The sequence below is a fragment of the Mustelus asterias genome, chromosome 13, assembly GCF_964213995.1.
Source record: "Mustelus asterias chromosome 13, sMusAst1.hap1.1, whole genome shotgun sequence".
Classification (NCBI taxonomy): domain Eukaryota; kingdom Metazoa; phylum Chordata; class Chondrichthyes; order Carcharhiniformes; family Triakidae; genus Mustelus; species Mustelus asterias.
In genome coordinates this window covers 56258028-56312363 of record NC_135813.1, presented here as the reverse complement: position 1 = coordinate 56312363, position 54336 = coordinate 56258028, and the positions used below count along the sequence as shown (strand labels likewise).

Below are 54336 nucleotides of genomic sequence, written 5' to 3'. Positions count from 1 at the left end.
TGGGTCACTGTCTGTGTGGAGTTTGCACATTCTCCTCGTGTCTGCGTGGGTTTCCTCCGGGTGCTCCGGTTTCCTCCCACAGTCCAAAGATGTGCGGGTTAGGTTGATTGGCCATGCTAAAATTGCCCTTAGTGTCCTGAGATGCGTAGGTTAGAGGGATTAGTGGGTAAATATGTAGGGATATGGGGGTAGGGCCTGGGTGGGATTGTGGTCGGTGCAGACTCGATGGGCCAAATGACCTCTTTCTGTACTGTAGGGTTTCTATGATTCTATCCTTTGTGTAATATGGAGACCAAACCGATTTAACTTGACTTTCTGCTTTGCAATTCTGTTGTTCTTCTAGAAATTCTTCTGATTGGAGCTTGTGTTTCTAATCTTTGGAAATGTATCTGGAACTGTCTAGAGCCCATTGTCCAGCACTGCTGGAGAAGCTCAGCTTGGTTCCATGTAGTCCAATTGCAGAACTGAAGCCTGGACCTTTGATTTTGTTCAATGGGGACATTATCTGTCAGGTAGCGCTATTGAGGAAGAAGCAGTGGTGTGTGCACAGGTTCAGTGGGTAGCTCTGAGTCCCACTCCAGAGATTTAAACACCGAGGCTACCGCTGCAGTGCACAGGGGGTTCTGCACTTCGGCTGGGTTGTCTTTTAAATGAGGTGTTGAGGTGTCTGCTCACTAAGGCAGATGTAAAGCTGCCATGATGGGAAGTGATTGCATTATAACTTACGCCATTTCCCAGTCAACACTACTCTAACAGATCAGCCATTATCACATTGCTGTTTGTGGGAGCTTGCTGTGTGCAAATTGGCTGCTGCATTTCCTATATTACAACAGTGACTACTGTTGAAAAGTACTTCAGTGGCTATAAAGAATATCTTGACATCATGAGAAACATGATATAAATGCACGTCTTTCTTTCAGCCCTACAATATCAGTTGAATAGTTTGTTCCCCAAGGAACCCAGTGGCCCAAATATCCAGGGATGATGCAGCATTTAAACTAACCAAAAAGAGCCTCTGATGGTTTTGTTGGTAAGGACCCCACCTGGCCCTGTATTGAGTTGCACAGACTGGAGAGGTTCATGATTAATTCCTGATAATTATTGATCTGAGGAGGATCAAAAATCAACTTCGGCTTGTGATTATTACCCACTCATTGACTGCTCCCAGAAACTATAAGCATAGATGAGGACTGGATCATGCTTGGCAGCAATGATAATCTTCCCTGTGGTTGAGTAGCACTCACTTATACTTCAACGTAAAGAATGAAGACTTGAGCAAGATCTAGAAAGGCTGTAGGGCCCCCTTGACATTTGGGGAGGGGGGTGGTGGCGAGGAATAACTAAATATAAATCGTGTTTTCTTCCTCCTCACAAAATCTTTGAAGAAGGATCAGGCAATAGGCAACTGTTCATATTAATGGGACTGGATGTTGTAGGCCTCATGATTCTGACCTCACTCGTTCTGCAACACCATCTAGTGGCTGCCTGAATACTAGCAGCCAACTGGCAGCAAAGCACCAAGAACAGACCAAACCCCACATGCAACCTCGATAAAGCTTCAGTGAGATCCTAGTTGTCTACTCATTGCCACATTTGGAGTTGATGTTTGCAGTTTCTCTAAGTAATAGTTAGGTGGAGGCGGAAATGCTGCAGGAAGTGGGTATGGAAAAATTATTTTCCACATTTACACCAGTTGTGGACTTGTCCTCTGCACAATTTGTGCAGTTAGATTGTAGAGCAAAGTTGCAACCTAAATACAAGTTGAGACACTTGTACTTCGACAAGAGTTTTAAGTGACAGTCCTGGCTCTTTACCATTATTCTATGTAAAATGTAAATATGTTCTTTAGTGAGCGACTTTGTTGGATCATAGAATAAAATGGCACAGAAGGAGCACGTTCAGCCCATCGTCCCTGTGCCAGCTCTTTGGTAGATCCGCTCTTTCCTCATAGCCAGGTAAATCCCTTAAATTTATGTACTCATCTCTTAAATGTTAGTATTGAATCTCACTTTTTAAAAAAAGTTTCCGCATGTTACTTCTGGTTCTTTTGGTGATCATTTAATCCTGTGTCATCTAGTTACCAACCCTCCTACCACCTTCACTCCTTCATTTTATCAAAGCTATTCATGATTTTGAACCCCCCTAGTAAATCTTCTCTTAACCCTCTTGTTCTAAGAACAACCACAGCTTCTTTAGTCTCTCCACATAATTGAAGTATTTTGCATCTCTCCAAAGCCTTGACAACTATGTCTCTCTAAGGCCTTGATTCAGTGCAGGGAAAACCAAGAGTGAATGCTAGCCAAAGTTCAGGTTGGGATATTCTTCACTGCTGGTGTTTCTTTTCACCATTTAATGCATCACAGCCGAACTCAACCCTGTCACCACCTCAACATCCAGTCCTGTGAAGTCTGTGTGACTAGTAATCAGGAGCGATGCTGGAGCCCATTCTAATGCTCAGCCGACATGTCCTAACATTACAGATGTGGAATCTGATATTTACAATGCTACATTTACTCACTAGAATACCAGGGCAGCTTGGTTTTTAAAATTAATCTATTAAATTGCAGTTCCTTTGCATTGCTTTGAAGCATTTAACTGAACCATTTGAGAGTAAACCTCCCTGGTGTTCTTGGTCACAGCCTGCAGCATGAAAGCTGCTATCGGTTCTTAGAATATTTCAACACAGTTAATGCTATTCGATTGCCCCCTCCCAATGGCCCACATTGTCTTCTGTGTACCCTTTCCAGCTTCTGCACACCTGTTCATGGTCACTTTTACTGATGCAAACTCTTGTTTCCAGATTTTCTAAACTGAATTTAATTCTCAAATTTCCCAGATGTATTGTGAACACTCATCCTCTGGGTTACCAGTCCAGTAACATAACCACTAATCCAACTATTTGATCAATGTACAACTGTTTGTGGTTATACAATGGACTTAATCTGGGATTGAGCGAGTTACACTTATTCTTGGTGTCTTGTGTGAAAATGAGCATTGGGGTCGACAAAACTGCTGTGAGCACGCACATTCTTGTTTGTTCATGCTTGATGAAGAATTTTAACTACCAATATAAACTAACCTAGGAATGCTGTCACTAGGGTTTGTCTGCTGTGTAAAGGTTGTTTGAAAGCATTGTGCTGAATCAACTTGGACTGTGATGTAATAAATCCAGTTCCAGCTTTTGCCCTGCCTTGGAGAGTACATTCTGAACCATATTGATACTGGCGTTATGTACTCATCACCAATGCTGCAAGAGTTTGATGGGATGAATTGAAAGTATTGCAACATAACTGGCTTAGTGCCTGTTTTATTTCCAAGTGAAATTGACATTATACCTCTAAAGTTTTCAAGATTATGGATCTTTTCCATCAAGAGGGACAGTAACAAAGTACATGAGGTACATGGTAAATCGAGCACGTTTCTGCAGGTGCAAAGTTTAGCGTGCTTTGCAATTTCCAGTGATAATGTTGCACTTTCCTAGCCAATGACTTGCCCTTCTGATCGGATAAAACTCCAGCAAAGCCAATTTTAAATGTTGTGTTTCTGAAATGGCCAACATTTGTATTGCAGCACCCTGCCCAGAGGGTTAGAGAACAGTTGAGTATTGATGGGACGTAATACACTGGAATGCTTCCCTTACTGTGATTATATTCTGACACATTATAATAATTGAATATTTAACAAACTCTTTTTAAATGTAGAATTTCCTGGTGCTTTAATTAGCCAGGCCCAAGCTATTGCTGGTGAAGGTTACTTCCTCAAGTTGAATGGGTTCTCCGAGGTCATCTCATCATTCCCAATTGCCTTTTTGATAGATTTGTTCATCAGTGGTGAATATGATCAAAAATGTATCAAACATTGATGCATTCACATCATATTCTGCAAAAACTAACGACCTGTATGTTGGCCTTGTGAATGGACCATTCTTTTGTGTCCATTCGGTCTGCAATCATTTCCACCTCTCCTTGGTCATTCTACCCCATGTTCCCCCTCTCCCTCATTAACTGTCTCCTCTCTAATGTTTAGCATCTGTGAATTCATTGGTTGGTACTACATTATCAGCCTGATTCAGGTGATAACTTATAAGGAAGAAAATGAAAAAAAGAATTCATCCAGGAGTTTAGGGCAGTTTGGACTAGGCAGGTTTTGCAAGTTAACTTCAGTGATACGATGGGCGAGTGTGTACTTCAGTCATAGCATGAAATGTAAACTCTGCTCTGTTGGCTCATGATGTGGAGATGTCGGCGTTGGACTGGGGTAGGCACAGTAAGAAGTCTCATAACACCAGGTTAAAATCCAACAGGTTTATTTGGTAGCACAAGCCACCATTTGTGCTATTTAGTTGTGTTGGGACAGCTCCACAGGTGCAGAACTTGTGCAGTTTTACTCTGGCCTGCAGATCTCTTGTCGGGGGGAGGAATCTGTGCTCTTGAGCTCTGTCACAGTATTATGCTGATTCAGTATGGATAGCTGATCTCTGCATACTAGTGGAAATTAAATGCGAAAATTCCTCCCTCATTCCCCCAAACCCTTTCCCAAGAAGGGTTTGGTACCTGTCCTCTGTAACACTGCTGGCAAATCACTGAAAATGCCTCTGATGACCGGTGTGTCAAGGGAGACAGAACCATACAGGTCTCGCCTGCTGCAGTATCAGAGTATTCACTCCCCATAGCCAAAGCAATAAGGTATATGTCCAGTGTAGTTGTTTTTTTTCCCCCTTTTGACTAACCCTCTTCCACCCCAGCCACTCTCACCCCATCACTTGACAGCATGTGCATCGCTGCTGTTAACACTGTGTATTTTGCCATCAGATAGGAGCAACAGTTTAGAGGCACAAAGTCAGGAGCTTGCTTTTTATATCCATCTCTTTAAGAACTCCAAGAATGAGCAGCCTTGGCTGAGAGCAAGCTATAAGTATACACCAGGAGAGAGTATACATGTAAGGAATTAAACCAGCATTTCAAGGCTGGTGCAAAGGAGAGTGCGCAGAGCACCAGCACATAAGGTAACCTCACAAGTGGTGGGAGTGTTTCACTCTTGATTTATTAGTGGAGGGGGGGATTGTACATTAGATTAAGTCCTTTTATTCTTAACATGTACAATAATGGATAGATGGATGGAAAATCAGAGATTTGAATGCTAAATATTTGAGCCATTTTGTATGCTATATCTGAATCCTTCATTCTGTTAATACCTATAGCTGCTTGCTATCTGTTCTATTTGTAACGTGTACAGATTTGGTAGACCTTGATAAATTTTCCGAGTGCGTGTTACAAAGCCTCCGTGATGCAAACAAATGTTATATTGATCATGTAATTGTTTCAGAAATTTTTTTTTTCCTTTCAGTGGGTTGTTCAGTACAATGTACAAGCCCTGACTTGTTGGAAAGCTACTTGAGAGAAGAGCCTTTGTTCTGGTCTATGATGGCTTGTAAACTGTAGAAAGCTAAAGTAGATGATGTAATGTAATCTGTTCAATATTTTTATACTGTGGATGTCGGGGAGAAGGAGAGTAACGCTTTATGAAGTCAGATTAGCGTATTCATGACCTCCTAAATAACTACCTTTAGTTTGTGTTTCCATGTAATTAAAAGCAACTTTTTAAATACAGTATGTTTAATAGTAGTCTGTGTGTCTTGATTATTTTAACTGTTTTAAATCATTAGAGTAGTGGGATATTGAGTTTATCTCACAGGAGAGACCAATCCTATTAATCCCTATTCATGGCTCCTATCCATGGATTGAAGAGTTTTGGCACTCAGATCTGTATTCCACTATTCCCATTTATATGGGTGGATTTTAATTAACTTGAAAAGTAGTAACTACTGTATTGCTTTCAGTTTGTTAGGTTGACTACTGAGAAATTAGTGTTTCAGATTCACTGGCACCTGCTGCTGTTCTGAGCTGAATTCTATGTCAGCACAGTTTTGTCACTAGAATTTCAATGAATTGTGAAGGTGGGCATTTGGAAGTTCCTCATTTTAACTGCAGTACAATTGTAGATATTGTCCTTCCTGTCTTGGGCTGCATCTAGAGAGAATATTTCAAGTAGAATATGCTAGGGTAGTCTTTTGGGTCCAAATGAATCGCAGAGCTAGAACTTTCAGTCAATTCACATATTTCAGAGGAGCAAATTCTTAAATTTGGGTCAATCTAATGTAGTCAGCTGGGTGGAGCATTATTTGCTGGGGATGGAGAAGGCACAGTAATTGCCGTAATGGGAATGGAAGTAGTTTGAGGGAGGATGCCTTTTGCAAGATACCTTACATGTCTGGTCCAGTTAAATCACAGTGAAGTCAACTCACAACAACTCAGCAGTCAGCTGGTTTGGAGAATAACCTGCACAGCCACTCTATGGGCCTCAAGGGAGTGTATCTTAAAGCATGTAGAATGGTGCCACTTGTTTTCTATTTCTGCCATCTCCTTAAATCCAAGACATACAATGTTCTCTCCGGCAACATGACTGAGATCTGGCTAAACTGTCTCTTAAATAGGATGCATGTAGTGTGCTTGGCATAGAAGATGATCAGAAATTTCAAACACCATTTCCATTGCAGAAGACAATGCATCTGAACTCAAATCTCCAGCCTTTTCCTGTGTTAAGTAGGCTGTGCTTTCCAGCCCAGTAAACCAGATTTTACTGTAACCATGCAGTATTTTCAACTACACAGTATGCAACTCCTCCTTGTCCTCTGTAAATACTCCACGAGCAGCCACGTAGAAGATGACAAAAACAGGGGACCAGTAAGGGTACCTTAAAAGGAGTCAAATCAATCAGTTGGAGAAGGGATTGTCCCACTCATTTATCCTGGTTTGTAGATGTGACATAGTGGATTGCTGAAAGTCTGAGAGAATTGTTGGAACAAACTTCTTGCTCTAGCAAAACTCTCCTGAGACTTTTAACTAAGATTCAATATAATCAGCGACCACCAAATGAGACGGCTCACTTGAGAACTTAAGGGACAGAGGAAAGAGTTCAAATGGCAAATGCAATGTTAATATGCCAATGAGTCAGCAACACAGTCCCAATCAATGCTCGAATGGCTTCGGTACTAAGTAGCTGTGTCTCATCAGCCATGTTATGTTGGCAATCTGATCATGCATTATGTTTATTTTGTGTAAACTGTTGCTTTGTTACAGCGATACTATTCATCTATAGGCTTAACCATGACAAATAGGGAGAGAGAACCAATGAATTTTTAATGGTGTCTTCATAATGATATGTTTTCCTAACCACCCACTTCCACCCTCATCTTCCTGCTCTGGTAAATGAGTGGGTATTCAAACCTTTTACCTTTTGTGAGTCACTGTGATATGTATCATGGAGCCTCAGGTGCCCGATTAACCTACATATAACCCAGCCTAACTAGCCATGGCATCCTGGTTCACCCACCATGGGGAGACAGGACTAAAGAACATCCCTTTCACACCCAGAGCCACAATACTCAAACGCACAAAACTGCAAGTATGAAAAGTGCAGAAATGGGAGTCTAAGCTTCATGGGACTGGATTGATGGGGTCTTTGGGCTGCATGTGATCTGGACGCCCCAGTGATAAGTGATCAAACAGATGGTGGTAGATGGACTTGTCTGATGGAATTTCCTTTCTCCTCCTTACCCCCACTTCCCTCCACAACCTTTGGTCTTGTCTGGTAATATAAAAGAAAATACTGAAATAAAGCTAGCTGCGAGAAGTTTTAGCCATATTTATGTATATAAGATAATTAAAATAAAATCTGACCACTGTAGTTCTACATAAGAAAAATGCACCTGCTTTATCTTATTTTGTTAAATTTGGATATTAATTGTGAAGTACATGCAGACTATACATGCGTGCTGCAGACCTGTTACTATGTGCCTTCAACGGGATATAATATATATATATAAAATATATATATATATATATTATACTAACATACTCACTGTATAATACTGTTGATTGGAGTACAGTTTATATGCAAGAATTCTGTTCTTAGTCTATGATATTTGTATCATTTATCCCAGTCATTCTGAATCAGATTTTAAAACTGTAGCAATGTTATCTGATGGTCTGTAACTAAAATAGAAGTGTTTATTTTCCGTTTGGTAAAGTGACTGAGCACATGCCTCTCCCACAGGTATGTATAGCTTTTTGTACTAGCTTGCAAGTTATATTCTCTGTATCATGTACTTACAGAGATGGATGTAATCATAAGACTTATTAATAAATGTCTAGAGTTAACATGGAGTGTTTCTTTCTTCATCCAGTGGGTCTTCTCTACAGCTCCTCGCAATGAGTCATTGCATTGTATCTTGTCTGTCCTCTTGGTCTTGCTCATGTTCATGGCCTCTCTGTGTTCCCTCTTCTCCTTCCCTCTTCTAAGTACTGTTCCGCTCTGTGTGATTTCTTCTCATTCTCAGGTGGGTTGTTGGGAAGGTGATGCAATGAAATGAGAGGTGACCCAAACCACCTCTGCACTTTCGTGCATTTAATCACCACTGTGCAATCTCTCCTGCCCTCCTCTCAACCTGCAGCCTTTCACCTCACTCCTTTGCCTTGCCTCCTACCTCAACCAACCCAGCCCCCCTCCGACCATTCATTGCCCCTACAAATACTTAATCCTGATACCTCATCCTACTTTGTACCCACCCCTTGCCAGTCCCAGTATAATCACCATGCACTCCCCAGGTCCCCTTCTTCCTCTCTCCTATAGCATCTCTATCTTTACAAACCCCTTCTCTCCATCAACCATCTACAGCCCCACTGCACACTTTCTGCCTCCTTTCCCCTGCTTCTCATCTCTCCCTCCCCCCTAAATTTCCTAACACTGAGCTGGGAAACAGGCTTGTAGTTTTTTTAAGAAATGGTATTTCTATGGTTCTACTATAGAAGCCAGGTAAAGTTGTCATAGTCCCAGATGACCCTTTTGAGGTGGAGAGCTGACTGGTGGTGATTTAACCTGAGGATCACCACACCTCAGGTGAGGGGCAAGGTAGAGAAGGTAAGGCATTCACGAATAACTATAGAAACACTGAACTGCTGAGGTGATGGGCCCTATCATGTTGGATGTGATGATTCAAGATGGCAGGGAGCAGGTGACTGGCACAGAGGAGAAATGACACAACAGTTGGTGTCAAGAATACCTTGGGCAGGTGAGAGCAGCTTGCCTCAAGATAGGGCCTCAGAGACATCAGTGAGTGGGAATGAGTACATTCTGGAGATGAAGAACAAGTGAGATGAATAGTGCTACATAATACCCAGCACGATGGCACAGTGGTTAGCACTGCTGCCTCACGGCGCCAGGGACCTGGGTTCAATTCCTGGCTTGGGTCACTCTGTGTGGAGTCTGCACGTTTTCCCCGTCTGGGTTTCCTCTGGGTGCTCTGGTTTCCTCCCACAGTCTGAAAGATGTGCTGGTTAGATGTGTTGCATGCTAAATTCTTCAGTGTACCCGAACAGGTGCCGGTGTGTGGCGACTGGGGGATTTTCAAAATAATTTCATTGCAGTGTTAATGTAAGCCTACTTGTGACAAATAAACTTTAAAACTTTTTCCTGAAGGACAGAAAGTTAAGCCTAACTGAAAGTATAAATACTGTGCAGTTTGCAAGTACCTCCACATGTAACAGCCAGGCTCAATGGACATAACAAATTGTGACACAGTGGAAGACATTTTAAATGAAGACATATTGGTACTTATTAAAAAGTTTGAGAAGTCCTATTTGTATAGCTGGTTTAATCTGTCTTGAAGATGATTTGTCGCCTTTGTTCTTCAGTAACTTGTGTTGAATTCAGTGGACACATTGTGGTTTATCTCATGGCAACTTTCACTCCTGGGATTTCTCCAGATCCTTTACAATCTGGAATATATCTGGGTGTGACAGAGCAATGGTTACACAGAATCAGACAGCATGAATGAGGCCGTGAGGGGGATCAGGAGACCGTATCGCTCAGAGAGGACACGAATGAGGAGAAAGAGAAGTGAACTGATGTTGGTGGAATGATGCTGCTACTTGGGGCTGGAGGAGTCTATGGAGTAGAGTTGGGTGGGGTGGCATAGATGATTCTCAACTGAGCTTGATAAGATCAAGCTAATGGAGGTGAGAACAAAAGAATTAGGAGCAAGAGTAGGCCATTTGGCTCCTTGAGCCTGTTCTGCCATTCAATAAGATCATGGCTGCTTGTGGTCTTAAATCCACTTAAACTTGACACTGCTGTACAAAAGCTAGAAGTATCCCAACATTTTTCAGAACAATCAACCTGGCTTGATTTCTATGGGAAATGTCATGCCAACGCCATTTTGAAATTTGGGTAAGGGAAGTGAGCCTCCATTTTAAGTCTAGCAGTTTTGAAATATGAAGAAAATACATTCAGAAATATCCCTATTTGATCAAACCTCTTTCAGAGAAAGATAACATAGACCTACAGACCAATAGGGTCCAGGTCTGATTCTCTGTCTATCTTGAGCTACTTGACCCCAACCCAGATCAAGGCCGGGAGCTTCAGTTAGGAGTAACAACGTTGCTGGCTGGATAGTGTGTGCTCTGGGAATTGTAGAAGCTGGAGATAGTTGGGAGTTAGAACAATGAGGTGAGAAACACATGGCTGTGTGTTATAGCAGCTAGCATAAGTAAAAGGTGGAGGGAACTTTGGGAAGAATCAGGGAAATGATGGAGAAAATGTTGGGAAGGGCTGGGGAAGAGGCAGAGCTGTGGGAAAGACCATTGAGTGACAGAGAATTTCAGGAGCAGCAACTAATGTTGCAGAGGTGAAAGAAAGTGGATTTTGTCTTGGCACGTGTCTCTAAAATGGGGCCTGAACCCACAGTATTTTGCCCCAGAGGCGGTTACAACTCAACCATGGCCCACTCAAATCTTCCAAGGACAACAAGAGGTGGGCAACAAATAATGCCCACAATAGTGATGCCTATGCTTGAGAAAATATTTTTTTAAATAGGCCCTTAAATCTATAACTTAAAAAGCAGTAGCCAAATGGAGTGAGCTTTAATATTTGTTCAGTAATGTGTACAGTTGTATAATTTTTCTGGCACGGGATGGCGAAATGAATGGTGCCTGCGAAAGAGCAATCTGAAAAAGGAAAATGGATTACCAGACAATTGCACAACACCCATGCATTTAACAATGGATGTTTTCAAGCTAGAGGTTTTGGACATTTTCCCTTTCCCCACCGCTATCCTTTTATAATTGTTGTTTGCTGAGGTCTAATTTTAGACTTGTCAAATGTTAATGTTCTGACTGAGCACTGGACCAATAGTTAGGCTGTTCCACTTGCTGTGTTCTGCTGGGCCAGGTACAAAGGTCCAGTTTAAAAAAATACTAAATATCCCAAACATGTCATCTGTTGGATGTGAATTTTGAACTGCAAATAAAATATTAGCCGCCAGTGACGCAGGTCGATAACGTAACTTGCATGAGTTGCCAGTTAACTTGGGGTTAGAAATAAAAGATGCCAGTTATTTTGTTTCTGATGTCAGGGACTGTCCCATCACACCTTTGTCTCCTATGTAAACAGGACATTTTCTGCAGTATCTGAATTGAAAATAAAATTGTTCACCTCCCAATTCCTACAAACTGAAGTTCAATTTGATCTAAGCACAATTCACGAAAGATAAAAGTGTAGCTTTAGAAGAATGTTGTATCAGATTTAGAATCCACGGAAAAGCAAATTTTCCAAGTATCGTCCAAACGATATTTCAAGCAGTTTGTGAATTTGAATCACTGATTGTTGATTTCCTTCTCCCGGCGACATTTTGTATGAACATTTTCCCCAGTGATGTGGAAAGATTTACTCATATTAATGAATTTTCATTATCAACCACACCATTGAAAAAAGTGCAGAACATCAGAAAATCCCAAAGCGCTACAGGCCCAGTGAGTTATTTCTGGTGTATAGATGTGCAAGCAAGCAAGGCAACAACTTACACACAGTGCAGCTTCATCACAAAATAACAAAATGACTAGTTATCCATATTTGGTGATGTTGCTTGAGGGTGATTAATGACCATGACAACACGAGAACTCTAACAAAATACTGACGAGGCAAGAAATCGGAAACAAAAACAGAAAATGCTGGAAGTACTCAGCAAGTCTGGCAGATAAGTGCAGCAAGAAACAAAGATAACATTTCAGGTCAATAACCTTTAATCAAAAACTAATTTCCATTATTAATGCTGGGTTCTGTTGTGTCCCTACGAATAACACTTAATTGAATCGATATTCTCCATTGTGAAAACAATGGTATTTGACATGTACAGGAAGGGTAGTATAGTGGAAATATAACTGGACTGATAATCCAGAGGTCCGGGCTTTTGTTCTGGTGGCAGGAGTTCAAATCCCACCATGGCAGTTGGTGGAATTTAAATTCAATTAATAAAATCCAGAATTGACCATGAAACTACGAGGTTGTTTGAAAATCCAATTTAGCTCACTAAAGCCCTTTAGGAAGGAAATCTGCCATCTTTACCTACCCCCACCTCACACCCCCGGCCCAGTCTAGACTACACATGAGTTCAGATCCACAGCTATGTGTTTGACTGTTAACTACCCTCTGAAAGTCACTCAGTTGCATCAAACCACAACAGCAGCTCAAGAAGGCAACTCGTCATCATTTTCTCAAATGCAATTAGGGATGGGCAACAAATGATGGCTTTGCCAATGATGTTCACCTCTTATGAACAAATTCAAAAATATTTATATATGGCAGTTCTTGTATATTGGAAATAAAGAATGTCACACTCATTCCTACTGGATGTCCTAATATACATTCTACAAAAAGTTGGTAGTTATTAATACTCATTAAACTTTAACTCAATAGGATATAGTTGCTATTTATAGTATTGCTGTAGGAAGTCTGGATATCCATTTAAGTATTGGGACAATTACTGCTCCAGATATATCTTAATCTAATCTTAACTCCGAATCAGTCACCAATCCTCTGATGCTCACTGACCTACTCTGCCTTCAATTTAACATTCTCATCCTCCTGTATAAATCTGCATGGCCTCACCACTCTCTCTCTAATCTCCTTCAATTCTATGACCCTTCCCCACAACATTCTTTCTTCCGACTTTGGCTTCTTCATCCTTCACTCTTTTCACCCAACTATTGGTATCTATGCCTTCGGCAGCCTAGGCCCTAAACTCTGGAATTAACTCCATAAATGTCCATGCCTTTCCACATCTCTCTCCTTCTTTCAGACTCTCCTTGAAATCACTATTGACGGAGCCTTTACTCATATATTCCTAGTCTCATTATGTTTGACTCCAGTTTTCTCTGATTCAGCTTCTGTGAAGCGCCTTGGGACATTTTTCTATGTTGCTTAACTAACTACAATCCAGTCGGATTTTTGATACCAGATCCTCTTTCCACCCTAACCAAGATTCAGACTGATCATTCGCTTGGATGCGGCCAGTCCAACACCTTGTTGCTGGGCTTATGAGCAACATATGGCAATCAGCCATTTAAGCCAAAGCTGACTTGTGTCCATCCGCTATCCTGTTTGAATGAAGGATGATATGATTTGGGAATATAAACAGAGAGCTGGTAAATGTGGAAAGGGGACGTTTTGAAGATAGCTGTTTAGGTATCTAACATGTAGGTTTGTTTAATGATTGACTGGCAGCTTCATCAGTGTTATTCTGCTCAGGACCAGCAATAAGATGACGGAGGCTCCTGCTGATGCGTGTTAAAGGTTATCACCATGCCAACAAGGATATCAATGTAAATATTTAACTCTTATCAATAACCAATCTAGTTGGAAATTAAGGTGAGAAAGGAAAATGCTAAAATGGCAATTCTGAAGGGAAAGTTTTTTTTTAACCAAAAGCTAACAAATCCTTCTCAATGAGAGAACCACCATTGTGGATCCATAGATGAAAATATGATCCTACACATTCTTCAGAATGCCCAACTCACTTCAAGTCATTATGATCAATGCAACAACTTCTACTTAGTGACAATAGACTCACCATAGAAAATAAATACATTCACCATAGACAATAGACTGGCCATAGACAATAGACTCACCATAGACCGCATGGTAGGTTGTTGCATGAGGTTAAATCTCACGGGATCCAGGATGAGGGAACCAAATGGATAGAAAATTGGCTTGATGACAGAAGACAGAGTGGTTGTAGAGGGTTGTTTTTCAAACTGGAGGCCTGTGACCAGCGGTGTGCCTCAGGGATCAGTGCTGGGTCCACTGTTATTTGTCATTTATATTAATGATCTGGATGAGAATTTAGGAGACAAGTTTGCAAATGGCACCAAGATTGGTGGCATAGTGGACAGTGAAGAAGGTTATCTCCAATTGCAGCGGGATCTTGATCAATTGGGCCAGTGGGCTGATGAATGGCAGATGGAGTTTAATTTAGATAAATGTGAGGTGATGCATTTTGGTAGATCGAACAAGGGCAAGACTTACTCAGTTAATGGTAGGGTGTTGGGGAGAGTTACAGAACAAAGAGATCTAGGGGTACAGGTTTATAGCTCCTTGAAAGTGGAGGCACAGGTGGACAGAATGGTGAAGAAGGCATTCGGCATGCTTGGTTTCATTGGTCACAACATTGAATACAGGAGTTGGGACGTCTTGTTGAAGTTGTACAAGACATTGGTAAGGTCACACTTGGAATACTGTGCACGGTTCTAGTCACCCTATTATAAAAAGGATATTATTAAACTAGAAAGAGTGCAGAAAAGATTTACTAAGATGCCAGCGGGACTTGATGGTTTGAGTTATAAGGAGAGGCTGGATAGACTGGGACTTTTTTCCCAGGAGTGTAGGAGACAGGGGCGATCTTAAAAAGGTCTATAAAATAATGAGGGCCATATATCAGCTAGATAGTCAACATCTTTTCCCAAAGGTAGGGGAGTCTAAAACTAAAGGGCATATGTTTAAGGTGAGAGATACAAAAGGGTCTAGAAGGGCAATCTTTTCCACACAGAGGGTTGTGAGTGTCTGGAACAAGCAGCCAGAGGTAGTAGCAGAGGTGGTACAATTGGGTCTTTTAAAAAGCATTTAGACAGTTACATGGGTAAGATGGGTATAGAGGGATATGGGCCAAACACGGGCAATTGGGACTAGCTTAGTGGTTAAAAAAAGAGTGACATGGACAAGTTGGGCCGAAGGGCCTGTTTCCATGCTGTAAAGTTCTATGTAACTTCATTGCAGTGTTAATGTAAGCCTACTTGTGACTCTATAGACAATAGACTCACCATTGATAATAGATTCACCATTGACAATAAAATCATCATAGACAATACACTCACCATTGACATTAAACTCACCATAGACAAAAGACTCACCACAGACAATAGACTCACCATTGACAATAAGCTCACCATAGACAATACACTCACCATAGACAATACACTCACCATTGACAATAGACTCACCATGGACAATACACTCACCATAGACAATAGACTCACCATGGACAATACACTCACCATAGACAACAGACTCACCATTGACAACAGATTTACCATAGACAATAGACTCACCACAGGCAATACACTCACCATAGACAACAGACTCACCATTGACAATAGATTCACCATAGACAATAGACTCACCACAGACAATACACTCACCATAGACAACAGACTCACCATTGACAATAGATTCACCATGGACAACAGACTCACCATAGACAATGGATACATCATAGACAATAGATACACCATAGACAATACACTCACCATAGACAATAGATTCACCATAGACAATACACTCACCATTGACAACAGACTCACCATTGACGACAGACTCACCATTGACGACAGACTCACCATTGACAACAGATTCACCATGGACAATAGACCCACCATTGACAACAGACTCACCATTGACAACAGATTCACCATAGACAATAGATTCACCATAGACAATACACTCACCATAGACAATCGACTCACCATAGACAATCAACTCACCATAGACAATACACTCACCATAGACAACAGACTCACCATTGACAATAGATTCACCATGGACAACAGACTCACCATAGACAATGGATACATCATAGACAATAGATACACCATAGACAATACACTCACCATAGACAATAGATTCACCATAGACAATACACTCACCATTGACAACAGACTCACCATTGACGACAGACTCACCATTGACGACAGACTCACCATTGACAACAGATTCACCATGGACAATAGACCCACCATTGACAACAGACTCACCATTGACAACAGATTCACCATAGACAATAGATTCACCATAGACAATACACTCACCATAGACAATCGACTCACCATAGACAATCGACTCACCATAGACAATAGACTCACCATAGACAATAGACTCACCATTGACAACAGATTCACCATTGACAACAGATTCACCATTGACAACAGATTCACCATTGACAACAGATTCACCATAGACAACAGACTCACCATAGACAATAGACTCACCATTGACAACAGACTCAACATTGACAACAGACTCACCATAGACAGTAGACTCACCATAGACAATAGACTCACCATAGACAATAGACTCACCATAGACAATAGACTCACCATAGACAGTAGACTCACCATAGACAGTAGATTCACCATTGGCAATACACTTACCATAGACGACACACCATAGAGAATAGACTCACCATAGACAGTAGATTCATCATTGACAATGCACTTACCACAGACAATACACTCACCATAGACAATAGATTCACCATAGACAATAGACTCACCATAGACAATAGACTCACCATAGACAAAAGACTCACCACAGACAATAGACTCACCATGGACATTAGACTCGCCAAAGACAATAGACTCACCATTGACAACAGACTCACCACAGACAATACACTCACCATAGACAATACACTCACCATAGACAATACACTCACCATAGACAATAGATGATCACTATCTTTCAGACTGGAAATGACTAGAGGATTGTTATGATGACACAATTGGCCAATCAAGAATGAAAACTGGAAATGTAACTCATGAGAATTAATCACTTGGCATTTCATCGTTTTTTTTTTAAATTGCTGACATTCTGGGGCAAGTGGCCTTGAAATTTTAAATGGATATGTCCAACAGTGTTGAATTTGGCTACAAGCAGAAGATGGAAGATGTTATCACCAGATAATTGGAGAATCCCATCCCAGCTGCCTGACTCCTCACTCTGAGCACCAGCCATTGTGGATGACAATTGAAGATAGCATAGGGCAATCTCTGAGGCCGTCGATGGACATTGAGGAAGTGGGATTATGTGTACCAGCGTAATAGACCTACTGAGCCCACCCCATAAATGAGTGATTCAGCAGCAGAAGATAAGGGAAAGTGAAAAGAGTGAAGTCTTGCATTTATATAGCACCTTTCATCAGCACCAAAGGACCTAAAATGCTTTAGAGACAGTCATGTACTTTGGTAGCACTGTCACTATTGTGGGAAAAGTGGCAGCCAGTTTGCATAAAGCAAGATCCTACAAATGGCAATGTTATAATGAGCAGATCATCTGTTTTTGTGCTGCGGATTGAGAACAATCAGGACACTGGGACTAACCAGCCCGTTCAAGATAGTGCCATGGGATCTGTTGCTTCCAGTAGAGTCCCATTTTAACACTGCATCTGATAGATGTGTTTCTGAAAGTGCTTCTCTCCCTCAGTACTACATTGGAGAATCAACTTAGATTTTACCCTGCAGTCTCTGGAGTGGGACTTGAAGCCAGAACCTTTGGATGCTAATACACTGAGCCACAGAATGAAGGGTTCATTTCAACAAGGGGAAACAATGCAGATGTCCAGAAAATTGATATTCCAGTTTGCTAATCCTACTCCTCATGTTAATTGGTGAAAGCTGATCCTTTACCATAATAAGTATTCATTTTCAGAACACGAGACCACAAATACTATTAGTGTCTTTTGAATGTGTAACTCAGAAGGTAAGTAAAGGGGGACCAGTAGATGTGGTATATTTAGATTTTCAAAAGATGTTCAATAAAGATGCCTCTCAGGAAGTTGGTACAGAAGTTCATGGGGTTGGGAGTAATATATTACCATCAATTCAGGATTGATTAATGGACTGAAAACTGAGATTGGGATTAACGTGACAATTTTTGGGATAGCAAGGTGTAACTACTGGAGTGTCATAAGGATCAATGTTGGGGTCTCAGCTATATATATTCTTTATTAATGACTTAGATTAGGGGAAGAGTGTAATGCATCAAAGCTTACTGATGATACAAAGCTGGGAAACAAAACTGTGAGGAGGACACAAAGCAGTTGCAAAGAGGTATAAATGTTTTACCTTAAGTGATTGGACCAATAGATGGCAGATGGAGTATAATGTGGAGCTGACGAAGGGTCATCCAGACTCGAAACATTGGCTCTATTCTCTCTCCACAGATGTTGTCAGAACTGCTGAGATTTTCCAGCATTTGCTGCTTTTGTTGTATATGAAAGAGGAATTTGTTCAGATGCCAATAAATATGTACTCAATAAACAGCACTGTGGCAAAGTCATATTGGGGAGGCAGTGATGTTATCGCTGGACTAGTAATCTAGAGACCTAGGATAATGCTTTGGGTACCCAGGTTCAGGTCCCACTATGGAAGATAGTGGAATTCGAATTCCACTATTATCGAATTATGTCCAAGGAAGACCATGAAATAATTGTCAATTATCGTAAAAACTCATCTGATTCACTAATTTCCTTTAGGGAAGGAAATCTGCCGTGCTTACCTGGTCTAGCCTATATGTGACTCCAGATCCACAGCAATGGTTGACTCTTAACTGCCCTCTAAAATGGCCAAGCAAGGGCAATTAGGGATGGGCAAGTGATGTCCATATCACATGAAAGAATAAAAAAAGTACCTGGATAGAAGCAACTTCTGGAACAGGTTCAAGATTGAGTATAATGTGGAGCGGACAAAGGGTCATCCAGACTCGAAATGTTGGCTCTATTCTCTCTCCACAAATGTTGTCAGAACTGCTGAGATTTTCCAGCATTTTCTAATAAAAGATCAGCAGATTTCCTTCCCTAAAGGACATTTGTGAACCAGGTGGATTTTTATGATAAAAGGGAAAAGGAATGACATATTCTGGCATTTCCACTGCAGAGGCAAAGAACATAAGAACTAGGAGCAGGAATAGGCTATCTGGCCCTTTGAGCCTGTTCCGCCATTCAATAAGATCATGGCTGATCTTTTTGTGGACTCAGCAAGCCCAGGAGCCAGTTGTTTGTTTGGATGCAGTAAGAGAGTTGGTGGGGTGCAGGGGAGAGTTGATTTCACCCCCTTGGAGAATAAGGTGTCGACTTGTCCAACCACATAATCACTATAATATTGGACCACCTTAACTTTGTCACTCGTGTTCTTAATTCATAGATCATCATAGAAACCCTACAGTGCAGAAGGAGGCCATTCGGCCCATCGAGTCTGCACCGACCACAATCCCACCTAGGCCCTACCCCCACATATTTACCCGCTAATCCCTCTAACCTACGCATTTTAGGACTCTAAGGGGCAATTTTTAACCTGGCCAATCAACCTAACCCGCACATCTTTGGACTGTGGGAGGAAACCGGAGCACCCGGAGGAAACCCACGCAGACACGAGGAGAACGTGCAAACTCCACACAGACAGTGACCCGAGCCGGGAATCGAACCCGGGGCCCTGGAGCTGTGAAGCAGCAGTGCTAACCACTGAGCTACCGTGCTGCCCTGTTGGGTCTTGCTGTGCAAAAATTGACTGCTGTGATTGTTGATTTAACAAAGGTGACTGCATGGTCAAAAATAATTCATTGGCCGTGAAGCCCTTATTGATTCCAAAAGAGTTGAAGGATGCCAGGGAATTTACTTGTGTGGAGGATAAACACAGGCAAGGACCTAATGGGCTGCACTTTTCCCTGGATTGCGAATACTTTGTCATAAATACAAGCACACTGATTGGATCCTCTTCTTTTAAAACAGAAAGTTGATTTTAATTCAAGATAAAAGGGAAAAGGGATGACATATTCTGGCATTTCCATGGTACTCAAACACGGGCACCGCCTGAAAGATGATTGATTTCTCAAGTTACACGAATGTCATGAGCAATTCCTGGCTGCCAACTCTTATTAAGTTTAAAGTTTAATTGTACCTTGATTTCATGACGCAGGGATTCCAATGAAAAAGTAATTGCAGCTGAGATAATTAATGGTCCGTGAAAACACAGGCTTTGGGTATTTTACTGTTGGCAAGAGATAGTTAATAAATTAGGTTCAGGTTAAAAAACAACAATGGACGTGTGAAGTCCAATTGCTTCATCTTTGTGACCACCTTTAAATAGCTCACTACCATCTAAAGACAAGCAAACACCACAGGAATTACAGAGGACAGGGATTGGACACAGCGTCAGGGCATCATGCTGAAGAAACTGGTATGTTCAATAAATGGATTCCTCCTGCTTATTATTGTATCTGTGTATTCCCATCTACCTGCCGGCTCTGCTAATACAGATGTGTTTGGGTGCAAAAAGCCAAAATCTGATCGCACAAGGTTGGAATAGTCACTCAGAGAAACCATGATGGACGGCTACTGAAATGGAGATGTCACACTGGTGCAGTAAGGCTGCCATTCTGAGGCCATGGCACACTGTTGGCACAATTAAGGGAGCTTTACTTTGTATCTAACCCTGGGCTGTACCTGTCCTGGGAGTGTTTGATGGAGACAGTATAGAGGGAGCTTTACTTTGTATCTAACCCTGGGCTGTACCTGTCCTGGGAGTGTTTGATGGAGACAGTGTAGAAGAAGCTTTACTTTGTATCTAACCCTGGGCTGTACCTGTCCTGGGAGTGTTTGATGGAGATAGTGTAGAGGGAGCAAATCTTTGATTTGATTTGATTTATTATTGTCACATGTATTAACATACAGTGAAAAGTATTGTTTCTTGCACGCTATACAGACAAAAATACCATTCATAGAGAAGGAAACGAGAGAGTGCAGAATGTAATGTTACAGTCAAAGCTAAGGTGTAGAGAAAGATCAACTTAATGCAAGGTAAGTCCATTCAAAAGTCTGACAGCAGCAGGGAAGAAGCTGTTCTTGAGTCGGTTGGTACGTGACCTCAGATTTTTGTATCCTTTTCCTGAAGGAAGAAGGTGGAAGAGAGAATGTCCGGGGTGCGTGGGGTCCTTAATTATGCCGGTTGCTTTGCCAAAGCAGCGGGAAGTTTAGACAGAGTCAATGGATGGGAGGCTGGTGTGTGTGTTGGATTAGGCTACATTCACGACCTTTTGTAGTTCCTTGCAGTCTTGGGCAGAGCAGGAGCCGTACCAAGCTGTGATACAACCAGAAAGAATGCTTTCTATGGTGCATCTGTAAAAGTTGGTGAGAGTTGTAGCTGACATACCAAATTTCCTTAGTCTTCTGAGAAAGTAGAGGCGTTGGTGGGCTTTCTTAACTATAGTTCAGCATGGGAGGACCAGGACAGGTAAGACATCTAATCCCGTGCTGTACCTGTCCTGGGAGTGTTCGATGGGGATATAGTAAAGAGAGAGCTTGACTCTGTGTGGAAAAAGGGTGAGAAATGGTTGAGCCAACTCATCGTCAATGTCACCTGGCAGAGAAAGGCAAGCACCAGAAACTTGTGAGGAAGGCTCAGTTATGAAATATTAGTCGTTATTATCTGGACACCCTGGGGGTGATTCTCCCAAAAGTATTGAATTGATGGGAAAACTGTTCTAGATCACGACTGTTTTCTCAGTTTAACTTCACACTCGAATCTCCCCACTCTGCCCTGTAGTGGTCACAATCGTGAATCTCATTAAAAACCCAGTGGTGTGCGGGGCTGATTTGCGCCAGAGTCGACAGCTCTGGAACTCTGCACATCTGCAGTGGTCCCGATCTGTCAGACTCCCCATTTGCTGGCCAGTTCAATCACTGGCCAGCCCGGAACCCCCGCAGTGCTGCCCCTCCAACACCCCCCCCCCCCCCCCCCCCCCCCACCACCACCCCCACGGCCCGATCGCAGCCCCCACAACAATTCCCGGGCTAGCCCTGACCTTCCCCGCCCTGGAAAGTCCAGCCCCCCGCACTCAGCAGTGGCAATCGCCCACTCCGCCTCACCCCGGCAGACCCCCCTCCCCCACTGACCCTCCTGCGGTCAGACCCACCCCCTCCCCCTCCCGGGAGGCAGCCCCCCTCCCCCCCGCCCCCAGCCCGCCCCGATCACTGGCCTCCCTCCATCCTAGACCAATCCCCATGCAAAGTGGCAGCGGGAGCCTCCACCCCCACCAATCGCCCCTAGGCCTTGCCTACAGTAGGCCCTACGCCCTTGGCACTGTCTGATGCCCGATTGGCAGTGCCAAGGTGCCCCCCTGAGCATGGGCACTTTGCCCCTTGGGCAATGCCCAGGGGTCACAGGCTGGCACTGCCAGGGTGCCCATGCCCAGGGGGCACCACCCCCCTGCCGCCCGACCCCCTAGGGGGCCCCGATTGCCCCCCCTTCATTCCAGCGGGGTGCTAGTTCCCCGAATGTGGGGAGCTACTCTGAACCCTGTTGGGATGAAGTACTCCTGGTGGGGTGGGAGATTCAATGGGGACCGGCAAGTTCCCGATAATGAAACGCAACACATATTTAAACTACATTAAAAAAAGATTCAGATGACTTACCTGCCTTCCCGCCGGTTTCCAGCGTGGTGTGGACCTCGACTGTTCTCCGGCTCTGGGAGTTGCGTATGCATTCCCGGCACATGCGGAAGTCCCGGAAAAAGGCCGACGATGTGATTCTCCCAACCGCACCCACCAGAAAAGTTGCAGGAGCGATGGGAGAATCGCCCCCCACTTTCACCGAATGTACTTGAGAGAGGAATAATAATTTCTTTGCTGGGACTTGATGACAGTAAATATTTTGCTGGTGACAGGACTCTGTCCAAATCCCATTGATAGGAGTGGTGCATGGTGAAAAATCAATCTTACTTATAGAAGGTGTTCACTTACCTGTGGTTTACAATTGGAATATCACTGCTTCATCTCAGATGAAGCAGGGATACCTCTGGATAGCAGTGTTTTTGATTTGATTTGGTATGCTGTCACATGTATTAGTATACAGTGAAAGTATTGTTTCTTGCGAACTATACAGACAAAGCATACAGTACACAGAGAAGGAAAAGAGAGAGTGCAGAATGTAGTGTTACAGTATTAGCTAGGGTGTAGAGAAAAATCAACTTAATGCAAGGTAGGTCCATTCAAAAGTCTGATGGCAGCAGGGAAGAAGCTACTCTTGATTCGGTTGGTACGTGACCTCAAACTTTTGTATCTTTTTCCCAATGGAAGAAGATGGAAGAGAGAATGTCCGGGTTGCATGGGGTCCTTAATTATGCTGGCTGCTTTTCCGAGGTGTAGACAGAGTCAATGGGTGTGAGGGTGTTTTGAGTGATGGATTGGGCTTCATTCATGACCCTTTGTAGTTCCTTGCAGTCTTGGACAGAGCAGGAGCCATACCAACCTGTGATACAACCAGAAAGAATGCTTTCTATGGTGCATCTGTAAAAGTTAGAGAGAGTTGTAGCAGACATGCCAAATTTCCTTAGTTTCCTGAGAAAGTAGAGGCGTTGGTCGGCTCTCTTAACTATAGTGTCGGCGTGCAGGGACCAGGACAGGTTGTTGTTGATCTGGACACCTAAAAACATGAACTCTTGAACATTTCTACTTCATCCCCATTGTTGACATTGAAGGAGAGATTATTGTCGTTGCACCAATTCACCAGATTCTCTCTTTCCTGTTCTCCATCTCGTCATTGTTTGAGATCCAACCCATTGCAGTGATGTCATCAGCAAACTTGAAAATCGAATTGGAGGGGTATTTGGCCACACAGTCATAGGTGTATAAGAAGTATAGTAAGGGGCTGAGGACACAGCCTTGTGGGGTACCGGTGTGACTCTGCTGGGGTAATTATTGCTACTTCACCCCAAAAGGAATCAGGTGACGTGCTCCGAGTCATTTCAATTACATGACACAGTGTTGTATAATTGCGAATATTATTGGAAATGGAATGTAACACAGTAATAAGTGTCCACTGTGAACATTCACCTGTGACAGGAATCAGTTACAAATTGCAAACTCCGTCCAAACAGAACATTATGTTTATTTTTTAATGAGATGTGTCAAAATAAACCAATGTGTGTGCTTGTTGCTGTTAAATGAGCAATGTTTATCTTGGCTTTTGATCTGGGAATGTAGATAGTCATCAGTCAAGCCTGTTCTGGCTTTCCATTAGATCTTGACATATTGGTATTTTAACCCACCATCGTTCCCTAGCCCTTTAATACCTGTAGACCTGGTCGTCATGCAATTATACGATGACACGGGATTTCCCTGGGACCTCGAGCAGAGAACAGGTATTTCTTACAGCTGCAGAGTTAGTTAACTAAACTTATTGTTGTTACAGTAAGCAGTCTCACGACACCAGGTTAAAGTCCAACAGGTTTATTTGGAATCACGAGCTTTTGGAGCGCTGCTCCTTCAGCTCCTTGTGAGACTTCTTACTGTGCCCATCCCAGTCCGACGCCGGCATCTCCACCTCAATACTGTTGTTACAACCAGTGTTACAGTGAAACACAGCAAACTACAATACCCTTATCCAATAAAAATCTCTCCATCTCAGTTTTTAAATTTGAAAGTTGACCTCCCCACCCCAGCTTTTTGGGGGGTGAAGAGAGTTCTAGATTTCTCTACCCTATGTCTGGGGAAATGACTCCTGATGTCACCTCTGACCAGCCCCGCTCTAATTTTAAGATTGTGACCCCTTTGCTCTGACTCTTCAAACCAGAAAACTTAGTTTCTTTCCACCCTATTTCATCAAATCCTTGAACCTTTTTAAACACCTCTGTTAGATCACCTCTGAAGCTTTTATATACAAGGGAATGCTAGCCTAGTCTATGTAATGAGTTTTCACAATTCAACCTACTTAATTCAGGTCAATTTGCACTGCAATCCAATATATCCTTCATAAGGTGCAGTCCTCAGAACTGAACAATGTGCTTCCAATGTCTAACCAGAGTTCTGTACATCTGCAACATAACTTCCACTCTTTTTGTAGAACAAAGAACAATACAGCACAGGAACAGGCCCTTCGGCCCTCCAAGCCCGCGCCGCTCCCCGGTCCAGGATTGAATCCTGAATCCAGGATCCCCGCCCAATTTTCCAGCCTATCTACATACTAATATCCTGTCCACCGAGCTGTCCCTCACAGCTACGATGCTTTGTTCATCGCAACCTATTAACTCACCCCCACCCCCCCATTCCAGACCATGTGATCTCCAGGGAGAGGTGAAAACCCCAGGGCCAATATGGGGGAAAAAAATCTGGGAAATTCCTCTCCGACCCCCTGAGGCGATCGAAACGAGTCCAGGAGATCACACTGGCCCTGATCGGAAAATGCTTCTCAACCCTATTCATTTCCACTTCCACGAACACCATATGAATTCCCTGCCCCCGAGACAGGTTCCCAACTATCCGCAGTCTCGCTCTGCACTGGCACCAGCAAGATGATCATAGAATGAAGCCTTGAAACGAGAAACAAAGAACAATTAGCCCGCGCCGCTCCCTGGTCCAAACTAGACCACTCTTTTGTATCCCTCCATTCCCACTCCGTTCATATAGCTGTCTAGATAAGTCTTAAACGTTCCCAGTGTGTCCGCCTCCACCACCTTGCCCGGCAACACATTCCAGGCCCCCACGACCCTCTGTGTAAAATATGTCCTTCTGATATCTGTGTTAAACCTCCCCCCCTTCACCTTGAACTTATGACCCCTCGTGAACGTCACCACCGACCCGGGGAAAAGCTTCCCACCGTTCAACCTATCTATGCCTTTCATAATTTTATACACCTCTATTAAGTCTCCCCTCATCCTCCGTCTTTCCAAGGAGAACAACCCCAGTTTCCCCAATCTCTCCTCATAACCAAGCCCCTCCATACTAGGCAACATCCTGGTAAACCTCCTCTGTACTCTCTCCAAAGCCTCCACGTCCTTCTGGTAGTGTGGCGACCAGAACTGGACGCAGTATTCCAAATGCGGCCGAACCAACGTTCTATACATCTGCAACATCAGACCCCAACTTTTATACTCTATGCCCCGTCCTATAAAGGCAAGCATGCCATATGCCTTCTTCACCACCTTCTCCACCTGTGACGTCACCTTCAAAGATCTGTGGACTTGCACACCCAGGTCCCTCTGCGTCTCTACACCCTTTATGGTTCTTCCATTTATCGTGTAGCTCCTCCCTACATTATTCCCACCAAAATGCATCACTTCGCATTTATCAGGATTGAACTCCATCTGCCATTTCCTTGCCCAAACTTCCAGCCTATCTATATCCTTCTGTAGCCTCTGACAATGTTCCTCACTATCTGCAAGTCCTGCCAGTTTTGTGTCGTCCGCAAACTTACTGATCACCCCAGTTACTCCTTCTTCCAGATCATTTATATAAATCACAAACAGCAGAGGTCCCAATACAGAGCCCTGCGGTACACCACTAGTCACAGGCCTCCAGCCGGAAAAAGACCCTTCCACTACCACCCTCTGTCTTCTATGACCAAGCCAGTTCTCCACCCATCTAGCCACCTCCCCCCTTATCCCATGAGATCCAACCTTTTTCACTAGCCTACCATGAGGGACTTTGTCAAACGCTTTACTAAAGTCCATATAGACAACATCCACGGCCCTTCCTTCGTCAACCATTTTGGTCGCTTCTTCAAAAAACACCACCAGGTTAGTGAGGCATGACCTCCCTCTCACAAAACCATGCTGACTATCGTTAATGAGTTTATTCCTTTCTAAATGCGCATACATCCTATCTCTAAGAATCTTCTCCAACAACTTCCCCACCACGGACGTCAAGCTCACCGGCCTATAATTACCCGGGTTATCCTTCCTACCCTTCTTAAATAACGGGACCACATTGGCTATCCTCCAATCCTCTGGGACCTCACCTGCGTCCAGTGACGAGACAAAGATTTGCGTCAGAGGCCCAACGATTTCACCTCTCGTCTACCTGAGCAGCCTTGGATAGATTCCATCAGGCCCTGGGGATTTGTCAGTCTTTATATTCTCTAACAAACCTAACACTTCCTCCTTTGTAATGGAGATTTTCTCCAATGGTTCAACACTCCCCTCAGAGACACTCCCAGTCAACACATCCCTCTCCTTTGTGAATACCGACGCAAAGTATTCATTTAGGATCGCCCCTACTTCTTTGGGCTCCAAGCATAAGTCCCCACTTTTGTCCCTGAGAGGTCCGATTTTTTCCCTAACAACCCTTTTGTTCCTAACGTATGAATAAAATGCCTTGGGATTCTCCTTAATCCTGTCTGCCAAGAACATTTCGTGACCCCTTTTTGCTCTTCTAATTCCCCATTTGAGTACTTTCCTACTTTCTTTGTACTCCTCCAGAGCTCCCTCCGTTTTTAGCTGCTTGGACCTAACATACGCCTCTCTTTTCTTTTTGACCAGTCCCTCAATTTCCCTGGTTATCCACGGTTCTCTAATCCTACCCTTCCTATCCTTCTTTTTTACAGGCACATGCTTGTCCTGTAGCCCTAACAACCGTTCCTTAAAAGACTGCCACATACCAGATGTGGATTTACCCTCAAACAGCCTCTCCCAATCAAGAGCTGCCAATTTCTGCCTGATCCCAATAAAGTTAGCCTTCCCCCAATCCAACACCTTACCCTTGGGACACCACTCATCCTTTTCCATCACTATCCTAAAGTGATGTACTCGAGCTCCCTGCCAGAGGAAGACCATTAGCATCTTAAATTACTCCTTGTACCTGTCCAATAGCTTTTGGTGATTTCCGCACCGTGACGTTGAAATCTCTCTGCTCCTCCACAGTCCCTGGGTTCGCGACATTCAGAATGTATCTGCTCTGTCTTTCTTGGATTGAAATTCGGTGATATTTCCACTTTGCTTGCAGTTTTGCCAACTCACTTAATCTGCAATCCCTTTGAGTGTTATTTTATCACCAGTATGAGAAGCTTGCACTGTGATCTCCATCTGGCTTTGTTCACTCTGTAGCTGCAGGGAAGGATGCTTCTCCCACTGATCCTTGTGACTGGCATTGGAGGCGGCTTCCAATATGGATTCAACATGTCTTCAATCAACGCACCTTCGACGGTAAGTAATCCCAGTTTGTATTGAAAGAGGTGGTGTTGATCATTTCCATTTAATCTGTGAAGCAGACTGAGGGAGTGACTGCTTTAACAGAGTTTGGGGATTGAATGATGCTCTGGGTGAGTTACTGTCATTCCACCTCTGGGATCAAGGGAGCAAACCTACCCAGACTGATGGGGTTAAAACCCCTTCCCTGCAGTCTGAAAGTGCTCTTGCATGAAAGAAGCCATAGAATCATACAGTTTAGAAGGAGGCCATTTGGGTCATCATGCCTGGACCAGTTCCTTGAAAGAACTATTCAATTAGTCCCCCTCCCCCACTCTTTTTCTCTGCAGTTTCAAATAAAAGCAAAATATTGCAGATACTGGAAATCTGAAATAAAAACAGAAAATGTTAGAAGTACTCGGCAGGTCTGACAGGATCTGTGGAGAGTAAAACAGAAGTAATGTTTCAAGTCAAACACAATTCTTCTTCAAACTGCAAACTTGTTCTCTTCAAGTTTTTGAGAGTTATTATTGTGACTATTTTGTTACGACCAGGCTCCAGGGGAAGCTCTCAGGTGAGGAGGGATGAACTGGCTCCCTTTATTCAACCCCCTCGGTTCGTTGCAAAAGGATTAAATTAAAAAGGGATCCCTTCCCTTGCGGATACCTTTTCCCCGACCAATATATTTGTTTTAAAAGGGGCCAATTTAATCAGGCTTTCTTGAGTTAAAAAAGAGGGAGTTTATTAATTATGAAAAATGATAAAGCACGTACGTAAACATTCACATGGGTTAAAAATAAAAATGAAGTCCAAAAGTACGTTAAAAAAAAATCGGTCTTTGACTTGTCCATGAGGAATAGATGGTGGAATATTGCGGCCGTTATGATTAGTGATTCCAGTAGCACTGACTCCAGCAGGTGAATAGTTGGTTTCTACATTCGTGTTCTGCAGTTTGGCTGAGAAACTGCCCTCTTTCCTTTTCAGCTGTGACTTTGCTTCAGCAATCGAGAGAGAGAGAGAGTTACTTACAAAAACAATTGTAGGGATCTGTTGCGGCCGTCTCTCTTCTTGCGTCACACACTGACACACCCAGCACTAGTTGACACTTACCAAGTTTTGCAGCTGGCTTTTGTCCCAGTATTTGTATATTTCTGGAAAGCAAAAATCTACAAACCATCTGGGACAGTGCTCCCAAGATATCATTCCTGCTGAGATGATAAATAGCTCTCATTATCTCCACAGGAGATGGCAGTTAGTTTCTGTATGGTTTTCGTGCTTTTGATGTATCCTTGTCTGGAGACAGGGTGTGATTTAATTGTCTCTCTCTCAGTGTCACCCACCAGCAATTCAATCATTGACTGAATTTACATCCCGTGAAGAAACGTTTCCCCCTAATAGAGGGGTCAATAATCAGTGGGCATAGATTTAAGGTTTTAGAGGGAATTTAGAGGGAGTTTGAGGAAATACCTTTTCATCCAGAGGGTGGTGGGAATCTAGAACTCACTGCCTGAAAGGATGGTAGAGGTGGGAATCCTCACAACATTTAAGAAGCATTTAGATGGGATTCTGAAATGCCACAGCATTCAAGGCTACTGATCAATTGCTGGAATTACAATAGATAGGTACTTGATGGCCGGCAGAGACATGATGGGCCAAATGGCCTCTTTCAGTGCTGTAAAACTCTATTACTCTATGGCTATGATACGTGATATTGAAAGACACTACTTGACTTACCACAGAGAAGCTTGTCAGCATCACAATGAGGTTTCATACACAAAAAGAGCTTAATAATGCACCTTGCACAGCTTAAGGACATCCCAAAACATTTTACAACCAATTAGGTGCTTCTGTAAGTACAATTATTGCAGTAATAAAGAAAATGCAACAGAGTCAGTGCACAGCAAGATCCCACTCACAGCAAGATCCCACAAACAGCAAGATCCCACACACAGCAATGTTATCATAATCAGATCATCTGTTCTAGTGATGTTGGTTGTGGGATTAATATTGGCCAGAATACAGGAGGAGACAGTGGATGTAGTGATAATGTCACTGGATTAGTAATCCAAGGACCCAGATTAATGATCTAGGCACAAGGGTTCAAATCCCAGTAATGGTGACCATGAAACTATCATCAATTGCCATGTTAAAAAAAACCCATCTGGTTTAGTAATGCCCTCAAGTGAAGGAACTCTGCCTGCATCTGACTCCAGACCCACAGTAATGTGGTTGACTCTTAACTGCCCAGGAATAGCCCAGCAAGCCACTCAGTTCGAGTAATTAGGGATGGGTAACAAATGCTGGCCTCACCAGTGACACCCAAATCCCAAAGAATTAACAAAATTCTGGTTTTCTTTGAATGCTTTGTGCTTTGCACGCATGGGTTCAAATCCCAACCTCGTCGATTCTTTATCTGTTGTTTCCTCAGACGTGAGGTTCATTTTGGGCCTCCCCAGTGGCCTAATGGATAAAGCACTGGCCTCCTAAGCCAGGGATTGTGGGTTTGAGTCCCATCTGGGATGATAACATTTTCACTTTCTAACTTGCTGGGCGGCACGGTGACACAGTAGTTAGCACTGCTGCCTCAAATGCGCCAGGGACCCGGGTTCGATTCCAGCCTCGGGTCACTGTCTGTGTGGAGTTTGCACATTCTCCCCATGTCTGCATGGGTTTCCTTTGGCTGCTCCAATTTCCTCCCACAGTCCAAAGATGTGCAGGTTAGGTGGATTGGCCATTCTAAATTGACCCTTAGTGTCAGGGAGATTATCAGGGTAAATACCTGGGGTTACGGGGATCGAGTCTGGATGGTGATTGTTGTTGGTGCAAGTTTGAGGGCCGAATGGCCTCCTTCTGCACTGTAGGGATTCTATGAGTAGTTTGTTTTGCATTCATCCGAGGCCGGAATTGAACCTGGGTCCCTGGCGCTGTGAGGCAGCGGTGCTAACCACTGTGCCACCTTACCACCCAATACGTGTGACAAGTGGTATTGTCTTGTTCTCTCACTGGTCCTGAGAAATCTCGCCCTTTGCATCTGCCCTTAACTTTCCAATACTGACTGCCTTTTGGCGCCATTTCCCACTTTTTGTCAAGAATGTGGAAAATTTGAGATTGCGCCAATCCACGCTCATTTGATTCCCGATTCCACAGTGACTGCAATTTCAAAAAGTACCTCATTGGGTGTAAAGTGCTTTGAGATATCCTGACGTTAGTGAAAGGCTCGATATAAATGCAAGTCTTCCTTTCTATAATTTCTGTTTCTTTTTAATGTCACAGTTTATTAAGGCATTCATTGCTGAGACATGGATTATCCGCTTCGGGACAACGCTGGATGAAACTGCTGTCACACTGCTCTGGTGTGTGATTGTCTCGATATATCCAATTGGAGGACTGATTGGAGCCCTAAATGCTGGACATCTCTCAATAAAGTATGGGAGGTAAGGACTGCCAGGAATCTACTCAGTGAACATAATGCACAAGATGTAAATGTATTTTCCATGGATTTCTCTTTTTGCTTCAGATTTGCCAATATTTATCACCCATCAGCCAATCTAAAGGGGAGGTACATTGCGACTTGTTTAATCTGATAGGTGGCTAATCTGTAAACTAAAATGGTTTGTTCACTGATCAGCTAGTGTGGCCACAGGCTGAGGTGATTTGCCCATAAAGACAGTGCCACTGCCCGGAGTCACATGCTGACAGTCCTGCAATTACTTACCAGCTAATTTGTCTTCCCTCTCAATGAGGAATAGAATCAAAGATAAACTGCCCATTAACATGTCCACACCAGTAAGCAGCAGAGAAACATCTGACTTTGCGGAATTGCTCCTGTTCATGAAACCACTTGCTTTGTGTTCCAGGAAGAACGCTCTGCTTTTCAACAACATTGTGGCCATCATAGCTGCAATAATAATGATGTTCAGCAAGGTGGGACGGTCCTTTGAGATGATCCTGGTGGGGAGGTTCCTGTATGGAATCAATGCAGGTACCAGTGGAAGTGCTTTGTCCTCCTTTGGTCGTCTTTCAAAATTTGCTGTTAAGTTTTTGTCAACTGCAGTTCAACTGTTTTGTCTGATGTTGTTATGTAACCCCGGGCCCATGTGGGGTCAGCTGGGAGTGTCCTTGGGGGGTGGGGGGGTGGCGGCAAGCCAACATGACACTGTTAAAATGGAGTCAAATTCTTCAGCAAAAAATGTACATCCTCTGGTACTTTAACAGGGATTGTGGGGACACTTGAATGATGAGTCGGTCCATTTCACCAGAGAAATTCCTTACTCTGTAAGCGATCTTTAGTATTCAGAGAGAAGGTGTGAGAGAGAGCTTTGTTCTAGCTAAGTGATTGAATGGGCTTGACAAAGCACTGAACAACTGACTGAACCTCTTGTTCACTAAATTGCTTCAATACAGATTGAATTCCCGTACCAGACCTCAGTTTAAATCCACAGCATTGTGCTTTTAGCTTATTGTTTACAGCTTCACAAATGTATTGTCCAGAATGCTGAATGGCAATCCCATCCATTTACTTACAGGCAAACCTCTCTCTCATTGCACTCATCAAGTATTATTGATACTTCTGAGTGTGATATCGATGACTGTAATACTGAGTTTGTTATCAATGAGCATACTGTTGACTGTCTGTACTGTGGATTGCGTTACTGATGACTGTGCTGTTGGGCGTGTGTATCGATGACTGTACGGTTGGGTGTGTGTATTGATGACTGTATAGTTGGGCGTGTGTATTGATGACTGTACTGTTGGGCGTGTGTATTGATGACTGTACGGTTGGGTGTGTGTATTGATGACTGTACAGTTGGGCATGTGTATTGATGACTACTGTTGAGTGTGTTATCAATGACTGTACGGTTGGGTGTGTGTATTGATAACTGTACAGTTGGGTGTGTGTATTGTTGACTGTACGGTTGAGTGTGTGTATCAATGACTGTACGGTTGGGTGTGTGTATTGATGACTGTACAGTTGGGTGTGTGTATTGTTGACTGTACGGTTGAGTGTGTGTATCAATGACTGTACGGTTGGGTGCGTGTATTGATGACTATACAGTTGGGTGTGTGTATTGTTGACTGTACGGTTGAGTGTGTGTATCAATGACTGTACGGTTGGGTGTGTGTATTGATGACTGTACGGTTGGGTGTGTGTATTGATGACTGTACGGTTGAGTGTATATATCAATGACTGTACAGTTGGGTGTGTGTATTGATGACTGTACAGTTGAGTGTGAGTATCAATGACTGTACAGTTGGGTGTGTGCATCGATGACTGTAAGGTTGGGCATGTGTATTGATGACTGTACTGTTGAGCGTGTTATCAATGACTGTACGGTTGGGTGTGTGTATTGATGACTGTACGGTTGGGTGTGTGTATTGATGACTGTACGGTTGGGTGTGTGTAATGATCACTGTACGGTTGGGCGTGTGTATTGATGACTGTACGGTTGGGTGTGTGTATCAATGACTGTACGGTTGGGTGCGTGTATTGATGACTATACAGTTGGGTGTGTGTATTGTTGACTGTACGGTTGAGTGTGTGTATCAATGACTGTACGGTTGGGTGTGTGTATTGATGACTGTACGGTTGGGTGTGTGTATTGATGACTGTACGGTTGAGTGTATATATCAATGACTGTACAGTTGGGTGTGTGTATTGATGACTGTACAGTTGAGTGTGAGTATCAATGACTGTACAGTTGGGTGTGTGCATCGATGACTGTAAGGTTGGGCATGTGTATTGATGACTGTACTGTTGAGCGTGTTATCAATGACTGTACGGTTGGGTGTGTGTATTGATGACTGTACGGTTGGGTGTGTGTATTGATGACTGTACGGTTGGGTGTGTGTAATGATCACTGTACGGTTGGGCGTGTGTATTGATGACTGTACGGTTGGGTGTGTGTAATGATCACTGTACGGTTGGGCGTGTGTATTGATGACTGTACAGTTGAGTGTGTGTATCAATGACTGTACGGTTGGGTGTGTGTATTGATAACTGTACGGTTGAGTGTGTGCATCGATGACTGTACGGTTGGGCATGTGTATTGATGACTGTACTGTTGAGTGTGTTATCAATGACTACTGTTGAGTGTGTTATCAATAACTGTACGGTTGGGTGTGTGTATTGATGACTGTACGGTTGGCCGTGTGTATTGATGACTGTACTGTTGAGTGTGTTATCGATGACTGTACAGTTTGGTGTGTGTATTGATGACTGTACTGTTGGGCGTGTGTATTGATGACTGTACGGTTGGGCGTGTGTATTGATGACTGTACGGTTGTGTGTATTGATGACTGTCCGGTTGGGCGTCTGTATTGATGACTGTATGGTTGTGTGTATTGATGACTGTACGGTTGGGTATGTGTATTGATGACTGTACTGTTGAGTGTATTACCGATGACTGTACGGTTGGGTGTGTTACTGTTGACTGTACTGGTGAATGGATTATTGATGACAGTAACTGTCATTACTGTGTTGTAAACTGAGACATGGATTATTAAAGTGGGGGTGCAGGCCAAGAAGAACCCAGGCAAATGAGACAAAACTGTATTCAATACTTGGGGCTGGTTTGTTAAAGTGGACAATGAAGTGAATGAAATTTGCTTTTATCAACTCAGAGATTTTTTACTCTGTTATTTGAAGGTATTGGCCTCAATGTTCACAGTATGTACCTAGGGGAGAGTGCGCCAAAGGAACTGCGAGGTCTGGTGTCTCTGACACGTGCAATGTTTGTTGCTTTTGGAAAATTCATTGGACAAGTAGTTGGACTCAGGTAAAACTCTCAATTTTTAAATGTATGAATTTCACCCAGTATTTACTTCTTGTTTCTTGCTGAGGGATTGCTGAAGGTTTAATTTTTCCTTGACTCTTTTTAAATAACGTTTAAAAATAACTTATTGGGAAGTGAATGATACTGGCATGATAACCCCAATGGAATTGACCAGTCAAAGGCTTATATAGGCCCTGTGACTACCAACACGGTCCATCTCTCTGTGCTCCTAAAACAGCTACAACTCTCTCTGAAGGTGGACGATTTGTCATAAATTCCCGATACAAATAATAACTTGCCTGTAAATAGCTCCTTTAGTACAGTTGAATGTCCCAAAGCACTTCATAGGCGCAAAATCAGACAAAAAGTGATATTGAACCAAAGAATGAGACATTAGGACAGGTGACCAAAAGCTTGGTCAAAAAGATAGATTTTAAGGGACATTTTAAAGTAAGAGAGAGCGAGGTAGGGAGGTGGCGGGCTTTAGGAAGGGAAATTCAGAGCTTATGGCCTGAGAGCCGAAGGCACAACCATCAATGGTGGGGCAAAGGCAGTTGGGAATGCACAAGAAGCTGGAATAATCCTGATCATTGCCTCCAACACCATGAGTGTCCCTCCATCCACTGTCATAAAGCTCTTCCCCTCTGATCTGAGAACCCTCTCCTTAGCTTCAAACCTGCTGGATAATTCCAACCCACTGATTGCTAATTGGATATCTGGATATGGGTAATTACTGATCAGAAAATAAAAACTGATCGTTGATATTGGGCACATGATCGCAATACTTATAATCACACAGCATGTGCAAATAAAACTCAACTTTTCTGAAAATTTTGTTTACAAAATAATGACTGAAAATCAGAGTGCTTTTTATTCATTCGTGGGACATGGGCGTCACTGGCTAGCCAGCATTTATTGCTCATCCCTAGTTGTCCTTGTTCAGAGGTCAGTTGAGAGTCACCCACATTGCTGTGGCTCTGGAGTCACCTGTAGGCCAGACCGGGTAAGAACGGCAGATTTCCTTCCCTAAAGGACATTAATGAACCAGATGGGTTTTCCCGACAATCAACAATGGTTTCATGGTCATCAGTGGATCCTTAACTCCAGATATTTTTATTGAATTCAAATTCCACCATCTGCCATTTACTTCCTTAGTTAATGATTGATGGTAGATATTTATGAAATATTAACAAGTATATATACATGTGAAGTATATTAACTAAAAAGTGTGTAATAGGTTTTCTGCTAAAATTAGTGCCTGTGGTTAAAAGCGGTGTGCTAGCTGTGCGTGTAAGTGATTTGTATTGAATGTCACTGCAGTGGAGTACATGCGTAAATGTGTTGGTGTGAATACTCAGGGTGATGGCCAGTGTCTGATGCTTTCTAACATCACTGTCTATCCACCTTTGTTGTTCCTCAGGGAGATCTTAGGCACCGAGAACGCCTGGCCACTGCTGCTGGCTTTCAGTGGCCTGCCTGCCCTCATTCAGCTTTTCCTGCTGCCCTGGTTCCCAGAGAGCCCCAGATACCTTCTGATTGACAGGGGCAATAAGGTCCTATGTGTGGACGGTGAGTGCAAGGGGCAATGGGGGAGGGGTGGGTTTTGGTCGATGGGGGAGGGTTGGGTGATAGGGAGAGGTGGGGAGGGGTAGGCGATGGGGGGTTGGGTGATGGGGGTTGGGCAATGGGGGAGGCACTGGGGGAGGGGTGGGTGATTGGGGGACCGGCGGACGAAGGGGAGTTGTAGGTTTTGTTTGATGGGGGAGGGTTGGGGGTTTGGGGAGGAGTGGGTTTTGGTCGATGGGGGAGGGTTGGAGGTCGGGCGATGGGGAGGGGTGGGCAATTGGGGGAGAGGGAAGCAGTATGTTTTGATCGATGGGGCAGGGTTGGGGGTTTGGGGAGGGGTGGGCGATTGGGAGGTTGGTGGGGTGGGGGGTGGGGGTTGTGTACTTCAAATGGGCCGGATTTAGTGAAAATAGTTTTGGCTAAATAATCAATTATCCCAAAGGCAGGTTAGATGTTGGTGCCACAATGAAATAATTGAACACATTCTGCAACTACATAGCATGCACGTGATCAAGCAGTGAGACGCCTGGCTGGATCTGAACCAGGCCATTTCCTCCATTTTCTTGAGAAAAACCATGAATTGTTGTGTAGCGCACAGTATCATTAACACCCTGCTCTATTTCGCTGAGAATCCTATTCCATTTTGAGGAACTGAAGACACTACACAAAATCCTTATCAGATCCATTTTGAAATAGAGGCACAAAAGGAGATATTTGGATAACTGACAAAAGCTAGTCCAATAGATAGGCTTCCAGGGACACCCCAAAGGAGGTAGAGAGGTGGAAAGGTTTAGTGAGGGAATTCCAGAGCTTAGGACTTCGAAACTGAAGACATGGCTTCCAATGGTGCCAAAGCAGAGGCACACAGAGTGGTCAGAATTGGAGGATTGCAGGTAATTCAGAGGGTTTTAGGGCTGGAGAAGGTTACAGAAATAGGGAAAGGGCAAGGTCATGGAGGGATTTGACAACAAGGTTCAGAATTTTAAAATCATAGCACCTCTGTACTGAATAAACAGAAATCAGGCAGACAGGAATTAGTCAACACTTCACCCTGATATAAGGCTTGTGAGGAGATGTTAGATTCTTGATGAAGCCCCTCTCTCCCCAAATAATTGCCTGCTCTTGTATATCACTCCTCAGCACTCCGGAGACTCTGGGGTCAGGGAGACTTTTTTGAGGAGGTCCAGGACATGGAGGCTGAACAGGCTGCAGCGAAGGGAGAACGACCAAAGACTGCTCGGGAGCTGTTCCAAGACCGTTCGGTACGATGGCAGCTCATAACCAACATCATGCTGACTGTTGCCATGCAGCTGTGCGGCATCAATGCGGTGAGTATGGGCAGCATTTAACACATCTAATTCAGTGCAGGAGACCGACTGGGAGACAGACACCTCAGAAAGAGGTTGAACTCGCGACTGGGAGAAACAAAAAAGCGAAAGAAGACAGTGGGTTAAATCTTCTGGTCTCCGGATTGTTGGAGACCAGACATTCGACTGAGGTGTACGTTAGGACCCTATGGAAGTACTGACTTCTTTAGGAAATGCCCAGGACAATTCCCTGCTTCCTGTGACCCTCTGTAAACATTTTTGACTCTGACTTCGAGTCGAAGATTTTGGATAATTCCGATATACTTACCTGGGTACTTACCTAGGTGATGGTACACAACACCCTGCCATTCACATCCCCTCAACTACCCTTCTGACCCCCTGACCACTCCCCCAAGCCCCGCAACTACCGCCCCCCCCCCCAACTACTCCACCCGTCCAGCCGATTACCCTCCCTGCCCAATCCAACCAGACCACCCTCCTGACCAACTATCCCCTGACTCGACTACCCATTCACCCATCTACCCAGTTGCCCAACTCACTCACCTACCTCCTGCCCACTTACACAGCTCACCCAACTCCCTCTATCCACTCACCCATTCACTAACATTCACTCACTGAGATTCAGACTAGACATTTAAACTCACCATTCGACAGCTAGTGATATAAAAAGCTAGCGTGTTTGTCTTCCCTGACTCTACTGTGATCCCACGGAGTTCTGCGAGGGACACTGCGCTGGGTTTTCACAGCCAGCTTCAGGAGACTCCAGTAGAAATGCTGAGCAGCATCGGGTTGGGGAAATCTCCGGGTGCAGTGGCAGTCCAACGATGATTGCTGTGCCTCAGAAGATACGGACCAGAGAGAACAGAGAGTAAAAGAGAGACACAAGGAGTTAGAAACAGAGCAGTCTCTCTCAGCCACACACACTCAAACACACAGAAATTGGGAATTCTGGAGAGTAACTCGCCTCCCAACTCCCCAAAGCCTGTCCACCATCTAAAAGGCACAAATCAGGTGTGTGATGGAATACTCTCCAGTTGCCTGGGCCGCTCTCTGGTTAGCACTGCTGCTTCACAGCACCAGGGACCCGAGTTCGATTCCCAGCTTGGGTCTCTATCTGTGTGGAGTTTGCACGTTCTCCCCGTGTCTGTGTGGGTTTCCTCCGGTTGCTCTGGTTTCCTCCCACAGTCCGAAAAACATGCTGGTTAGGTGCATTGGCCATGCTAAATTCTCCCTCAGTGTACCTGAACAGGTGCTGGAGTGTGGCAGCTAGGGGATTTTCACAGTAACTTCATTGCAGTGTTAATGTAAGCCTACTTGTGACTAATAAATAAACTTTGAAACTTTAAAGAATGCAGCTCCAACAACACTCAAGAAGCTCAACACCATCCAGGACAAAACAGGTCACTTATTGGCACCCCATTCACCACCTTAAACAAGCACTACCTCCACACACTGTAGCAGCCGTGTGTGCCATCTACAAGATGCATCACTTCTTCAACAGCAGCTTCCAAAGCTATTCTACAACCGAGAAGGATAAGGGCAGCACATGCATGGAAACACCACCATCTGCAAATTCTCCTCCAAGCCACACACCACCCTGACTTGGAAACATATCGCTGTTCTTTCACTGTTGCTGGGTCAAAATCCTGGAACTCCTTCCCTAACACCACATGAAATGCAGAGTTCAAGAAATCAGCTCACCACCACCTTCTCAAGGGCAATTAGGAATGGGCAACAAATGCTGGCCTAGCCAGCGATGCCTGCATCCTGTGAATGAACAAAAAACAGTTACACACACGCAAAGACACTCACACACACTGACACATAGAGACACACACAGACATGTAGAGACACACACCCAGACAAACACAGACATACATGATTAAACACACACATGCACACACACACATACACTTAGTACAGAGAGTTAATGGACATACAGAGACTGTGACAGAAAGAAAGATAACTGAAAGACTAAGGGAAAGCCACAGATAGAGAAAGCAAGACAAGAGAGTGAGAATGAAAACACATGATTAAGGAACACTTGTTGTAGGCAAAAATACCTCTGAGACTAGTCGTAGGTCAAAGTACAGTGGTTTATTTTCACAATTGTGGGAGAGGTCCGATTCTTAACACGGTCTCAGGCCTCTCGCCAAATACAGGTTAAGAACAGATACTTATACCCATCCCCCCCCCCCCCCCCCCCCCGCCACGCCCGCAGTTTCCCAAGCCCCACAGGTTCCCAGGCTGTAGCTTGTCCTCCATCGTGTGAACCTTGCTGCCTTGGCGGTTTCTTCACGGTTGTCTCAAGGCCGTGACTGTTGTTGCTCTCTGTGAACACCTGTGGGGTGTCTCACTAATGTGAGACATGAAAACAGGCTTTACAGACACGAAAACAAGTTTCTACAATACTTCTCACAAATCTCTAAGTAATATAAAGTTCGGGTTTCAATGCTTAGAAGTGTTAACCCATTAACCCATTCCTGTCTTCAACATTGTTTAGGCACACTGAATGCGTGCTGTTACAGTAAAAGAAAGATAGCAGCTCTGAAGTTTACTTGGTTTTCTTTCTCCTAGATTTATTTCTACTCCTCGGAAGTATTCCAGGAAGCTGGAATTCCTGATTGGACGATACCGTATGTGGTGTTAGGGGCTGGTGCGACACTCTTGCTGACTTCAATGATTTCTGTAAGTGCCAGTCAGATTGGGAAGTGATGGGGAGAGGGAATGGGCTTCACACGAGCAGCTTGTTTGACTGTTCGCCTGTTGTTTTGGTCAGGGATTTTTCATCGAGCGAGATGGGAGAAAGGCCTTACTGTGGAAAGGATACAGCCTGATGACTCTGTGGGCAGCACTCTTGTGTGTCTCTCTGCCTTTGCAGGTGAGTGTTAGTGTCTGGAATCTAATCAAGAGGCTCGGGGGGGGGGGGGGAGGTTAAAATATCTACGGTAACAGATACTGGGGAGTAAGTTGAAGGCTAGAATTGAATTGAGGAGTTTGGTGGGGTTTACATGTACAATACGGAATGCAACGCTTCCAGAAGGATGGGCAACAAATTCTGGCCTTGCCAACGATGCTAATATCCCGTGAAAATATTTTAAAAACAAATTCTCAGGAGTGAATTACAGACTGGAACCTAATTTCATGGAGGTGATAGTCTGGCAGTTGTCCCTTTCATTATGATTGTACACTTAACATGTGATACACTAACAGGTACCATGAATATCTGTGATATTGTTGCTAAGAGAGAATCAAAAACCTGTCTGCAGAATTACTGGATCATTCTCTGCTCTCTTATCCCTGGTGTATAATATTCAATTCTCTATCAACCTCTTGTCTTCCAGCATCAGTTCACCTGGATGCCATACTTCAGCATATTCCTCATCTTCGCCTATATCTTCAGCTATGGAATTGGTCCTGGTGAGTTCAAATACATTTGCACAACAACTGGAGCACCAGTGTCCCACCAGAGGGGGGGGGGAGGGGCCAGTGTCCCACCAGAGGGGGGGAGGGTACCAGTGTATCACCAGAGTGGGGGGAGGGGACTAGTGTCCCACCAGAAGGGGGGAGGGGACCAGTGTCCCACTAGAACAAAGAAAATTACAGCACAGGAACAGGCCCTTCGGCCCTCCAAGCCTGCACCGACCATGCTGCCCGACTTAACTAAAACCCCCTACGCTTTCGGGGACCATATCCCTCTATTCCCATCTCATTCATGTACTTGTCAAGACGCCCCTTAAAAGTCACTACTGTAGCCGCTTCCACTACCTCCCCCGGCAACGAGTTCCAGGCACCCACCACTCTCTGTGTAAAAAATCTGCCTCGTACATCTCTTTTAAAACTTGCCACTCGCACCTTCAACCTATGCCCCCTATTAATTGACTTTTCCATCCTGGGAAAAAGCTTCTGACTATCCACTCTGTCCATGCCTCTCATAATCTTGTAGACTTCTATCAGGTCTCCCCTCAACCTCCCTCGCTCCAGTGAGAACAAACCATGTTTCTCCAACCTCTCCTCATAGCTAATGCCCTCCATACCAGGCAACATCCTGGTAAATCTTTTCTGTACCCCCTCCAAAGCCTCCACATCTTTCTGGTAGTGTGGCAACCAGAATTGAACACTATATTCCAAGTGCGGCCTCACTAAGGTTCTATAAAGCGGCAACATGACTTGCCAATTTTTAAACTCAATACCCTGGCCGATGAAGGCAAGCATGCCGTATGCCTTCTTGACTACCTTCTCCACCTGCATTGCCACTTTCAGTGACCTGTGTGCCTGTACACCCAGATCCCTTTGCCTATCAATGCTCCTAAGGGTTCTGCCATTTGCGGGCGGCACGGTAGCACAGTGGTTAGCACTGCTGCTTCACAGCTCCAGGGTCCCGGGTTCGATTCCCGGCTCGGGTCACTGTCTGTGTGGAGTTTGCACATTCTCCTCGTGTCTGCGTGGGTTTCCTCCGGGTGCTCCGGTTTCCTCCCACAGTACAAAGATGTGCGGGTTAGGTAGATTGGCCAGGTTAAAAATTGCCCCTTAGAGTCCTGGGATGTGTAGGTTAGAGGGATTAGCGGGTAAATATGTGGGGGTAGGGCCTGGGTGGGATTGTGGTCGGTGCAGACTCGATGGGCCGAATGGCCTCCTTCTACACTGTAGGGTTTCTATGATTTCTATGATTTACTGTATATTTCCTATCTGTATTAGACCTTCCAAAATGCATTACCTCACAGAAGGGGGGAGGGGACCAGTGTTCCACCAGAAGGGGATGAGGGGGGCAGTGTCCCACCAAAGATGGGGGAGGGGGGCAGTGTCCCACCAGAGATGGGGGAGGGGGGCAGTGTCCCACCACAGGGGGGGAGGGAGCCAGTGTCCCACCAGAGGAGGGGAGGGGGCCAATGATCCAGCAGAGGTGGGGAGGGGGCCAATGTCCCAGCAGAGATGGGGGAGGGGGCCAATGTCCCACCAGAGGGTGGGAGGGGGCCAGTGTCCCACCAGAGGGAATCATTGTCATGAAGTCTAAATGGCTGAGAAGGAGGCCATTCATTGGGGGAGAAGTCAGTGTTTTATTGTAGTGGGGGAAGGGGAAGGGGAGAGGCATTGTCCCATCAAGGTGGATTGGGGGTTGGGGCTAGCTGGACAATTTGTATACCAGGACAGAGTGATCTGACACTGAGAATATGTTTGATTTTCCAGCGGGTGTAACTGCAATTATCCCCTTTGAAATCTTCACTCAGTCGTATCGACCTGTTGCCTTTGTGATAAATGGCTCTTTCCAGTGGCTGGGCCTTGTCCTTCTGGGAATGATATTCCCATTTATTGTGGTAAGTAAGGTCACAAATAGATCTTAAAGAGGGAATCCTCAATATAGAATTCAATAGGTTTCAGTGCTTGTTATGTAAGACAGTAAGAAGTTTCACAACACCAGGTTAAAGTCCAACAGGTTTATTTGGTAGCAAATACCATAAGCTTTCGGAGCGCTGCTCCTTCATCAGATGGAGTGGAAATGTGCTCTCAAACAGTGCACAGCGACACAACATCAAGTTACAGAATACTAATTAGAATGCGAATCCCTAAAGCCAGCCAGGTCTTAAAGGTACAGACAATGTGGGTGGAGGGAGCATTAGGCACAGGTTAAAGAGATGTGTATTGTCTCCAGACAGAACAGCCAGTGAGATTCTGCAAGCCCAGGAGGCAAACTGTGGGGGTTACTGATAATGTGACATAAATCCAACATCCCGGTTTAGGCCGTCCTCATGTGTGCGGAACTTGGCTATCAGTTTCTGCTCAGCGACTCTGCGCTGTCGTGTGTCGTGAAGGCCGCCTTGGAGAACGCTTACCTGAAGATCCAAGGCTGAATGCCCGTGACTGCTGAAGTGCTCCCCCACAGGAAGAGAACAGTCTTGCCTGGTGATTGTTGAGCGGTGTTCATTCATCCGTTGTCGTAGCGTCTGCATGGTTTCCCCAATGTACCATGCCTCGGGACATCCTTTCCTGCAGCGTATCAGGTAGACAATGTTGGCCGAGTTGCAAGAGTAGGTACCGTGTACCTGGTAGATGGTGTTCTCACGTGAGATGATGGCATCCGTGTCGATGATCCGGCACGTCTTGCAGAGGTTGCTGTGGCAGGGTTGTGTGGTGTCGTGGTCACTGTTCTCCTGAAGGCTGGGTAGTTTGCTGCGGACAATGGTCTGTTTGAGGTTGCGTGGTTGTTTGAAGGCAAGAAGTGGGGGTGTGGGGATGGCCTTGGCGAGATGTTCGTCTTCATCAATGACATGTTGAAGGCTCCGGAGGAGATGCCGTAGCTTCTCCGCTCCGGGGAAGTACTGGACGACGAAGGGTACTCTGTCCACCGTGTCCCGTGTTTGTCTTCTGAGGAGGTCGGTGCGGTTTTTCGCTGTGGCACGTCGGAACTGTTGATCGATGAGTCGAGCGCCATATCCTGTTCTTATGAGGGCATCTTTCAGCGTCTGGATGTGTCTGTTGCGATCCTCCTCATCCGAGCAGATCCTGTGTATACGGAGGGCTTGTCCATAGGGGATGGCTTCTTTAACGTGTTTAGGGTGGAAGCTGGAGAAGTGGAGCATTGTGAGGTTATTCGTGGGCTTGCGGTACAGCGAGGTGCTGAGGTGACCGTCCTTAATGGAGATGCGTGTGTCCAAGAATGCAACCGATTCCGGAGAGTAGTCTATGGTGAGTCTGATGGTGGGATGGAACTTGTTGATGTCATCATATAGTTGTTTCAGTGATTGCTCACCATGACTCCAAAGGAAGAAAATATCATCGATGTATCTAGTGTATAGCATCGGTTGAAGGTCCCGTGCGGTGAAGAAGTCTTGTTCGAACCTGTGCATGAAGATGTTGGCATATTGAGGTGCAAATTTGGTCCCCATGGGTGTTCCGTGTGTCTGGATGAAGAACTGGTTGTTGAAGGTGAAGACATTGTGGTCCAGGATGAAGCGGATGAGTTGTAAAATTGCATCTGGAAACTGGCAGTTGACGGCATTGAGTACTGAGGCCGTTGCAGCAATGCCATCATCGTGGGGGATGCTGGTGTAGAATGCCGAGACATCCATTGTGACGAGGAGTGCTCCTGGTTCAATTGTTCCATGTGTGCTGAGTTTCTGTAGGAAGTCCGTAGTGTCGCGACAAAAGCTGGGGGTTCTTTGTACAATGGGTTTCAGGATGCCCTCGACATAGCCGGAGAAATTCTCGCACAGGATTCCATTGCCTGAAACGATGGGACGGCCGGGCGTGTTTGCCTTGTGTATCTTTGGGAGGCAGTAGAGGTCTCCAACGCGGGGAGTACGTGGGATGAGAGCACGGAGGGTGCCCTGAAGGTCCGGATCAAAGGTTTTGATCAGAGTGTTGAGTTGACGGGTGTGTTCTTTGGTCAGATCTGCGGGTGACTGTCTGTAGTGTTCCTCGTTGTTCAGTGTATGTAAGAAGCAGGGATGGGAGTCAGGCCTTTGAGCTCATTCCTTCATTCAGATAGATCATGGATCATGGAGTCCGAAAGATGTGCTGGCTAGAACATAGAAAAGCTACAGCACAAACAGGCCCTTCGGCCCACAAGTTGCGCCGAACATGTCCCTACCTACTAGGCTTACCTATAATCCTCTATCTAAGTAACTTCCATGAACTTATCCAAAAGTCTCTTAAAAGACCCTATTGAATCTGCCTCCATCACCACCACTACCGGCAGCCGATTCCTCGCACCCACCACCCTCTGAGTGAAAACCTCTGGTCCTAGACTCTCTCACAAGGGGAAACAACCTCTCAAACTCCCTGAGTATCCTATATGCAATACCTCATATTAATCTAAAGTTAAGTTCATTGGCCGGTTTACACCCATTCTGCAAGTTTATCAATGTGTACCTGTATTTTGTAGCAGTCCTCCTCAGTATTAACTATAACCCCTTAATCTGGTGCCATGGCAAATTTGGAATTGTACTTTTGATTTCTGATGGTTAAATCACTTGTGTAAATAGGGAACAATGCTGGTTTCAACACTTAATAATTGTAAACACCTCAATTAGGGCTGGAATTCTGCAATGTTGTAGGCCCCACCACCGCTGCCATTGAGAACAGGGAGTCTGGCACTCAGCTAAATCTCCATTCATTGCAGCCGTATCGGAGAATCCTAGCCACCGGCAGAGTCGGAGAATTCCGGCCTAGGTCACCCCTTAATCTTCACTACTCAAAACAACACCATTTAACACCTTCTGCCAGTCTTTGTAACTACCTTTAACTTTTACTCTCTGTTTTGTCAGCTTATTATCCATTCTACTATTTGTCCCGACTTTACATGCTCTGACCTTGGTCATGAGATTTCTATATGCGACCTTATCAAAGGCCTTTGGAAAAGCCAAATATATTATTTCCACTATGTTACTGTTATCTGTGCTCTCTATTATTTCTTCAAAGAACTTTATGACCTTCCTTTTTTAAATCTGTCTGTGTGAGCTACTCTTTATCATATCTTTCATTTCTACTTGTTTTCCATTTTGTCTTTGTCCATTTTCTATGCTATCAATGATGCTAAGCTAATTTGTCAAAAGTTTGATGGATTTGTTTTATCTTTCCTTAAATTTTCAAATCACATTATTTGTCCTCCTGTTCTCTGGCACTGTTCCCTTTCCTAATTAATTTGAACATAAATGTAATAAATGCCTCTGCTATCTCTTCCCTCATTTCTTCTTATATGTGTGATCCACATCTGGGTTTTCATCCTCTCTAAGTTTGGATAGTTTATCAGTTATCTCCCCCGAGTCATGTTGTTTCTATGATCTCTGGTTCTGATGTCTTTGTTCAGCATGTTTATCAATGCTGATCTTTCAATTGTCCCACAGCCATATCTTTAGGGGGGAGAGAATTGAAGATTTCCATCCTCTTTATGTGGGATGTTTCTTGTCACCACCCAAGAGACTCTATCTCTATATTTAAGGTTCTATCTCGTTGTTCTAGACTCCCCCACCAGAGGAACTACTTCCTCCTTGGCCATCTTTTAAATAATTTAATCACTGTAAACACCTTAATGAGATCACCCCCTTTAAAAGGCAACTTATTACCTAAGTGGAGAGAGGCTTTGGGGTGCTTCATTACAGAGGAATCGGGGTGTCCTTGTGCATGAGTTGCAGAAAGCTGGTATGCAGGTACAGCAAGTAATAAGGAAAGCAAATGGAATTTTGGCATTTATTGCGAAAGGGATAGAACATAAAAGTAAATAAATGTTGCTGCAACCGTACAAAGCATTGGTGAGACTGCACCTGAAGTACTGTGTACAGTTTGAGGAGAGATGTAGTTGCATTAGAGGCAGTTCAGATAAAGTTCACTAGATTGATTCCAGGGATGAGGGGTTTGTTTTATTCAGAGAGATTGAGCAGTCTAGACCTATACTCCCTGAAGTTTAGAAGAATGAGAGGAGATCTAATTGAGGTGTATAAGATGATAAACGGGTTTGACAAAGTAGGCGGAGAGCAGGTGCTTCCTCTTGTGGGGCAATCTAGAACAAGGGGTCATAGTTTTAGGATAAGGGGTAGCAGATTTATAACACAGATGAGGAGAAATTACTTCTCTGAGGGTGGTGAGTCTGTGGAACTGACTACCCCAGAGTGTGGTAGATGCCGGGACATTGAGTAACTCTTTAAGGAGGAGATAAACAGATTTTTAATTAGTAATGGAGTTGAAGGGTTATGGAGAACAGGCAGGAAAGTGGAGTTGAGGCTGAGATGTGATCAGCCATGATGGTATTAAATGGCGGAGCAGGCTCGAGGGGCTGAATGGCCTCCTCCTGCTCCTAGTTCCTATGTTCAACACTCAAAGCAACACAAGCTTAGCCAATACAACAGTTCCTCATAATTTAACCCTTTTTAGCCCCAGTACCTCGAGAGAATCATATAACTGTACTGAAAAAGAATTCACAGTGGAAAGTTTTGGATCATGTTTAAAAAACAAATTGAAGGAAAAGGTAATGCAGAAAATGACTAAAGGCATAGAAATATTAAAGAACCTGTTTTTCTTAAGCCCTCTCCACTTGTGTTAACTCATCTTGGCTCAGTGTTAGTTCTCTAGCCTCTGGGTCAAAAGATTGAGAGTTCAGGCCCCGCTTGGAATCTAGGCTCACATTCCAGTGCAGTACTGAGGGAGTAAAGGTAAAGTCGCCATAGTCCCAGATGGTAATAGGCTGCACTCTCCTTTGATGGGGAGAGCTGACTGGTGGTGATTTAACCTGAAGATCACCACTCCTCATGTGAGGGTCAAGGTTGAGAAGGCACGGCCTTCATGAATAACCTCAATCGGTACAGGAATTGAACCTGCACTGTCGACGTTGCTCTACATCATTAACCAGCAGTCCAGCCAACTGAACTAAACAGAATCCCCTGCTGAGGGAGTGCTGCACTGTTGGAGGCGCCATCTTTCAGATGTTAAAATGTCTGCCCTCTCAGCTCAATGTGAAAGAACCTCTGGCACTAATCAAGGACTCCTCGGAATATTCATTCTTTTGGCAGTATAAAGAACAGATTAGCTGGTCGTTCCTGGATTTAACCTTTGCTATGTACAAAATGGTTGTCATTATCAACTGCATTTCAAAGCAATTCATTTATATCTGAATTCCTTTGAGGTATTTCTGAAACATGTGGTATGTTGCTGCTTAGATATGTGTCTTTACGGAGAGGTGTAACTATGGTGCTGTACAGATACAATTTTTTGTTTAAATAACAATGAGGAAAGTAACTGTGATGCGCAGAGATGGGGGTGAATTTGCGTATTTAAAATGCCACTTTCCAGTTACCCTGCCTGATCCTGGCCTCTCTCACTCTCTCTCCCCCAGGAAGGACTGGGCCCGTTCTGCTTCCTGATATTCCTGGGCGACTGCCTGATCATTGCAGTGTTTGTCTTCATCATTCTGCCGGAAACTAAAGGAAAAACCATTCTGGAAATCAACGAGGAGTTTCGGAAAATAAACCGAAAGAGGATGGGAGGTAGCTCAGTGGCCTTTCGTAGTAAAGCCCGGCAACAAGATCCAGAGATCTTTGTCATTGCTACCAGACTGTAATGTGTCAAAGAGATAAACATTGTGATGGATTTGGACATTGGTGGGAGCTGGGGGAGGAGATAAAAACATCACTGCCTTGTGCACTCTGACTTCAGCACCTTTTGCAGGCAGCGTTTCTAATCAGTGAACAGCTCCCACCATGGGAACCCTCTCTACAACTGGAAACAAATAAGAGCCAGGCACAGAGGCTCTGAATGATGGATTGGTTATGTTTTTGAACAATTTTGAAGAGATAGCCCAAAACAACTAGAGGCTTTAAGTGGTTTTACTGCTTTACCAGCCCCTTGCCAAATAATGTTTGTGTGTTCGATTCCCTCTGTAACTTATTCTCAATGCAATTAATGGAGTGTCTTAAAATCTCAAACTGAAGGAACCTATTGTTAAAACAGGATAAAGAAAGTGTCTTTCACAGCCTTAGGACATCTCAAAGTGACAAAGAGGTAATAAATTGTGTGTCCATTATGTAATTAATAAGATGCAGGATTGTCACATGGGTTTATAACATGGTTATAACAGAGACATGGCTCAAACAAGGCCAGGGACTTGTTCTTAAAATTCCTGGTTACCAAGTATTTAGGAATAACAGAAAAAGAAAAAGAAGGAATGTGGTGGTGTTGATTAAAGATGGTGTTACAGTTCTTGTGAGAAGGAAACCTACCCTAGAGGTGACTTCATCACACATCAACGTGGTTGATTCCTAACTGGTCTAGCAAGCCACTCAGCTGGGGCAGTAAGAAAGAGGAGAGTTGCAGTGCATGGATTTATGGAACTGTGCTTTTCAATGTGGTTGTTGTCTGCCTGGAACAGTGCATTTGAGCAAAGGAGTCTCCTTGGATTTGAACCTTAAATGAACTAATACCGATTCCCAATCATGCGGCAAACGATAATTGTTGGTCAGGAAACAGCAAGCATGATCAAGTATTAGATCACAATAAAAAGAATGAGACTTCGCTAATGAAAATGGAGCAATGATTGTCTTCTTAAAACCCTCAAATAAAATCATAAGAGGGCATCAAGTCTGAGAATCCATCAGTTATATATGCCAATATTTCCCGTTTCCTTTCAATATAAATATCATTACACAAGCAAGGACCCTCTGTCCCTGTCACTTCACCTCGGATGCTTTACTAAAAATAAATAAATCATGGTGTCGAGAAACTTTCTCTCGACAAAACTGCTGCTCTTCGTTATCTTAACCAGACTGAGCTCCCTCTTTATCTTAACCAGACTGAGCTCCCTCTTTATCTTAACCAGATGGAGCTCTCTCATTATTAGGATTGGTCTTAGTTGGTAGATCACATGCAGGTACATGTGACATCTTTCAAAACCTTAATGCAACTCGTTTACATTAAAAGTGCTGAAGGGAATCCCTGTGGCATCTTCACGGGAACCTAACGTGATGAGTTGATGTCACAGTGCACAAGGAAGCCCACATGGTTTCCATCCAAAGAGCACATCTCAACTTTCATTATATTAATACTAAAAGATACTGGCTGAACTCTGAACTCAACCAGGTAACCTGGACAAGAACCTGAACCTTTTATTTATCATTTATCTCATGGGCAATGAGGGATGGACAATGCTGGCCTAGCCAGCGCGCCCACATCCCATGAATGAATAACGAAAAAGCCCTCTCTCTAGCTTGTCTGAAATTTTAAAGCCTATTTATTTGACTCTAAATACCAGACCAATACAGATACTTGCTAGGGAGCCAGAGGCCCCTGCCGGGTCCACTCCCCAGCAGTGTGGCAGGAATCAGGTGCTCAGTGTATATGAATAACCCCAGCACATGACGCCAAATCCTAACACACCCACTCAGCTCTCAAAGGGCTCTGATTGATGGTCTGCGTTCACTGTTTACTGTTTGTTACTTAGCATTTAGCATTAAAATGACAAACAATGACTTTTACCTGTTGTGAAGATATTTCTGAAAGTAAAGACTTTTTAAACAATGTGCATGGCACCTGCGTTCTTATTGTACATTTGGATTCGATGTTTAAAAGCTGTCTTTCTCACAATTGCTCAGAGCTTTACTGTGACTTCTTGAAACTTTCTTTGCACATTACAGGCAGCTGAAGTTGCCAACTCCTGGTCTGAAACACCAAGCTTGTATCTCCTTTGCATCTTTCAAAACTTCCTGATGTCCTGAAGCGTTTCATAGCTAATGCTCAATTTGAAAATGCAGTCACTGGCGGAATGTAGGAAAGCATGTCAGTAAATTGGTGCACATCAAGATCCCACAGAAAAGCAAATAACTAGTGAATGGTCTGGATTTTAGGGTCAGCAGCAAAAGAATGGCATTTGCCAGTCACTGTGCTACCAGCTGGCCACAGAGTTTCTGCAGGATCTTGAGCTTCGATATGATGTGACCAAGTGTCTGAACTGATACGGTGCCTTCTACAAGAGAAATAAGATCATAAAACATAGGAGCAGAAGTAGGCCATCAAACTGCTCCACCTTTCAATGAGATCATGATCTGAAATAATAACCCTCAATGCCACTTTCCTGCCTTATCCCCATGATCCTCGATTCCCTTACAGATGAAAAATCTGTCTATCTCAGCCGTGAACATACTTAACGACCCAGTCTCTACAGCTCTCTGAGGTAAAGAATTCCATAGATTCACTACCCTCTGAGAGAAGAAATTCCTCTTCATCTCTGTCTTAAATCATGACCCCCTTATTCCAAGATTATACCCTCTGGTCCTAGACTCTCCCACAAGGGGAAACAACCTCTCAAACTCCCTGAGTATCCTATATGTCTCAATAAGGTCACCTCTTTTTCTTCTAAACTCCAATGAGTACAGTCCCAATATACTCAACCTCTCCTCATAAGAAAATCCCTCCCTACCTAGGATCAACCTATTGAACCTTCTCTGGACTGTCTCCAATGCCAGTATATCTCCCCTTAGATGAGGGGAGCAAAACTTTTCACAGTATTCCAGGTGTGGTCTAACTAGTTCCTTTGGCAAGACTTCCCTATTTTTATACTCCATTCCCTTTGAAATAAAGGCCATCATTCCATTTGCCTTCCTATTACCTGCAGAACTTGCATGCTAGTTTTTTGCGATTTTATGCATGAGGACCCCCCAAATCCCTAAATCCCACAGTGCAACAGCTTTCTGCAGTCTTTCTCCATTTAAATAATATTCAACCTCTTTATTTTTCTTATCGAAGTGCATAACTTCACATTTTCCTACATTATATACCAGCTGCCAAGTTTTTGCCCACTCACCTATCTATATCTCTTTGTAGACTCTTTTGTGTCATCCTCACCTATTTTTGTGTCATCCACAAACTTGTCAATAGTACTTGTCCAAGTTGTTAATATATATTGTAAATAATTGTGGCCCCAGCACTGATCCCTGCGGCACTCCACTAGTTATAGGTTGCCATCCTGAAAATGCCCCTCTTATCCCAACTCTGTCTTCTATCAGTTAGTCAATCCTCTATCCATGCTAATATGCTGCCCCCAACACCATAGGCTCTAACTTATTAAGTAGCCTTTTGTTCGGTACCTTATCGAACGCTTTTTGGACATCCAAGTATATTGCATCTATTGGTACCCCTTTATCTATCCTGCTCGTTACCATCTCAAAGAATTCCAATAAATTTGTCAGGCATGATTTCCCCTTTATGAAGCCATGCTGACTGTTTGATTATATTATGTATATATTATATTATGGGTAACCAAGAAGGTAGATGAGGGCAGTGCAGTTGATGTTGTCTACATAAACTTTAGCAAGGCCTTTGACAAGGTACCGCATGGTAGGTTGTTGCATAAGGTTAAATCTCACGGGATCCAGGGTTGAGGTATCTAAATGGATACAAAATTGGCTTCTTGACAGAAGCCAGAAGGTGGTTGTAGAGGGTTGTTTTTCAAACTGGAGGCCTGTGACCAGCATTGTGCCTCAGGGATCAGTGCTGGGTCCATTGTTATTTGTCATTTATATTAATGATTTGGATGAGAATATAGGAGGCATGGTTAGTAAGTTTGCAGATGACACCAAGATTGGTGGCATAGTGGAGAGTGAAGAAAGTTATCTCCGATTGCAACGGGATCTTGATCAATTGGGCCGGTGGGCTGACAAATGGCAGATGGAGATTAATTCAGATAAATGCGAGGTGATGCATTTTGGTAGATTGAACCAGGGCAGGACTTACTCAGTTAATGGTAGGGCGTTGGGAAGAGTTACAGAACAAAGAGATTTAGGGGTACATGTTCATAGCTCCTTGAAAGTGGAGTCACAGGTGGACAGAGTGGTGAAGAAGGCATTCGGCATGCTTGGTTTCATTGGTCAGAACATTGAATACAGGAGTTGGGACGTCTTGTTGAAGTTGTACAAGACATTGGTAAGGCCACACTTGGGGAACACTGTATACAGTTCTGGTCACCCTATTATAGAAAGGATATTATTAAACGAGAAAGAATGCAGAAAAGATTTACTAGGATGTTACCGGGACTTGATGGTTTGAGTTATAAGGAGAGGCTGAATAGACTGGGACTTCTTTCTCTGGAGCGTAGAAGGCTGAGGGGTGATCTTATAGAGGACTATAAAGAAAATGAGAGGCACAAATCAGCTAGATAGTCAATATCTTTTCCCAACGGTATGGGAGTCTAGAACTAGAGGGCATAGGTTTAAGGTGAGAGGGGAGAGATACAAAAGTGTCCAGAGGGGCAATTTTTTCACACAGAGGGTGGTGAGAGTCTGGAACAAGCTGCCAGAGGTAGTGGTAGAGGCGGGTACAATTTTGTCTTTTAAAAAGCAGTTAGACATGGGTAAGATGGGTTTAGAGGGATATGGGCCAAATGCAGACAATTGGGATTAGTTTAGGGGTTTAAGAAAAAAGGGTGGCATGAACAAGTTGGGCCAAAGGGCCTGTTTCCATGCTGTAAATCTCTACGACTATGACTATATGTGGCATGTGTGAGCAGGGCAAGCAATAACTGTGACTCTTTAAACAATCACACCAAAGAATCTACTAAGACATATGGGGAGGATTTTATGGAGCCAGCCAGAATGGAAAACATGGAACGTGGGGTGACAATTAGGTGGGATTCAAAATTCTGATTTCACAATGATGAGATGCAACGGTAAAGTCAGTGGCATGTTTATGGTGCGTCAGTCTCAAGCTGGCCTGTGGCGGGTTCATACTTATCATACATTTGGAATTCATGAATACTCATTTATCTAAAACTTCGTAAATAAAATACACCCTACCTTCAAGATAAAATCAGTGGCGCTCATGAATCTCGCCGAACCCAGTTCAGGTTTGCTCATGCACCAGTTGGTTTTGTGCAGTTGTGTCTGAGGTCAGTGGTCTTCCTTGTTGAACTCTATGGCACAAGGCAGGGGAGAAGAAGAATGACAGCTTGCATGGAGACTTGGGACAGGCAAGGGCGAGTCGGGGAGGGTTAGGATGCTGTTGGTGTGCAGTAGGGTCAGGGGCATGGAAGAGTAATGTGGGAGTGGGTGGGTATCCTGGCTGTGCTTGGTGGTGGA

The 54336-nt window shown here is 44.0% G+C and overlaps 1 protein-coding gene across 1 annotated transcript; it reads left to right on the top strand.

Moving 5' to 3' along the window:
- Window positions 1-28047: 28047 nt before the first annotated feature.
- Window positions 28048-50779, top strand: LOC144503120 (solute carrier family 2, facilitated glucose transporter member 11-like). The gene is made up of 11 exons (XM_078227631.1): window positions 28048-28134; window positions 31390-31550; window positions 31974-32098; window positions 34763-34892; window positions 36310-36458; window positions 37596-37783; window positions 40361-40471; window positions 40563-40664; window positions 41128-41203; window positions 42971-43098; window positions 48609-50779. The coding sequence occupies exons 1-11, from the start codon at window positions 28048-28050 to the stop codon at window positions 48831-48833; spliced, it is 1482 nt and encodes a 493-aa protein (XP_078083757.1). The 3' UTR covers window positions 48834-50779.
- Window positions 50780-54336: the final 3557 nt, after the last annotated feature.

Coding starts and splice junctions, on each gene's coding strand:
- LOC144503120 (XM_078227631.1), top strand. CDS start 28,048: ATGCTTCTCCCACTGATCCTTGTGACTGGCATTGGAGGCGGCTTCCAA. Junction 28,135..31,389: donor CAATCAACGCACCTTCGACG/GTAAGTAATCCC, acceptor TTAATGTCACAG/TTTATTAAGGCATTCATTGC. Junction 40,472..40,562: donor TGCTGACTTCAATGATTTCT/GTAAGTGCCAGT, acceptor TGTTTTGGTCAG/GGATTTTTCATCGAGCGAGA.